General features: G+C 41.5%; 2 protein-coding genes across 6 annotated transcripts; both read left to right on the top strand.

Annotated features, from left to right (window-relative positions):
* Positions 1-15,162: 15,162 nt before the first annotated feature.
* On the top strand, positions 15,163-42,471 carry NAP1L1 (nucleosome assembly protein 1 like 1). Of its 5 annotated transcripts, none has more exons than XM_060279673.1 (16): positions 15,187-15,302; positions 16,285-16,443; positions 24,878-24,916; positions 27,613-27,701; positions 28,702-28,756; positions 34,105-34,246; positions 34,445-34,525; positions 35,732-35,860; positions 36,971-37,042; positions 38,309-38,448; positions 40,300-40,445; positions 40,555-40,574; positions 40,938-41,060; positions 41,610-41,642; positions 41,744-41,794; positions 41,917-42,471. In XM_060279673.1, exons 2-16 carry the CDS (start codon positions 16,409-16,411, stop codon positions 41,950-41,952), a joined length of 1,191 nt encoding a protein of 396 aa, XP_060135656.1. In that variant the 5' UTR covers positions 15,187-15,302; positions 16,285-16,408; the 3' UTR covers positions 41,953-42,471. The 5 variants fall into 5 exon arrangements, with proteins under 5 accessions (XP_060135657.1, XP_034983063.1, XP_060135656.1 ...); XM_035127171.2 differs by having other exon boundaries at positions 15,189-15,302; positions 28,654-28,756; positions 35,735-35,860; XM_060279672.1 differs by having other exon boundaries at positions 15,189-15,302; positions 28,654-28,756.
* A 5,397-nt stretch (positions 42,472-47,868) lies between these two features.
* PHLDA1 (pleckstrin homology like domain family A member 1) lies at positions 47,869-57,169 on the top strand. The gene is made up of 2 exons (XM_035127173.2): positions 47,869-48,863; positions 50,194-57,169. Exon 1 carries the CDS (start codon positions 48,319-48,321, stop codon positions 48,835-48,837), a length of 519 nt encoding a protein of 172 aa, XP_034983064.2. The 5' UTR covers positions 47,869-48,318; the 3' UTR covers positions 48,838-48,863; positions 50,194-57,169.
* Positions 57,170-60,948: the final 3,779 nt, after the last annotated feature.

The following is a 60,948-nucleotide window of genomic DNA, read 5'->3' as shown; positions in this document are numbered from 1 at the left end:
GCTCTGCTTCCACTCTCTCCCTTGCTGCACAGCCTGATAGAATGCTTCCCCATTAACATAGCATGTCATTACATTCAAAATTCTCCCACTCCACCTCACTGGCTGCTACTTGCGCAGGGAGCTCTGAGTACAATGATGTCACCATAACATGAATCTTCTTCAACTAAACATTCTTGGGGAAATATGGGTAGGAGATAAGGAGCTATTGCTCTCTTAACCTCTAGTTTTAGGGCGCTAGTTCAGACCTTATAAAATCTTGTTTAGGTCTCAGGTTTCAGCCACTATTTGGGACTTAATTGCTCTGTACTACTTTTCCCTGTATCTATGTATATTGCTTTTTAAATGGAGATTGTAACAGATTTGCATGCAGCATAAACAAACTAATTTTGCCTCTATTGCTCTAGTCTAATGCAAGGGAGGGAGATTCAGCAATAGCTGAATATTCTGAAGATCTTCAACTTGAATCCTTACACTTGCTGTGACTGAACCAACTCGCTCTAATTAAGCAAATGCCTCTTTGCAAATGAATAATGAAGGATTTTATACGAAAATTAAATTTTAATATCTGAGTAACTAAAGGCAGTGTTTGTGTAATGAGGGATTACATGTTCAGTTCTTAAGCATTAAGGATGTAATGTTTGCTTAAAATACAACAAAAAGTCTTTTACATGATTTGCTACAATCACTTAATTAAATGGGCTTTCGTAGGATTTACCTGCAGCACATATGGGGTGGTGGTGTTTAAAATCCCACAATTAACTGCATGCTTAACTAGCCAGTGAAGTGTTCAATACAGTCAGCTGCTCTATGTTCATTATAACTGAAAAGGGCTGGATGCCTAACAAAGAACAGGAAAGTATCTGAAAATGTGTCTCAAGACCATAGCTGCCAAGTTCTCCCTTTTTTTTAAAGGGAAATTCCCTTATGCTGAATAGGCTTCCTCGCGAGAAAAGGGAAAACTTGGAAGCTATGCTCAAGACAAATGTAGGGTTGCCAGACTCAGTAGAGAACAGGACTTCTGTGCGTTTAATTGCCCTGCTCTCTTTTGAGTCTGGAAACCTTAAAGAGAAACCAGCAGCCCCTTTGCTTGGAAATTAAACAAAGGGTCCGCTGCTTTCTCTTTAAGGTTTCCAAACTCAAAAGAGAGCAGGGCAATTAAAGGCACAGAAGTCCTGTCCTCTATTGAGTCTGGCAACCCTAGACAAATGGGATTCAGCATACTCCTGTTTCTTCGTTGGTGTCTATTGCTGTTGAACAGCATTGATCAAATAACTCATTCCCTCCCCAACCCCTTCTACTGCCTTCTTAGCAGTATTACATTTCCAAATCTGGAAAACTCCCCCCTATAAGCTTTGGTTGTCTCGGACTCTGAATATTTTTTGGTGGCAGCTGAAGGCCTCTGTCTTAGCAGGCCTTTGGGAAACAGTGTGCTCAGAATGAACGATTGTAATGTTTTGTGACTATTGGTTTTAAAATGTATTTGTTATATCTGTTTGTTGCCTTTGTGCCGACCTGCTACAAGAGCCCATGTGTGTAGAATCGGGAGGGGGCTATAAAACCTATAAACAAAAAGACACCTTACTTGGTATTGAAGCCATCATGTCTGCATTGGTCAAAAGTTCATTTTTTGTTATATATTCTTAGTAGGGGTGTAGCTGTGGGGATTGCCATGAAGAGTAACAGCACTTCAGAATCTACCACTGCTCCAAAGAGGATTTGTCCTCTGAAGTGATGGCGAGACTCCAGTGATGTGATAATCAATGTGCTGCCCTTCAAATGCTGTTGTGCTACAGCTACCCTGTTATCCCTGACCCTTCACCATCTTGGCTGGGGCTGGTGGGAGTTTTGCTCCACAACACCTGAAGGCATCACTTGCTCGCCCCATAGCCCCTCCTGATATTACCTCACCAGTGTGGGACAACCCTGCAGAGAGAACTGTGCTGTAATTATAGTAACTGTTTTATTTTATGCTTTGATCCCTCTTCTTTACCTAATACTGTATGACTGCAGGTGCAAGAGCAGTTTATATAATGCTTGCTAGAAGTGCACCCACGTATTATTTTATTTCTCAGCTGCTTCAGATGACTGGGCATTTTTCTTATCAGGTTTCTTCTGATCAGAAGTGATAAAAGTCGATTGTTCTTCCACAGTGGAGACCTTTAGCACTGCTGAAGCATTGCTTTGCTTCAATTAGCTGGAATGGGCCTATGCTATAAGGATCTTGAAAGGCAGGTAGGAAATATTATAAATACATAATACGAGCATTCAACACAGCACTTAATAAGGATTGTATTATCTAATGATTCATTTCCCCATGTTCAAGAGCTTTCTAAAATAAAGTAAGTCCCATTCAGCAAAAGTCCTTTCTAACAATCATTTCTAAGTTTTCTCTGTGCAGTTCTTGCCTATTCTGTTTTTATTTCTGTTGATCATGGTTGGGGTAGTGATATATAGCGTATAGCAGCGATAGATATAGCCTTTTAATTGCCCTAATCCACCTTTACAGCTATCTAATGTGATTGCCCTCAGCACATCATGTGGTAGTGAATCACAGTCTAACTATGTGCTGTGAGAAAAAGTACAGTACTCAATTCTGGCTGTCCTGAAACTCACAACATTCAACACCATTCAGCTTCCTTGAGATGACCTTAGGTTTTTACGCTACGACAATTGAGAGAAATTATTCAGTTGACAATAAAAAGACTATTCATCAGTAATCCACCAGCCATCGCCAAGAATTTGTTTGTTTGATCATTAGAATGGGCTGAACCTGCAAACAGGAGACTTCTAATCTAAGGTACAGGAGCTCTGAAAGTTACAGGTGCTCTGAAACTAACAGGTTGCTGCCTGCACTGGACAGGCTGATGCTGCAATTGTGTTATATTGCACATACAAATAACACGGGAGTGCAACACAGAAACCACTGGACTGTAATGGTTTGATAGCAATGTTTGCATACTCCATAAAAAGTGAATGAGCTAAACATGGCAACTTTCGAGAAGGAATCTGTGGAAGCAACTCTAGTTGTAAGATTGTTTGATGCACCCACTTTCAGAGAGAAAGGTCTGTTGCGGTGTGTGAGGCTTTTATGGCGCTTGTGGGTTGCTAAGTTTAATACTAGTTCTCAGAATGCTCAGTTACAAAGGATAGTTCTAGAGAGAAAGGCAGTTATTATTCATATGCCTGCTAAGTAGGCCAAGACAGAGGAATTCCAAAATAATGTATTCTGTATATTCTTGCCTAAAAAGAGTGTTTTATAATTGGGGTTATCTGTAAAAGAAGAAACAAAAGGGGTGTGTGGGTGTGTGTGTATATTTAATGCAATCAGCAAATAACTGCTATAAAACAATAGGAAATACATATAATAATATGGTTGTGTTGCTGTGAACTCGTGTTTTTTTATTAAAAAAATTCATCATTGTGCGAGATCCTAATAGTAAGTTCTTCTCTCTCATAATGATTAGTAATGCATTCAAAAGGAACAGTTACATTTTGCCACCACACTATGAATTCATTTCAGAAACTAATATCACAGCTGGATGAATAGCATATTACTATAGGATCATCATTCTTTCATATTTAAACTCAAAAGCTATGCTAAATGCAAATATACCTATTCTTGAGTCCTATCACTAAGAATTCAAGCTTTTTATAATGCTGTGCAGGAAAGTCAAGTCTTTCATCCATCTGTTGCTTCCTTGGTTGTTGTAAGAACATACCTGGATTTTAAAATATGGCCATTTGACAGATGCTTGATTTCCTTTATAGGCCATTTGATGATTTTAGTAAACATAATAGCATAGCTTTACTGAAGGCATTAATTGCATAGTCTTCTGTTTTATCACTTATAAATTGTCTCCCCAGGTGTGCAAACTCCTTGCAACCTGTGGCTTAGGTAGCCCAATGCACAGAATACCTCCAGAGGCACTGTCTGTAAAACAAATAAATACAAAATCTGCCTTTTACAGAGACCATGAAGATGTAATGCCCTGCCTTGTGGCTTTGTCTCAGTGGTTTGTCAGATTTTATTTACTTATTTATTTATTCTGGAATAAGGAATCCCAATGTGGTTTATAAATGGCAGTCATGAGACAGTCCCTGCCCTCAGAGTGACAATCTAACAGACATGGCACAAAAGGAAAAGGGATTGAGCAGGAGGAGAAAATAGGCAAACTCAAGACAATGTTCCTTACATTTCAGAGTTTGACCAGGTAGAACTAAGTGATTTCAAGGAGAGAAGCCAAAAATTGCTGGTCTTGAAGCAGAGGAGGCCCTACAGTGTCACCTCTCTCCCTCTCCCACCCAATTTTGACCCATACTGGAGTACCACCAGTTCTTCTAAAAACCTTAAGGCTGTGTGGTATTGTACCCGCAGGGGTGGAAGAAGAGAAACACTTCCTAGGCCAGGGACTGTGTGTGTATCATTGATTGATTGATTTAGAGCAGGCATCCCCAAACTGCAGCCCTCCAGATGTTTTGGTCTACAACTCCCATGATCCCTAGCTAACAGGACCAGTGGTCGGGGATGATGGGAATTGTAGTCCAAAACATCTGGAGGGCCGAAGTTTGGGGATGCCTGATTTAGAGACACAACCACTGTCTCTAAATACTATTTTCAGCGTAAGCTTTCTCTTCACACACACTGTGGGATCTCAGTTCTTTTTTAAGACAATTCTCAGAAAACAAAACACCTTCTTTCTTCTCATTTCCAGATATTTGTCAAAAAGAAACATAAGTCCACAATTCGCAGGCTGACTGGTGAACAGCGACAGTGCACCCATTTCGACTTGCCTGGAAACCATTCATTTATTTATTTAAATGGCTGCCTTGGAAGCTCTTTTGGGGGAGAAAATTGAGGCTTTCCCCTAAGAGAGATGCAAGGAGGGACCAAATAGGCATAGCGGTATGTAATCCTCACTGGCCCTACTATGAGGTAAGGTGAGCAGATGATTTTGGACGACATGAAAGGATATCAAAATGTCAAGCTCCTTAAACTGTAATTATTGTACTTTATTGCCAGGGAGTAGGAGAGATGCCTGTGGGGTTTTCTGTCACAGGTGCCCAAATAACTTGGTCTGGGCTGAGGTAGTATGCAACTTCATTTGTTGGGGGGACATTTTGCCAGTTGCTACTCTGCCTTGGGCAGCAAAATACCTTGGCCAGCTCTGGCTCCTCCCTTTCCCCTCAATTTGCACCTTTGACAGTACCCAACACATTCAGGTATTTATTTCAGTAATGATTTAAGCATCTTATTTCAAATATATTCTTTGTCTATTGGGCAAGCAGAAATGCTTTCACTGATGGAACAATCTCCTAACGTTGAATTGTACCCAATCTTCCCTGTGTGATCCCAGAGTTTGCTTGCTTTTGACTTTTCTTTGGTGATTTCTGAAACCTCCAAACACTTAAAATGTGAGCTGTAGTTTGTTATTTTAATCATATGGGTCAATGAAGGTAGATAGTAATATTGGTTTCTCCTTACTTCCCCCCCCCCTTCACCCTTGCAGAATACATACCCAGATCCATAATAACAAACTGAGGACCAGTAGAGGTCCAAAAAAAGTAACTGGCAAATCCAAATGGATGATAGACTGGAACCAATAGGGTTCACACATCCATCCCACAATAATACATTTGCAGAGCAAATATTGTGCGCACTAGAGGTTAAGCGACTGAACCCCTCGCTTTGATTTTGTCCTGCCAAACAGCCTCCCTGGCTCTCTAGATATGTGTGGTCACAATGGGCAGAAAGTGGCTTGCTTGCACAGTAGTTAGGGCTACAGTTGTAGTCCAGCACATCTTGAGTGCATGAGGATGAGGAAGGCTCTTCCATGGTGTGTACTAGCTTGGCCCCTTCCAGCTTATTTTGCTTCTCTTCATGGCTACAAAAATAGATTCCTGCAGGGTTATTTTCTATCAGCCTAGGTATCTGATAGCCAGAGTGAGTCAGAAAGAAATGCCATCCTTGACATAAGGATGCTGAGTAACATCAATTAGCTTTATTACAGGCAGACGATACACCTTAAAAATGCATTAGGATAAGGTGAATCTTAATGCAACAGCTATTTTATTCAAGTATACTAATGTACACAAAGGAGACCATTGCTTCAGGTGCAAGGTGTACACCTGAATATGGCACAGATCCTGTTCAGCTACGAGTTTGAGTGTCTCGCTGGATTGTTGCTGTTGGAATTGTTGTGCAGTCATTTTCCTGCACCCCTTCTGTATGGACCTTGGGGTATGCATAGGATGATAATAACTTACTAAGTGAGCACATCTGGGGAGACTCTAACTAACCTACCCTATCTCAGCTTAACCAACCACATAGATTGTTGTGCTAAAAAAGGGCTGGAGAGAACCATGTATGCTGGAGAGAATCATGTATGCAATGTGTGGGGAACCTTTTGTCCTCCAGATGTTAATGAATTACAACTCCCTTCATCTCTGGCCACTGGTCATACTTTCTGGGGATGATAAGAGTTCTGGGGCTGAGAAGAGTGTTGGTGCTGACCTTTAAAGCCCTAAATGGCCTTGGTTCAGTATACCTGAAGGAGCGTCTCCACCCTCATCGTTCTGCCCGGACACTGAGGTCCAGTACCGAGGGCCTTCTGGCGGTTCCCTCGTTGCAAGAAGCCAAGTTGCAGGGAACCAAGCGGAGGGCCTTCTCAGTAGTGGAGGGCCCGCCCTGGGGAACGCCCTCCCATCAGATGTCAAAGATAAAAACAGCTACCAGATTTTTAGAAGACATCTGAAGGCAGCCCTGTTTAGGGAGGCTTTTAATGTTTAATAGATTATTGTATTTTATTTTTCTGTTGGAAGCCACCCAGAGTGGCTGGGGAAACCCAGGCAGATGGGCGGAATAATAATAATAATAATAATAATTAATAATAATAATTCAGCAACATTTGGAAGGCCAAAACCCCCTCACTTCTGAATTTTATGGAGTAAGACATATCATGTTGTGTGTCTCCTGGCTTCACCAGTCAATTACATGAATTGGGCAATAATGCATAGAAATATAATCTTTTTATTCTTAACTATGTGAAATGAAATTTGACTTTAATACAAAGCTCCATTTGAGAATAAACTTCAATATGAAAGACTACAGTATTTCAAACTGAATACTCAGAGAATATTCAGAGAAAATTAGCATTTAAATTTTGGACGGTGAACTATTTTAGGAAACCCTCCAGACTGCCTTTTACTTATATACCGTTCTGTAAGACTACAAAACAAATTTTCTACCACCAAGAGAGGAGTTAAAAAGCTTTTTATTCCACTGTGTAGTTTCTTCAGTTGTAAGCCACCTTAAGGACCACTTAAATGAAAAGATGGGATATAAATCTTTAAAATAAACAATAAATCTTTGAACTCAGTTTGAGATGCGATGCCAGAGGGCTGAGATTCCAATGCTAAATATTAATCTGAGCATGGCGCACTGCAGTTAAAATAATAAAGCAAAAAGGCAGTGAATTAATCAAACTTCAAAAATAGAGCCTACTGAATTATAACACCAATTAATAATTTATGATAGCAGCACACGATACGACAGTTCCCAGATCAGAGAGACCAACGAAAAGAAGAGGCATTTGATAAGCTTTGGATAAAGATAGAAACTGAACCAGCAAGTTTTAAAAGGTGAACTTTCTACACAATATCAAGTAGGGGTGTGTTTTTTTGCTGAGTAAGAGCCGCAGAGCCAACTGAGCTTTCTTCCTGAGGAAATCTTAAGGATCTACATTTCAGCCAGTGGCTTCTTAGTAGTTTGCAGCCAAGAGAAGGTTGGATGTTTCAAAGACAGTGAAAGAAAGGTAGAGCTCATCCATTGCTCTTATTCAATCTCTTTTCAGGACTCCATAGGAGTACGTATATGAAAATGTAGCTACTGTACTTCTTTTGGTGTATTTGAAGTTGCAGAGTTTATTGTCTGCCATTAAGCATTCAAGTCTTGAACCTGTCCATCAAAACTTTGGTAGTGTTACTAGTGTTACTAAAGGTGGGCATGTGCCTCCTCTCAAAATGCTCCCCTTCTTCACCTTCTGCTGGAAAAAACACCCTATTGGTAGTGGATGGCCAAAGCAGGAACCACAGCTGCTGATTGAGCCCAACAAGCCATATATGCTTTCCACCTCTTTCTTCTGAGACATGCTGCAAGTGGCAAGGTTTTGAGACTGTAAAAACCTATTTGACATGGAGAGAGTTTTATGACATCATATCACATTCATCCCACCCCTAATATTACCACTGAACCCGATATAATTGAGACAAGGTCAATGCAAGCACAGGGAGGTTCTTGCACAAGGATATGTCTGTCTTTTGTAGATATATATCGAAGCATTATCAATCGGATTTTAGCACAACAAATGCAAATCTGCTTACTCATTTTGCTGTGCATAGTCTAGTGCCTTCTATCTTGAGGTCATTCTTCTGTTGCAGAGTTATTGCATTTTCTGAGTGACAGATGAGCTGTATTTCGTAGCTGATGAAATGTGATGCTTTGCTGGCTTAGACAGTGCATCCATCGCTGGAATGCTGTTGCACACTTGGCATGCCATTTAACTAATACTGTCTATGATGACATAACTCTGCACGATATCTGGAAAAGTTTACAGTCAAGGGAACTTGACAAGGTGCTGCTTATCATCATCTGAGCTTTCTTTTCTAACTAGCTGCAAGCTGTATGCCAGGTGTGTGAATCTTTGGGCTCCCAGTAGTTGCTGAACTATAGCTCCCATCATCCCATGCCATTAGCGTTTTCAATAACATCTGGAGGTCCAAATGTTTCTCACACCTGCTGTGCATCATAAAGTAAGTTTACTAAGGAGAAGAATATTGCAACCCAGTCCCAAAACTCAGCCCATTAGACTCTGAATTTGAAAACCTGACAAAATGTAACGCTAATCATACAAATATGTTCAGTTTGATAAATTCATGATTCTGCACAACTTGCAAATGGAAATATGTGAAACAATTGTTGTGGGTAAGTTACTGCAGGCCAGTTCATCTTATATGTCAGATTCTTAACAGCTTGCGACAATAATAATAATATCTTTATTACGGTCGTAGACCAGCAAAAGAAAAAAACAAAACAAAACCCCCCCCCAAAACCAATAATACATAAAATAGAGAGTTTCTTAAGTCAGCTTGTGACAAAATGTAAGGCATTACCCCTTTCCCTTGCTCTCTAGCATTTAAACTGTACACATAAACACTGAGCATGTTTCTATATTATACATGCCTCACCAGCACATTGATCTTATTTATTTTTTATGAACCACTTTCATTTTATTGTGTAATATCTGCAGTTCCAATTGCAGTAATTTGGACAGTACTAGGATGATATAGGTATTGATCCTGAAACACAGTAAATATTTTGTATCATATGGTTTAGATGAGTCTGTTTTACTCAGACTGAATAGCACTGTAGACACCGAGAAAACAAATTTATGCAGCAATTTTCTTTCAATCAATACTTTGTCATCTAGAAGTGACTCATATCTAACCCACGACCTTCAGCTCAGTCTGACATGGAAGTCTCCCAGTCCTATTTCTATGATGTCTGCTACCAATTTATACTGTAGCATCTTTTGTTGGTCTGGATGGGGATGGACTGGATGGCCCTTGTGTTCTCTTCCAACTCTATGATTCTATCTTGTAATAACTGTTCAAGGTCTATTTCTCTAACATCTACTGTATCTCTCCAGTTACCCTTTATCCTCCTCTCATATTACTATCCCCAAACCTGACTAGAACAGTTGCTTGTAGCCCTGTGGTCATCCCAAGGCAAATCTGTTTCGACTTGGTTTCCGCTAACACCCAGAGACCATGCTAGTGCCAGGCTCGCTGGCTACCCCCACGCCTTCATTCAAAAATGCATCCTTCCAATGCTTCTTTTCATTAAAGAAACAAACAAACCCTGTCAAGCTTCATCAGAGGTATTTGCATAAAACATGCAGTTTGACCCAGAGGAGGACTGTGTCACACTTTAGTATTGTTATCCAAAGCTACTAAAACGCACTGTTTTGCATCTTATGCCACTTTCTGATTTTCTCTATGCACTGTACGCCCTGTGTGAATAATTAATCCTCGTGGTGTTAAGGCAAGAATCATGGTTTGTCCCTGAAGAGTTGAAAAACTAGTGAGAGATAGATATTTTAAAGAAACTCGTATTTATGTCAAAAAATATATATGTATAATCACATTTCAACTTTTCATCCCTCCATACCACATTCTTGTTCCCTTTTCTTTTCTTCTCATGATGTTCCAAGAGGTTCCACCTATATTTCTCTACTTGACTGTTGTGTCCCCTTGTGTGGAAAACTACTCTTTTTTTGCCAACACAAAAGAAACAAGTGAAAAAAGAAAGATGGGTGGGAATCTCATTTAAACTTACATGGGGAACTGAATCCCCTGCAATGTGATAGCATCACTGGGGCTCTATTAAACTATAATGTAGCTTGTTTCCTGATGAATCACTAATCTGCCTCTGCTCTAAAAATATCAGTCGGGAAGTAAAGAACAATCGGGAAGGTGCTGTGAGTCCTTCACTGAATTACTATCTTGATTATATATGTAACATTTTCATTGCCAAGAAAAAGTGAGCATGTTTGATGCCCCACAACTGCCACAGACTATTTACTGAACCATCTTCCACAGTCCTGTGAGTTATTGTGCCGCCAATAATAGAGGCACGCCAGGCTTTTCAATGAAGCGTAAGTTCTACTCCACCATGAAAAAACATTCAGGTCCAGCTGTCACCTCCATCCGCTACCATAGGTGCTGCATGAGTTATAAGTGTGGGCAGACAGCGACAACTGTACAACAGTGAACTTCATGTGGGCATACAATTCCAAAGTTCCTGCTGTGCTTTGTGATTTGTACATACGCTCAATGAGGTGAAGCAGATAGTCAGTGGGAAGCATTAAGAAAGGGGGACGGTAGACATATGCAAAACAGGCACATTGAGTCATGCACTAGTGGGGACAGGGTACAGCAGCCGTGAATACTGTACTTAAAATTCAAAAAGCTGTGTGCCATTCCCGATCCAGATTAAAGCAGAATAAGGGGAGAAAGAAACTGGCAGAAGGCTTCTGTGTAGAAGTACCTTTAATAATTACTGCTTCACAAAGCGGAAGGGCTGAGTCCTGAAACAAAGGCAATGTGGATGCTGAGTCTTACTGCAAATTAAGGCTTGATGGAGTATGTCAGGAGTATTTTGAGCGTAACTGCTCAGTAATCAGCCCTGAGTGCTCACTGGAAGGACAGATTGTGAAGCTGAGGCTCCAATACTTTGGCCACCTTATGAGAAGAGAAGACTCCCTGGAAAAGACCCTGATGTTGGGAAAGATTGAGGGCACTAGGAGAAGGGGACGACAGAGGACGAGATGGTTGGACAGTGTTCTCGAAGCTACGAACATGAGTTTGACCAAACTGCGGGAGGCAGTGGAAGACAGGAGTGCCTGGTGTGCTATGGTCCATGGGGTCACGAAGAGTCGGACACGACTAAACAACAACAGCAGCTCAGTAGTAGAAAGCAGCAGGGCTCAAGCTTGCTTTGAAATCATCTAGGGGGTTATTACTCCTGATTCACCAGATGTGAATTAGGCTGTGGCTGTTCAAGGGCGTGAAGGGAATGCACTCTTTGGGTTCATAAGCACTCTGTGATGGTGGTATCAGCATTGTTAAGACATTTATGTTGTTGTTGTTTAGTCGTTTAGTCGTGTCCGACTCTTCGTGACCCCATGGACCATAGCACGCCAGGCACTCCTGTCTTGCACTGCCTCCCGCAGTTTCGTCAAACTCATGTTCGTAGCTTCGAGAACACTGTCCAACCATCTTGTCCTCTGACGTCCCCTTCTCCTAGTGCCCTCAATCTTTCCCAACATCAGGGTCTTTTCCAAGGATTCTTCTCTTCTCATGAGGTGGCCAAAGTATTGGAGCCTCAGCTTCACGATCTGTCCTTCCAGGGAGCACTCAGGGCTGATTTCCTTCAGAATGGATAGGTTTGATCTTCTTGCAGTCCATGGGACTCTCAAGAGTCTCCTCCAGCACCATAATTCAAAAGCATCAATTCTTTGGCAATCAGCCTTCTTTATGGTCCAGCTCTCACTTCCATACATCACTACTGGGAAAACCATAGCTTTAACTATACGGACCTTTGTCGGCAAGGTGATGTCTCTGCTTTTTAAGATGCTGTCTAGGTTTGTCATTGCTTTTCTCCCAAGAAGCAGGCGTCTTTTAATTTCGTGACTGCTGTCACCATCTGCAGTGATCAAGGAGCCCAAGAAGGTAAAATCTCTCACTGCCTCCATTTCTTCCCCTTCTATTTGCCAGGAGGTGATGGGACCAGTGGCCATGATCTTGGTTTTTTTGATGTTGAGCTTCAGACCACATTTTGCGCTCTCCTCTTTCACCCTCATTAAAAGGTTCTTTAATTCCTCCTCGCTTTCTGCCATCAAGGTTGTGTCATCTGCATATCTGAGGTTGTTGATATTTCTTCCGGCAATCTTAATTCCAGCTTGGGATTCATCTAGTCCAGCCTTTCGCATGATGAATTCTGCATATAAGTTAAATAAGCAGGGAGACAATATACAACCTTGTCGTACTCCTTTCCCAATTTTGAACCACTCAGTTGTTCCATATCCAGTTCTAACTGTAGCTTCTTGTCCCACATAGAGATTTCTCAGGAGACAGATGAGGTGATCAGGCACTCCCATTTCTTTAAGAACTTGCCATAATTTGCTGTGGTCGACACAGTCAAAGGCTTTTGCATAGTCAATGAAGCAGAAGTAGACGTTTTTCTGGAACTCTCTAGCTTTCTCAAGACATTTATACAGCAGATAAAAAGCTGGACATAGTGCATATGCAGTTCAGGAAACTGATCAGAAGAAATGTCTGAATATGAGACTCCCCACAATACCTAACACTAAAAAATCAAGATGTTAAGACGGAGCACTGCAAATTTCTCCTGTCTTCTGTTCTCACCTTGGTCCCCTCCTGTCTATTCAGCACTCTGCTTTGACATGCAACACCTCTGCTTAGAATCTTCATGGCCTCGCCCCTTTCTGATTGCTCTGCTTTTGAATCCTGTACATCCCTGCCTATTTACTTAAGTCCAGGACAAAGTATCTAGGTGAACATAACATATCCATAAAACTGGAAAAATACTTGGCCAATACCTGGACAATGATGCACAATAACTGATGAATTGAGCTACACATCTTAAAAATCCTTAAGTAGACTTAAGTAGCCATCTGAAATGAAATGATTCTTGCTAAAGAGTAATAGGCAAGAAGTTTAGTGTGTGCAGACACTAAATGTCCTCTGCTTTGTAGAAGCAAGGAAAACATCACGTGGCACCCTTAACTGTGCCTCTCTGGCTGAATGTAATGATGGAGCAGATTTATATGGGGCAATGCAGTGCCTCAATTAACTGGTCCCAACCTGTTCAGGGTGTTATATACTTCTAGCAATACCTGGAATTTGGTCCATTAACATTTAGACAACCAATGCAGATCCTTATGCAGAAGTGCTATATACTGATGATGGGAATCCCACACTAGCCGCCAGACCGTTGCATTTTACACAAATTGTGACTTCCCCACAAGGGAAGTCCCACATAAAGTAGTGTAATTTCGAGATTACCAATGCATGAAGCACAGAGACCAAGCTATCTTGATCCAGGAATGGCTGCAGTTATCTTACCAGATGAAGTTTATAGAAGGTGCTCCTAGCCAACGAGACCACTTGGGCCTCTAGTGATAAAGATGGATGCAGGACCTCCACACTTCAGACCTGTTTCCTTAGCATAACCCCATTGAGGACAGGCACTTTACCTGTCTCCTAAACACAGAAACCACTCACCCACTGTGCCTCCATCTTACCGGGACTCAAACTCTGTTTATTGGCCCCCATCCATCTCACCACTGCATCCTGGCATTGGTTCAGGACTTGCACAGTCTCACCTGATTCAGATGTAATAGAGAAGTAGAGCTGAGTGTCCTCAGCATACTGATGATTTCCCACCCGAAAACAGATTTATATAGCTATTTAAAAGCATTGGCGATAAAATGGCGCCCTATGACCTTCACTCATCCATCTCCATAATCCTCAATTGTCCCAAGTCTCCAGCTTCCTCAAATGAGTCCATCCTTTGTCCCTTGCTGACCCTTTGGCCTAGAACAGACACCCAGAAGGACATCTGCATTATTTCCTTGAAATCTCTCTCAAAACCCACTTTTTTGAGTGAAGCCTGGACAATTAATTTCACACTGACCTGAAATCAAGCTTAAGTACTAAAATAAACACAATTTCTGCTCCTGGCTCCGTGTTCCTCTGCTGCCTGCACTGTATCAAACTGGAAACTCTTTGGAGCAGAGATCTGTCTTCTCACACTTTGTAATGCACTGTGTCTGTGGATGGTACCAATGATGACTTTGATAATGGTGAACAGGCCAACATGGCAATATTGACCAGGTCAGCGCCAAAATGGGACAGAATGGAAGATCTCTCTCTATAACACACACACACACAGAGAGAGAGAGAGAGAGAGAGTGTGTGTGTATATACTGTGTACAGCGCGTGTGCATGTGACCCCTTCCCACCTCCTGTCTGTACACACGATGGATGCAAGCGCACAGAAGAAACGCAGGCAGGATGTGTTTGAAGCGCTGCTCAGTCTGTGGCCAGGATTAGCCAGGCTGGCCGTCACGCAGGGCCGGATGGAACCACCCAAGGCGCGCCCCAAGCTCTCAGCTCTCCCTTCCTTGCCAACTGCCCGTCAGCCCGGGCTCGCGGCGCTGCAATCCTCCCTCCCCTTTCAATTCCCCCCCCCTCAACTCCACGCACACGCTCCACACACCCAAGCGCGCTCGCGCTCTGTTGTTTGTCTCAGGGAACCTGGGACCACGTGGCCTGCCTGTGGCGTGCCCAAGGCCTGCTGGCTCGCGCCCGGGCTCGGTGGTTGGCTGGGACTTTGGTTGGCGGGCTGATTGGCGGGCGAGAGAGAGAAAGAAAGAAAGAGGTGAGAGTAAGAAGAGTCCGTTGCTTGTCACTAGGCAGCAAGGCTCGCCGTTCCAAGGCGCGCGCACGCACGGGGTTGCCTGGAGACAGGGGCGCGCGGGAAGAGGAAGGGGAGGGGGAAGGACAGAGAGGAGGAGGGGAAGGAGGAGGAGGGGGGGGATGTTACGTGGTGACGTTAATTCTATATGAGCGCGAGCGGCGGGAGCTCGGGTCTTTTTACCGCCAACCGCGCGGCGCTTCTCCCTCGCTCCTGAGTCACTGCGAGACCCGGCCTCGCGCAGGTAGGTAAAGCGGAGCGCGTGGGCTCGGAGGGTGGGGGCCGCCTGTTACAATAGGAGGCGGTTGGTAGGGAGGGAAGGGGAAGCCTCTGCCCTGGCTTGGAGGGGATCTCGCGCTCTGCTCCGAGGCGGAGGAAGGGAGAGAAAATAGTCAGGAAGGGAGCGGAGGCGGCCCCCTTCTCTGGCGGCCCCTCCGCTGGCGGGGAACCTTCACCCATCGTGGCCGTTCTCGGTGGGGGGGGGCAGTACGTGCGGGGAAAGGGCCGCCCGCCTCCGCTTCTCCCTCGGGGCGAGGTTGCGGTCAAGCGGGCCGCCCCGGCTTGGCCTAGTCTGGCCGGCTGAGCCACAGGCGAGCACGTGGGGACAAGACGGGGCTCTGGCTGGGCGGCCTCCGGCTCCCCGCCCGCCTGCCTGCCTCAGGCATGTTGAGGAGAAAGGAGTCGCGGCGCTGTCGTGCCGAAACGTAAATAAGCCTCGCGGCGACTGTGGCGAGTTGGAAGGGCGCAGGAGCGGGAGGGAAGCGGAGGGCCCGATGGGGAAGGGGAGGCACCGCGCCTGGGCCGGGCCTGGAGGGAGGGGGCGCTTGTGGCGGGAAGGCTGAGAGTCACTCCACGCTTCCTTCTGTTCGGAGGAGAGGCGAGACCGGCCAAAGCAGCTCCGGGAGTGCTGGGTGCTGCTCGAGGAAAGGCTTGCCCACCGGCGGAGCCCGGCCAGGCTGCGTTCACCGGGTAGTAAACAACCGCGGGCCTCGGTTTCCCGCATTTTTTGTGCTTTTCTTATCACTCTTGAAGATTGAAAGGTTGCAGGGTGAGTGCGTGGGAATAAAAATGGACGTTTTGCTCTTTTTGAGAAGTGTAACAAATACCGTCCGTTTTGGGCTCGGGGGGGGGGGTAGTTGTGCTGCCTTTAAATTATTCCAAACGTCCTTTATTAGGTGTTTTTTTAATGTGCCACAAAACCCGAGGTTTTCTTTTTATATCGTTAGTTTACAGTCGCCTGGGTGGGTTGCACTGAAGACGAGAGGGCCCGGGGAATGACGCTGGGCGGAGGCACGGCGGCTTAGGGTCTTGAAGGTACTGCCCACTGCCGCCTTGGTTTTCAACTGGCAGATGGATCATCGCACGTGGGTTGCGTCTGATCCGAGGTGGGTCTCTTCTTGAAGCGGTGGGTTATGGGCACGGAGAAACGTGCCACGTAAAATATTTTAAAAAGGGTCCGTGTTGTGGGTTAGGTTAAAAGTGGGTCTGAAAAGGCAGCAAAAGACGGATTTGTCTCTGTAATGATAGGCTGGCAAAGTGGAAAAACTTGTTGTTGGAAGGAAGACCTTCAAGACATGGTTGTTTTCTGTAGGCTTTGTTTAACATCCAGCAACAGCCTGTAGAGATGGTCAGATAAGTGCTGAGAAGGCCTGACACTCAGCTGGAGTTGGTAGCTTTTATTAAATTGTAAATACCAAGCAAATCGGGCTTTAAAATTGGCTTTGATTCCAAACAGTGGGTTTCAAGGTTCGTATTTACTTTGAAGATCTCATTGAACAATGGATATTGAGTTTTTCACAAACAAGGGATTTAAAGATCAAAAGTGGCCTTTCTGGGCTCCATGTTGTGTGCCCGACCAAATCTTAAATTTTGTGTAGTAACGCTAATATCAATTTTTGTGGCCTTAGTATAATTGCTACAGCAGTATAGGCAGTGTAAAAACATGCTGTAGATTTCTTGGTAACCTCAAGCAAGTCACCAGTCTCTGCTTCAGTTACTCTTCTGTAAGATGGGAATATTAAGGTGTTTGAGGATGGATTTGCAGAATTGTAAAGCACTTTGTTCCCCATGTTATTCAGATATTCATAGCAGGCCATGATAAAACATTCAGAATAACAAAGTCTCAGTTTAATCAGTTTAACAGATTCCCATTTTGTGTGTTTTAACACTAAAGCTGGAATTCTTTTAGCAGTTAATTAGGAGCAAGCCCTGGTGCAGTTGGCTGGGCTTCTGAGTAGACATATATAGGATTGTGCTGTTAGTGAATGCATTGTGGCTTAATTCTACATAGGTCTGCATAGGATTAACCATGCTTTGCTTGCATATCTTTTAAGGCTCGAAACTGGAAGGGGTATACAATTGATATTACTTACCACTGTGTAGTTCAAATAAGAATTGCAAAAGTGACCCTTCAGGTGTTCCTGTGCTTCAGGATTTAATAAAGTATGATTTAATAAAGTAAATAATAAACATTCACACTTAAGATAAAGAGTTGCTCTTCAGGACTAGGTAATGGGGTTATGTTTAAAGTGATGGTGGTTATTTCTTAGGCCCCTCAAGATGTGTATGTGTATGTGAAATGTGTATTTCAACAATGCTGTGTGCATTGAAATTTGTTTGAGATTGGTAGTCCTATGTAGGTGCTCTGCCCATAAGAAAGAGGTATCACAATATGGCATGGAAGATCCCTGTTCCCCTTCCTCTGTGACAGTGCATGCACAGATGCTGTGTGTGTAGGTGCAAAAGGGAATGGAGGAGCCCTGTATGATTTTTATCTTGTTCAGCTGTTTACATTCCTTAACCTATGGGTGACGGGAGCTGAACAGGAGTATTTGAGTTCTGCACAGACCTCCATTTTCTTTGTCCCCATGCATGTGTGCCATGAGGATGCAGGGCACTTGTGCATGGGGGGGGGGAATCCCTCTGCATGTGCTTGTGGTCTACTTACCCTGTCTCAGAAGATTGCAAATGGCACCATGCATGTACCTTTAAATGAATGACAATCCTAGTTTACCTTAGTACAGTGATTTAGTACAGTGACAGGGATGTAATAATTTTATCCATCCCAGTAGAGAAAAGGGGTATGTGGCTCTAGTGCAGGCATAGGCAACCTTGGCTCTCCAGATGTTTTAGAACTACAGCTCCCATGATCCCATACCACTGGCCATGTTAGCTAGGGAGCATGGGAATTGTAGTTCCAAAACACCTGGAGAGCCAAGGTTGCCCATGCCTGCTCTAGTGCATCCCTATCTACTATAAAACTGCTTAATATAGGGGAAAATACAGTAGTTGAAAGAAGGTGTCACAGCAGCAAACTATGGATAATGTTGACAGAGATTGACAGAGAGAACTGGCCAAACACTGAAACCAAAATACAGCCACACCTGCTATGATGCTGTTCTGCCTTTAGTTCATACAGTATACAGTAACTCTTTTATGTTTGAACTCTTATTTGTTCTTTAGCAGTTCTTTTTTGTTGACAAAGTAACTCCAGGTCTCTTTTTACCATCTTGAAAGCAGCACTTTTTTTTACACTTTGATGACCAGTGTAAGTATTTCCGCTAGTCTTTTTAACATACTGGTAGCACACTACAATGTCACAGCTTGTTCTATTCACCAGTAAGGTCTCCTGATATGAGTTTGTTTTCATAGTTCAATTAAGTATAAAATTATTTCCCTTACAACTTGATACTTCTCTATTGATTATATTGGCAGGAATTCTATCTTTATGTTGTAGTAAGGATTGTGTGAGCTGTGACTAAAATGTTTGGGGAAAGTCTCAGAAAACAAGGAGGGGGCACTTGGATGCCTTGAATATCAGGAAGAGAATATAATGTGTGAAAGTTTGAGGTGGAGGAATTAGTTGCATACTGCACCTCAGGTTGTCCTTTGCCTTCGTCCACTTCTAGAGGCTATCCCCCTTTACACTGAAATGTCTGTTGGAACATTTAACCTAGTGCATGTTGATTGAATGTATCTGAGGGTTTTAGTGTATTCTTGAATATACTTTGTTACTTCTCAATGATTGGCAGCAGTCCCTTTGGAAGCCCTAGGAAATAGTTCTTCTTTTTTTACCAATACATATTTATTGATTTTTTAGATTTTTACAATTTATGCCATAAAATTATTAACAAATATGCAACAAATAGCTATAAGAAATAGTTCTTATTCTTAACAGGGGTAGCAAACATAGTGGTTGTCAGATATATAGACTACAACTTGTAACATTCCCAGCTAGGATTGAACAACAGACTTGTTTGAATCCCAAACTGAATCAGACTGATTTGTGCTGAATCTGGATAGGGTCATGGCAGCTATAGAACATGTCAGGTAGACCCAAATTGATAGTGATATGTGCTGATCTGGAGCTCAAAACAGTTTCACAAAATTCCAGATAGACTCTGTCCAAAGTGGTGCAATTATTACATCATATAAGGAGAACATCCAGGTGAGGTAGGAGCGGGAGAGGAGCAGGACATTGCTCATTAAGGGTCAGAATCTCATCCAGCATTGTCTCTTAGGAGTTCAGACTCTTAGATGTCGTTTGGTGGCATTTATATTCTTTTTCCTGCACAGTACTCTACATATCCTTAGGCTTATTCATTTCCCATTCTTTCTTGATCAATCCCAGTCCCATACCTACACAATAACTTAAACATACAGTCAGTCATACTTCGGGTTAAGTACGCTTCAGGTTGAATACTTTCAATTTAAGTACTCTGTGGACCCGTCTGGAACGGATTAATCCACTTTCAGTGGGAAAGTTCGCTTCAGGTTAAGTTCGCTTCAGGTTAAGTTCGCTTCAGGTTAAGTACGGCCTTCCAGAACCAATTAAGTACTTAACCTGAGGTACCACTGTCTTTGTCTTAGCTACTTAAGCAGTGTCATACACCCCTCCCATTTGGACCATAGTTTTTTAAGGTTAGGTTTGCATTTTATTTACATCGGTGTTCTGTTTTCTGTCTCTTTATTTGTGCTTTTGTGTCGGTAAGTCTTGTAAGTACATTGTGTACAGTTGGTGCACAAGGAGCACACATATAGTATAATAGTGCATACACCAGCATTTTAATTTTTTTCAAAAAAGCAAACTTTCAAAGGTTGCTAGCACAAAACCCCTAGAGCTACTAGTCTTAAATTTGGCAGGGTTAATCTTATCCTTTTGAGCAGCTATTCTATCTCCAGATTTCAAGCACCTAGGTGAAAAAACAAAGTTATGGTCATTTTGATTTCCTGGTGCAAGTGAATTGGAATACAGTGGTACCTCTTGTTACGAACCATCCTGCTTACGAATGCTTTGGGTTACGAACTCTGCAAACCTGGAAGTAGGTTTTCCAGGTTGCGAACTTTGCCCCTGGATACGAAAGTAATCTGCTTCTGGGGCCCCGGGAGGTCTATGTAGGGAATGTGCATCTTTGGTTAAGAATTGACTTCCAGAACGAATTAAGTTTGTAACCCGAGGTACCACTGTACAAGTTTTGGATTTTGGGTAGTGTAGTATATGAGCTGTGTATTCTATGGGGCATCCACTGAAATAATTTTCTGTGTGAGATACTGTCATCTTAAAAGGGTGTAATGGCAGTAATAAAGTTTGGATCATTACTGATTTTTTCTTAATCGGACCTGCTTGTTACATCATAGAAATATTAATTTTCAGGGTGTTTTATCTTGAGATCTGCATACTATTTCTATTTCTCAATAATACATATATTAGTTGCTCACCGTAACTGATGGTTTTTAATTTTCATTTTATTGATTTACTTTCTATTTACTAACTGGGAATATTAGTCTTGTTTATGTTGGGGTACAGCAGCATACAAATCTTGACTCTGGCATGTTGTTGTAATTTTTAGTATTTTTTCCCCATAAGTATATCCAAGTACTATTTTATACATAAACTAGATATGAATCTAGTAGCATCAGCATGCTTGTAAATTGATTTCTGCTCATTCAAGTGGGACTTACCCTTCCTTTTGGTCTCCTGCAGACCCCATGTGCCCCCAAAATCTGCTCTGGGTGTTGGGTAACCCTCAAGAGCCAATGGGAGGATAGTAGGGGACTGCAGAGGGAGACCATCTTAACATGTACATAAAATATTTGGGGGAAATTGTTCTAAATATTTTAAAGTCTCTTTTAGGAAATGCATTTTATCTTCCCCCCCCATCCACCCCCCATGATTTCAGAAACTAATATTTCTACACCATTTAATGTTTGAATGGTGTTCTTTAGTACATTTTGGTTGACATATCATCTTAGCAAATTGCCTTGTCAAATATGTATATGTTTACTTTAAAAAGAGAAATTCATATGAAAAGTGTAGATAGAATTAGCATTTGAAGCAACTGGATCTGGCAATCCTTTGTGTTTAGCTGAATATGCTGTCTTCCATTCAGCTTCAATTTTCATTTCTTAAGCTGCCTTTAGACTTCAAACCATAAGGTATATATAACAATACTTTTTCTCCCTCTCTGCCCAAGAACATCACAGATAAGATTTGCTTCAAAGCTAAAGAGAAGGTACCATGCTGGTGTTAATTATCCTTTTCTAGCAAGAGCAATGACAAAGTCTGAATGTTATTATTTGACTTTTGTTTGAAATACATTGACTTCTGCAGATTGCTTTCTAAAGAATAAACTTGTACCAGGAATAGTTTTATAGAAGGCCATCAAACTACAAAGTTTTCACTAAGTAAGACAGCTACTGTCACAAACTTGAAACTTATTCCCCATCCACCCAAGAGTTGAAAGAGGAAACGTACAGTCCAGTTGAAGGCAGTGAGGAGAATTTCAAGGAAGGGGAGGGGGGAATCAGTGTTATGTCTTCCTTTACCACAAGTCTTGGTAGACTTGAGCATTGTGCAGATTGGCTGACACACATAATTTTACCCCCAAGAAATTTTTTAGGATGAAACGAGCTGCTCATTGGGCTGAGAACCTGCTTCTATTGTATTGCATCTATTTTCACTTCTTCCATTAATATAGAAGTGCTTTTGTAACTTAATTCCTCATATCAATATTTTAGTTGTCCTCCAAGTTTAACTTAAGTGTATTTAACTGTGCTTAAGAAATGAGAGTTTGAACTTCGGGTTTGGTCTTTATAAGCAGCTGTTCTGATCATCATTGGTAAAGCCTGATGACACTACCAAGCAAGGCTTCAGAGTGAACCCTGGCATTGTCAGCATGTCTTGCTACTTTGTGCCAGCAACTCTGGCAAGGCAGAAAACTGTTCTGGAATCTCAGTTGAAGGTCTCTTGAATATCACTGCTGCTTTTGTCCTAGTGCTGGGGTGAAAATACTTGATAGAGAATTCTGATAGAGAATTCCAATGAGAGATTAAATGACTTGCTCTGCAGTGCAGAAGGAATGAATGACGGAGAAACTGTAGTTCTGGAAGATTCGTGGATATTAGGGTTTTTGATGAGGGGCAGAATCATTTCTTGAATACCACTGTTGAAAATGTGGTAAGGTCACATCCTTGCAGATACATAAGTTTGTCAAGAATAAATGAGAACTTTCAATAATTTCCACATGCTTTTAACCCCCTAGCATGCATAGCTGCCAAGTTATCCCTTTTTAAAAGGGATTTTCCCTTATGCTGAATAGGCTTCCTCGCGAGAAAAGGGAAAACTTGGCAGCTATGCTAGCATGCAAGGCTCAGTTGTACATACTTTATGAATATGCTCTCTTTCCCATCTCTTATTCACTCTTCTTTTTTATCCTTACATATTTTTATTTTTAAAATAAAATGGAAGTTGCTGGGTGCAACTCATCTCTGGGGATGCAATCATTGATGAGGTAGTGAAGACTCAGGCACTCTTGATAAATCCTATGCCATGCCACTGTTGCTTCTATACTTGTACTCCAACCATAAGAACAGTTACTCCTGTGCTCCAGGGGGCTCAGTTGAAGTTCTTCCATGGCCTTTGTTACTCCCATTTAAGATGCATCTGATGGCTTGGCTTGCAGAGCATCTACTCAGAGTGAAGAGCAGTGTTCGAAATTCACCAAGCTCAATTTGCACCGGGCCATTGACCACTTGTAACCACATGAAGATGCCTGGGCTGACTGATATCTTCACCACCTGGAAGCCCATGCCTAGAGTTCTATCAATTCTATTTTATCTGCACAGTTGGAAAAAAATTCAGGAACCAAAATGCTTTTTCTGTGCAGCTTGAGCAGGAGCAGTGAACGTTAGTTAAATGTTGTAGCTTGTCTTCACTTATTCCGCCCCATTGCCCTGCTTACAGTTGTGAAGAATGTCCCTACGTTATGAATGGTCTATGTCACCATTCATTAAGGGAAAAAAGGTTATGCTGGGCATTGGAGTCCTGAAGTCAGCAATGTGCTGGGAGATTGGAACTTCCCCTTTAATCAGTGTGTTGCTTGTCTGCAAGGTGCTTTGAAGTCCAACTTCAGGACCTCAAAGCACCAAACATCAAATCACCTGACATAATTTTTGACCCCACTGAGCCTAGGGCTTGCTGATCAGAAGGTCGGCGGTTCGAATCTCTGTGACGGGGTGAGCTCCCGTTGCTTGGTCCCAGCTCCTGCCAACCTAGCAGTTCGAAAGCACGTCAAAAATGCACGTAGATAAATAGGAACCGCTACAGCGGGAAGGTAAACGGCGTTTCCATGTGCTGCTCTGGTTTGCCAGAAGCGGCTTTGTCATGCTGGCCACATGACCTGGAAGCTATACGCCAGCTCCCTCGGCCAATAATGCGAGATGAGCGCGCAACCCCAGAGTCGGTCACGACTGGACCTAATGGTCAGGGGTCCCTTTATTTTGGTCCACGGACCTGGAAAATTTCCACACTTCTGCTGTAAGAAAGCATTTTATCAATTTGTAGATGGAAATTGCTGACAGCAACTTCCTTAACAATACATTTTTCTTTTGCCAGCATAGCCACAGGGATCCTGTAGTTATATCCATGCAGTTCACACCTGAATTTCTTAGAGTCACCATAATTTTTCTCATGCTGATAATGCACAATGCTGCAATTTATCCTCCAAAATGTATATATCATGAGATGTGAGAAGAAACACCCTAAGATTATGAAATGAAAATAGTATTTAAAATAGTATTTAAACATAGTGTTTAAAGTTGTGCTTCCAGATAACATGAAATACTGCCATATAAAAGGTTTTGTATCATGCAGAAGCCTTCAAATCTTGTATCTTCATCTGCTGAATCTTAGGCCTGTGACACTAGGTACAGGATTATTTCATATGAGTATGAAAGGATGTGACCAAATAGGTGATCTGGGTGAGAGGGGTTTGTGAAAAGAAGGAAAACAACAGCAGAGAAGGAATTGAAATGGGACATGCCTCACATAGCCCAAAACGGCTGGAAGTTGGAGACCTTACAATAAATGGTGGCTGGTTGAGTGATCAGCCCTGGTGAGACTACAATGTTAAGTCTTCCATGCAGAAGCCTTTTAAGTGGTCTCCCATCTGATGGCTGCAGTGGAAGAATTTGCCTTAAATAGTACTGTCTCTTGACTGACAAATAGTCCTGTAATTCAGAATGTGCACAAACCTGGCAATGCTAAAACCTTTTGTATATGATTTTGGGGTGGGAATACAAAGTTTAGACACATTGGACTTAAGTAGTAGTAATGTTGTACAATCATTAGCTTTTTCAAGCAGTCTCTGGCGTTAGTTGTAATGTTAGAATATGAAATGATTGACAGTATGACAAAACTTCAGACTGAATATCTGTTTCCCACAGGCGTTATAAAAGGGTCCAATCCTGTTTTATTATTTTATTCTGTTTATTTTTTAAGCTGCAACTAAATGTAAAATAATGTTTTCTGTTTTTTTCTAGAGGTTTTCTGAGGTCTGGGAAAATGGCAGATATTGACAAGTAAGCATGCTTAATTTTGGCTAATGTGTCGTTCTAGCTTTAAAAGGTTCTATTGTGTGAAATCTGCAATTGTGTTCTTTCTTACAAGGGCATATATAGTTAGTAGAAAACAATGTTCTAGGTCAGGCATGTCAAACTTGCGGCCCTCCAGATGTTTTGGCCTACAACTCCCATGATCCCTAGCTAGCAGGACCAGTGGTTGGGGAAGATGGGAATTGTAGTCCAAAACATCTGGAGGGCCGCAAGTTTGACATGCCTGTTCTAGGTCTTACAGTTGTTAATACAAATTTGTAAATTTATAGGCAATACTTTTTAATCCTAGACTTAGTTCAGATACTTATCCAAGGACCAACAGTGTTTATGTTGGAGGAGCAAATACATACCACTTATTTTGACCATGCACATGATGCAACATTAGGCAGTCCACGTAGAGCAGGCATCCCCAAACTTCGACCCTCCAGATGTTTTGCACTACAATTCCCATCATCCCTGACCACTGGTCCTGTTAGCTAGGGATCATGGGAGTTGTAGGCCAAAACATCTGGAGGGCCGCAATTTGGGGATGCCTGACGTAGAGGGACATACCTGAACTGCACAGTTTTTACTCACTTTTTCCTGTGTATCAGACCTGCATGTAAGGGCTCTCTTGGTGCTTTTCCTATGGCAAAACAGATTAAATGTTATTGCACATTTATGCAAAGTGTATACTATATTCATAGTAAACTTTACTTGGGACTTAGGGTCATATCCAGCAGGTTTGACTGAGTCATAGCAATTTAATTGTACATATGGTTCCTGGTCCCTTAAAAGGTTGGCAGTAATTATAAACCACATACTCAGAAAGGACTCAGAAAGTGCTGGTCATTTCTTATGTAGCTGTTTGCAAGCAGGCTTGTGGTTTACCCAATAGACGCGCATATCAGGTGCAAACTAGAGAACATTGCATGCCTTCAGTTCTGTCACAGTGAGGACAGGGTGTCAGAACTCCCATTCTAGTGTGCATTTGGGATGTTTAACATGTCTAAAGCCAGCAGTGTTGCTTTTGGACCTGTCTGTTTTCTCTTCAGTTAGGACAATAATGTTAAATCAGAAAGACAGTGTTGTCTTACCTCCTTCTGAAAATGTCAGTTACAGTTGCTTTTGATGCTAAAGGCAAGGTAGTGCACAGTTGGGGAAAGATGCAAGTAGAAACATTTATGCAAGGAAGGTAGAACATCAATTAATTTTCAGTATGTCTATGTAGAACATTGATTGTAAGTTGTGAATAACGGTACAAATTTTACTTTATCCCCTCCCTCAATAAAGTTAAAAAAAATCAAACAGTCAACTTGTAGAAGTCAGATTCTAATAATTATTTATCACTCTTGGAGGGTCTTGACAAATCTTTGTTCTGTTGCCCACCAGTTAAGCCAGGCATCCCCTTTATGAACTCTGAATGCAAGTCACTCCCTTTGTGTGTTTATAAAACCTCTGCAGCATGTAATTGAATTTATTTCTCTTGGTGGGCCTGCCTTATGTAGAAGAATTTGACAAGCTTCGAACTTTGTGCAGATACTCCCTTTAATTAAAATGTTTAGATTCATGCTCTTTTACACTGACATTTGCTTTTGTCCAGGCTAGAGGAGAAGGAGCCCTCCCTCTGCCTGCTGGGCAGATTGTGTTTGCTAGGAGTCCTAAGTTGACCCACGAAGCCATTTTCTCCTAGCCACGCCATGTGCCCCACACCTGATGTTGTATATCAGGTGTGGAGTAAGTACCACGGTTTTCGCTCCTTAGGACGCACCTGACCATAGGACACACCTAGTTTTTAGAGGAGGAAAACAAGAAAAAATATTTTGCTTTCTTGAATTGTCCTAGGCAGGCACCCCCAAACTGCGGCCCTCCAGATGTTTTGGCCTACAACTCCCATGATCCCTAGCTAACAGGATCAGTGGTCAGGGATGATGGGAACTGTAGTCCAAAACATCTGGAGGGCCGAAGTTTGGGGATGCCTGAGTTAAGCTGTGCTGTGGCTCTCAGTCCAGAAGTATTAGTGTGGCTTATTGTCAGGATGTGACCATTATACAGTTATGCTCAATCTCCTGATGCCAAAGGGTTTGAAAAGTTATATCCTTCCTTCTGCTTGTGATAGATCTCTGGTGTAAATAATAGCTTAAAATACTTTTCACTAGATTTTTCTTTTTTGCAAAAGGTCACATAATTTATCTGCTTTACACTGCACCTAACACCTTCCAGTAACATACATGCAATTGCAAACTATCCAAAGGTTCTCTGGAGTAAGTGTGCATCTCTCCTCTTCCTCCAGTGATAATTGCTTTTTAAATCAAACTGGAGGGAAAGTTAGGATATTGGGGATGAGAAGAAATCATTGGCCATATCTGTCATGCAGAGTGCCTCTTATGGGTCATTAATATACACCTTAATAGAACAGTGTTTGTCTCTGATTATACTGGCTTTTTGCAGGTTGCATGTGCTTTTGCAATGAGAGCCTTAAAAAACTCAAGTCCATGCCAACTTAGGGATAACATATAGGGTGTGCATTAGGGAAATGGTTTGAAAGACACTAGCTTCTGGGCATTTTCTGAACTTTAATATGCTAGATCAAATCTGAATTGGTAACTTGCTAGATGTACTTTCATACTACATTTTTTGGGTTAAAGAGATTAAAATTCCTGTTTCAACTTGGAATTTAATAGCAAAGAACAGGCTGAGCTGGACCAGCAAGATATGGAAGATGTTGAAGAGGTAGAAGAGGAAGAAACTGGAGAAGATGCTAACAGTAAAGGTAAGGGGGAAATGAGCCCAGGCAAAGGTTTTCTCCTGTAGGCATAAGGGAAAAAGTGCTTTTCTTGGTTCAGTCTGATACCTGCTAGTTAAATATTCACCTTCAGCAGATCTTGTCATTCAGAGGGAAAACAAATTGATTGTTTAGTGCAATGCTTACCTTAAATGCTTTAGGCAAAATTGTCATTGTATTAAATGCTAGTGTGATTTTTGTTTCCCATCTTATAATCTAGCTTTTCCTGTGCATGCTTACTTGGAGGCAAGTATTGGTGCCCAAGTAGAGTGTATAGGATTGCTGTCTTTATAAACATAGATATTTAGCTTTTAATTTTGCAGCTCTTGAGGTGTGTGTTTAACCTTATGTATCCTAATTATATGTGCTGCCTCTTTTGGTTACTTAACATGGGAGGTAGACATTTAAAAATAGGTGGCGCTGTGGTCTAACCGCTGAGCATCTTGGGCTTGCCGATCAGAAGGTCGGCAGGCTGAGCTCCTATTGCTCGGTCCCAGCTCCTGCCAACCTAGCAGTTCGAAAGCACACCAAAAAGTGCAAGTAGATAAATAGGTACCGCTCCAACAGGAAGGTAAACGGCATTTCCGTGCGCTGCTCTGGCTTCCAGAAGCGGCTTAGTCATGCTGGCCACGTGACCCGGAAAACTGTCTGCGGACAAACGCCGGCTCCCTCGGCCTGTAAAGCAAGATAAGTGCTGCCAACCCCAGAGTCGTCTGCGACTGGACTTAACTGTCAGGGGTCCTTTACCTTTACCTTTTATCCTTCTGCTATTACATTAGATTTGTTCAGGCAGGTTTCTTTTGATGCCTGACTTCTAGATGCAAAATCTTGATATTTTATGCTATATCTCTTGGTAAAATCTGAATTGCAAACGCTGGGCTAAAATTTCATAATGGGGTAGTATAATAGTGGTTTTTAAAACTTGTTTTGTTTTGTTAAGCACGCCAGCTGACTGTACAAATGATGCAGAATCCTCAAATTCTTGCAGCCCTTCAGGAAAGACTTGACGGTCTGGTTGGAACACCTACAGGATATATAGAGAGGTAGAGTGTTCTGCAGTTACCTATATTAATTTCTCTTTGTTTGTTCTTACCTCTTTACTAGATAAAATTGTTTGCATTATGTTAGATGGTCATTGTTCTGCAATATTAAGTACAGAAGTATGACCTACAGGTTAGAAATAGTGATGTTGGATGGTAGTCTAAAATCAGGACATAACAATCTGCTTGAGAGAGTAATAGTGTCTGATGCTTTAGAAAACTTAAGTACAGTAATTAAGGCTGCAGTTATATATATAGCTTGAGAATAAGTCTAACTGAACTCTGTTGGACATGGAAACAATTGCACTTTTAGTAGTGAAGATCAGAATGTGGTTGCTGAATCACATCTGTTTTGTGGGTGTTGTATATTTGAGCAGCATTTACTGTACAGGTATTTCATTTTTGAGACATATACAGAGGTTGTTTCCTTTGAAATTAGCAGAGCATACGTGTGAGCTCCATATTGCACATTCTGCCCCTCTTGAGTATCTTCTGATTTATCTCAGGTTACACTGACTCCTGAAAAAAAATCATTGTAATAAAGTGATAAAATTTTATTGGTGTGCATTTTGTAAGAGTGTGGATGGAAGACTGAAACCAGTTGACCATACTGCTGAAAATTCACCACCCATGTACTATTTCATGCTTCAGGTATAAAAGTGAACGTTGTGCCAGTGTAATAGGCCCTAAGTCTACTGCTTTCCACACAATGGAGAGCCACAAGTTTTTGGTAGGTAGGTAGTGCACGTAGTAACAATCCTCACGGCTGAGTGGGCAGTGATCTCCATCACTTGCATTTTGTGGGCTGCTTCAGGAAAGTATTAATGTAGTTAACACTACCTTGAGCTCATCTGCAAGATTGGACTGGTGGATGCTGGGTAGAATATACTGCTTTTAGGTTGGAGGAAGGAAACGAGTTTCAAATTATATGTCCTTTAGATAAATCCAAAATGTGAGAATTGCTTTAAAAAAAGGAAAAAGCAGGTATGCATTTGAATAGAGCTTCAATAAAGAAAATTTCTCACTTTTTGGGAAGACATCTGTACAAGTGTTGTCCCCAAGAAGCACCAGCAATTTTCTTTTCTTCCCCCCTTTCTTTTCCTTTTTACATGCAAGTGTCTATAATTCTCTGATAACTGTTTTTCTGAATTAAAAATGTAATGGGAAGCTGCAATTTTGACCACAGAATGAGGCATGTTTGGTTTGTTACTTCCAGGCTTTTTCTGTTCCAAAAAGCCTCTTAGGTGTCCCATCCCGAGGTGCCACATAAGCATTTTACTTCTATGCAAGCGTAGAAGTGGAGGAGGGAAGCAACTGGGCAGACAGTTTGGAGCAGAAATGGCAGGCAAAGAAAAGGTCAAGCACCCTAGAGCTGCTGCTGTGAATAAAAAAGTCCCCACACCATCTAATATCTGGCCACAATCTCACATCTGCTATGAACTTGCTTTCTTTTCTCTCGTAGCATATTTAAGTAACCTGCAAGGTCCTTGATCCAAGATCAGCAAGTCCTTACTGAGTTTCATGCTGTGCTTTCACTGAGATACTATACCTTTTTGAGAGAGTTTTCAAAAAGCCAGCTCTTCATCACTTCAAGTACAGTAGCTCATCCCTAAAGCTTATATAGCATGTCAACTAAAGCATTTGAGGCAAAAGAAATTAACAGGGGTACTGTGTTTGAGCTTTGTCTAATACTTGCATGTACGCTTGATCTTAAAATGTTTTGTAGATGTCTTTTGCATTTCATATTTGAGATCTCCTCTGAATATGAACTAGAAGGGCAGGTTTGGACTACTAAATCTATAGAATATGCAATGTATTCCTTGCCTAAATTGATTCAAGAGAAGCTACTCTCTGTTACACAAACTGAAAGATGGAGAATTGGGAGCCCTTTTTCTGTTCTCCTTTTTTTCCCTATACATGCTCATTTATCTTGTATAACAAAAAAGAGAAACCACACACAATAATTATAACCATCTAATAATAACTCCTTGATAAGTCCCAGGTAGCAAGTTAAAGGAAATTCATCTTCATCAGATTTTTAATTTATTACTGTAACTTTTACTCCTTTGTCAATCTTTAACTTGATCTAGTACACTGAAATATAGTCTCCCATATCAAGCTCAGCTATGTCATTTCCCGTTTGTAAGTAGTCATCCACTGTCCCCTGGCCAGCTGATATAACTGGCTGGTGCCCCATAATCCCTGACCATTTACCATACTGGCTAGGACTGGTGGTAGCTGTAGTCCAAGTATCTGAGGGCACAGTGTTAACTACCCTTAGGCTGGCCCAACTGCTACTCAGTTAATGGGGCGCCCACCTGTCAATCACCTGTTGTCATTAAGCCATCAGGTGACAGCATAAAATGGGCTCACTATCAGCATTGATTTGCTTATTGGCACTGATAGTGAACCCCATTTGGTCCATTTACAGGCAGTGTTTGGATTCAAACTATGTCTGGAAATAGGACATTTCCCCCCACTGCAAACCTGTCTGCAAAGAGAGTCTTCAGAGGACAAATGTCACTTACCTTTGATTTGTAACAGCTTACTCATGCAAACAGGGGCTCTTAGTTGGTGTGCAGTATGAAAAATGCAAAGGAACAAGAAGTTCTCTATGTCATTATTTGTTGGTCTCTGTTTTTTCAACATAACCTAAAGAAATTTAACTGAAGCCAAACAAAAACAGGTATCTCATTAAAAATTGTAGGGAAACACAGCTTCTGCTTTTAATATTCTTTACAAATATTTAAATGTTTTTCTCTTGACCATAAACTAAAGGTAACAAACATCGTAACTTTCAGGTGTTGTTTGGCTGCAAATCATATCCGATGAAAGTTAAAGTCACGCAAAATCTGGATGCTCCCACTCCCTAAACCCATCCTATGACCAGCTGTGAGTTGCTGCTTTGGAATCCCTGTTGTAAAAAAGGCTCTTCAGTAGTTTAATTACTCCACAGTGCCTCAGAAGCAAAAATGATTGGTATTGGATTTCTGGAAAAAGAGTATCACATACACATATAGATAAAAAATACCCATCAATACAGCCCTACTTTTGTATGATTTAATATGGAGCAGTTATTAAGAACCTGATTTCTTGTTATGTAAAGAGGAATTTTTGTATTTCCCCCCTTTTTGTGTGTGTTTACTAATTCCCCCTGCTTTTGTGATTGACCAGTATAGGCCACATTAGCCCAAACAGAGTAGGCAGCAAAGTTACCCAATTTTGAAAAAAGATAGACACAGTAGAGTGTCCCATTGATTGGAGCAGGAGATATCGCCATGTGGTACTCCCCCCCCCCCAGGTTTCTGTAAGAGTATTGCTTACCCCTTTTTAAAATAGCCTTCACAGCAAACCTGGTTCTCACTTCTGCAGCTTGTAAAATTGCTTTAGTAATGTGTTGCAATCTTTTTTTCTTTTCTGGTTTTGGTAGTGCTTCAAAACATTTTCACATTACCAAAAATAGGATATGAATAACTGAAAGCAAGGATAATATGCAAATGCTAAGCTATATATAGTGATCAAATTTAGAAATAATTACTAGATTTTCAATTTCGTAGACTTCTGAGCCAAATCATTTCCTATCTAAAATTCCCCACCCGTTGACCACCTTGTCTCATTAAGAACTGGAGCCCTCTCCTGGATGTCTGGTGTTGGACATCCAGGAAGGTGAGTAGTGGCCTGAATATGAAAGAAGGCACATGTCCACTCACATTTATTACTCAAATGAAGTTATATGAATGGGTTTCTGTAAGAAGCTGTAGTTTTGGCAGCAATATTGAAATATGCAACTTTCATACTATGTATCAACTTGGTGTGAACAGATACAACAATATAAAATTAACCTTGAATTTTACTGGCTTGCAGCTTTATAAGGTTTTGCTTCCAAATTCTACCTAATACTGACATAGCTTGTAATGTAAAGCAGTTGTGTGCTGGTATATCAATCCTGGGGATCATGTAACAGATTGTTTTTATCTAACTTTGACTACAGTGAACTCTCTCTATATAAATAAATCCTAGATAGCGTTTGAATTTGGAGCTTTTGCATACTACCTGTCCTTAAGTCCACCCAAGACTAACTTAAAATCTGAAAATGGGGGGTGGGGGTGGAGAAAAAAGTAGGTGTATAATGTTAATATTTTGAATGAAATAACATTGCAGGAACTTCTATCACTATCATTGCATATGTGTGTGTGTGTCCATGCATGTATGTATGTATGTATGTATGTATAGATGTTCTTTTTAAACACGTCTCATCTATTCAAGAAAATTTTGTCCTAAGCATTGGTGCTGCAGGGTTTAAGCAATTGGCTATTGGACATGCTTGGTGAGACAGCAGTATTGGAGAAGTTAAGGAAATGATCATGCTGTACTTCTGTGTCTTCTGCTTGTATATGACGAGGCGCCAGAGGCATGCTTAAGTCTTGACTAGTGATCTTTGGAAAGTTGACATGTGCAAAGCACACCTGAAGCCTGAAGTTACTTAATCAGTGTAAGGCTAGGGGGCATGATGAGTCGGTTAAAGGTGGCCCAGGCTGGACTCCATCCAGGATACTTCAATATCTGGGATTGACCCTGTTAAATTGTTATCCTTGTCACAAATTAAAATTACCAGCTCAGAATACTGTAATAGATCTTTGTCTGTGCCTGGTCGTTGCCAGAATTCACTTTTACTTCAGTATGTGCTGAATTATTAAAGAAAACAGTGGGTTCTTAGAATCCAGAGAATTCCAAAATTCTCTCAATGTTCAACACTCAGCTGAATTCTTTATCCTAAAATGAGCTGACCTGAGCGGCACTTTTACTGTGTTTACTCAACTTTTCAGTTGAGTTAGTGTCATGTCACTTTAACTTTTGAACTGCATGGAGTGCACCTAATATACTACTTGCAAAGAAGTCACAGATAGTTGTTAAACCTGTCTTTTCTGGTGCTAAATTAAGTTATTTTAAAAGTTAGTTTCTAAAACATAAATATGCCTTGAATTCTGAAATTTCAGTTGATAGTTGATATTAACAATTGTGTTCAAATTGAATAATATTTTTACAAAGAAATATGGTTGACCTTCAAGTATGTCTGAAACACTTAAGGAATTTCCTGGGAGGGGCGATTATGGGGTCTATCTCGTTCTATATGGAAGTGATTCAGAATTGATATTGTATATGTTAATATCCATAAAACTTTCAAAATTAAAAATCAGTCTTGTGTTAATTTCACAATTTTGCTCTGCTATTGCTCTTGGAAATAAAAGTTAACAGCATAATCCAACCTGTTTAAAGGAAACTTTCTATTAGGAGAATGAAGCCACATGAGTGTCATTGATGTAACAATGCAGTATTATTTCCCCCCTCAGCTTGCCTAAAGTAGTTAAGAGACGTGTAAATGCACTCAAGAATCTTCAAGTTAAATGTGCACAGATAGAAGCAAAGTTCTATGAAGAAGTTCATGAATTGGAAAGGAAATATGCTGCTCTTTATCAGCCCTTGTTTGACAAGGTAATCTTTATACTTTTACCTCTAGGGATGAGAGTTTAATTGTGCAGAGTCAAATGGGACCAAATTCCCACTGGTTCAGTAATTCTGCAACCTTTTATTTGCAAAACAAACAAACAAACCACCACTTGTTTGTTGCTTTTGTTGGGTATTGGGTCAAACTAAATCCTGGCTACCTGAATAAACAATTTACTCTTCCAGAGGAGTGAAATCATCAATGCAGTTTATGAACCTACTGAAGAAGAATGTGAATGGAAAACAGATGTTGAAGAAGAAATTTCAGTGAGTACATAAATATGATTGGGGGCAGGATTGTGTATTTGTGCTTTACAAGTTTGAAGTACTGTAGACGTATTCTAGTAGTAAATGCAGACACATCATTCAATTTATAACTCTGTAAAGTAGTCTTTGTTTGCCCCCTTGATGGCTAGTAAACATTTTTATCTGGTTGATGTTGTTTTGTATTGGATTTATATAGCAGCCCACCAATAAATATTTCCTGGGTGTTTTATAACAATTAAACACAGTGACCCAGTTCACATGTGGCTCTAAGATAAGACATGGCTTAGTGCAAACATGTGGATTCCCAAAGAGCAGATTGCAGCTGCTGCACTCTTCCTTAGTTCTGCTGCTGCCAGGAGCTAAGCCATGCTTCACCATCAAACCTTTTATTGGTATCACATATAAACATCCATAACAAACCAATACAGAATTACCACCTCCCCAGTGGCACAAAACATTTGCCAAAAGAAAAGAGGCAAAGCAGTCTATCGTCACATCTCTAGGTCTCCAGGGAGAACCATGCTTCATCTTAGTGTGCTGTGTGAACCAGGATTCATGGTTTGCCTCCTCCAGAGAAACCATGTGCTTGTAACCAAATTTTGTTTGGGGGTTTATAACTCATGGGAACAAACAAAGAGCCTCGGTTCGGTCAGCACATCGTACCATGGTTTAGCGCACACCAGTACAGTAGCAAAAGGACCAGTGGAGAGCGCATTCACACTAAGCCCTGATTTGTTGTTTTGTTGTCGTTTAGTCGTGTCCGACTCTTCGTGACCCCATGGACCATAGCACGCCAAGCTATGGTCCATAGTAAGCCATGATTAGGCTTACTATTATATGCATACTGAACCATATTATATATATATATATATATATATATATATATATATATATATATATATATATATATGTATGTAATTTAAACAAGACAGCCAGAAATCTTCCTGTACAGATGCAACATAAAACATTTTACAACTCATATTTAAAACAGTTAAAGTGTTCTTATATCCTATCTGTGCCTTGAGAGGTTCTGTGTAGCTTTAAATAGTAATAGTCTTGCATAAATATTGGAGTATACAGCCACTAATCTGATAGTATTTATTTGAAGGTTTTCCTGTTTGTTGTGGTTACTAGTATAACACTAAATCTCTTGGTTAGTGTGCAGCACTCAAATTTTAGAAAGAGTAACTTCTTAATTTTAACAAGGAGGAAATGAAAGAGAAAGCCAAGCTTGAAGAGGAGAAAAAAGACGAAGAAAAAGATGACCCTAAAGGAATTCCTGAATTTTGGCTGACTGTGTTCAAGAACGTTGACTTACTCAGTGATATGGTTCAGGTAAAAGAATGACTTTTAACTTCTTGCAATTTTGCTGGTAAGCTAAGGGTTGCATCCAATGTTGTCCTGCTTAGAGCAGACCCACTGAAAATTATGGGCATGACAACCCAGGTTCACTGATTTAAGTGGGTCCACTTACAGTAGAATTTAGTTCCAGACTCTAAGGAGCCTGGTTTCTTTTCTGGAATTCAGCTTTAGTTTCTAGTAATCCAGTAATCCATTTTTTCTGAAAAACATTAAGAAAGAATAGATCAGGGGTAGCCAACTCAGAGTTAAAAACTGGCAGTGGTCTACCCCTTTTTTTGTGGTTCAGGTCAAAGTTGTTGAGCTTTTTTTAGGAACGAAAGCCCTGTTTTCATGATCTATCTGTTGGACGGGCCTGGAATAGCTCTTTTGTCTTGCCTTTATGTACTCAAAATTCTACACCATAAGAACATGACATAGGTGTCTTAGATCAGTTTACAGTGGAATCTCGTACAATATTTTTTTCCTAACAGTGTTTCAGCAATGCCTTTTGGGAAACCCACAAGTAGGGGGTGAAGGGTGCAGCTATTTAAAGTTTGTCTCTGGTATCTCATATTTGGTGGCATATTGCCTCTGAACATGGATGACCCAGTTAATTTCATGGACATCAAGTTCCAATCTAAAAGCTTTTTAAACTAGTGGTCCTAGCTACATGCTGTGGCAGTGAATTCCTCTTAAGTTTCTGAACTTTCTACCATCTATGTTGAATGTTATTCAGCTGCCATTGCTGAACATGAGTCTACATTAGAAGCTGTCATAAGAGCTAAAATTAACATGTCATACAACAAACACTATGCTTCTTGAAAAGCTGGATACCTCACTCAATATCACATTCCACATTTGCATCACATTGCAAAGTACATACAGCCCTGGGCATGTGGTATGCCTTTTCATTTTTCAGAAGCTTGTGTTTTATGAGAATACTTGTTCAATGGTTGCCACTACCTGGAGAACTAGCTTTAGGATTGAAATACAGATTTATGAATCAAATGTTCACCCCAGATTATTGGTATTTGCTTCCTTTTGCTATTTTACACTGCTTTTTCCTCTTTTGTAGCTACATGATAATTGTCATGTTTTTTGTAGGAACATGATGAACCAATTCTGAAACACTTGAAAGATATTAAAGTGAAGTTTTCAGAGGCTGGGCAGCCTATGGTAAGTTCTTGATGAGAGTGCATTGAATATTGAGATACATAAATTATGCTTCTGTTCAGTACTGTTCAGTAATCAACTGCAACACTTGAATATTTTGCAATCTATTCTACGCTTGTAGTAGCCATAAACTTTATGGTCCACATGACTTGTTAACTGAAACTAAGGGTTGAGTTACATATGTAGGATTTCGATACTTAATCATGCAAAGATTTATCTGATTTGCAGCTGAATGTGTGGACTGGCTCGATTGAAAAAGATATACTGTATTATGAATAGGGAAATGTGAAGATTACATAAGAACTTTATAAAGATCTGTGTTTTCAGTTGGGCATTGCTAAATGAGAACTTTACTGAAAATGAGATCCCATCAGTGTAAGTTCCCTGAAAAAATGGGGAACACAAATGAATGCCATACAGAAAATGAAATGTACATTTACGTGTTTGTTTTGCAAAATTTAAGTATAACGGTTTTGCTATACTTTTGAAGTATAACAAAACATTGTGTAGACATGCTCTCCCCAACTTGATACCCTCCTGATGTTTTAGACTCCAACTCCTAACCTATGGGCCTGCTGGCTGAGACTGATGGAAGTTACAGTCATAGAATCATAGAGTTGGAAGGAACCCTGAAAATTCTCTAGTCCAGCCCTCTGCATTACAGGAATATGCAGCCATCCCTTATGGGGACTGAACCTGCAACCTTGGCGTTATCAGCACCACACTCTGACCAACTGAGCCAGTCAGCTGATGTGTCCAAAGCATCTGGAGGACATTGAAGTTGTAGAAGGCTGCTCTATTCAATGTATCCATTTGAGCAAGAAATAGAACTTAAGCAGCACTGTTTGCTGATTCATTGTACTAAAGAATTCCATTGTTTAGACATACACTGGTGCCTCGACTTACGAATTTAATCCGTTCCGAAGGCACCTTCATAGGTCGAAAAATTCGTAAGTCGAAAAGCGCCATTGGAAACGCGATTTCCCATAGGAATGCATTGGAGATGGAAAAAACCGTAATTCGAAGCAGCCCCATCTAAAAATTCGTAAGTCAAAAAAACCCTATCTAAAACTGCTGCGGTTTCCGTTCGGATGTCGAGGAATTTGTAAGCGTGCGGCCATTTGCCCCATTTGTAAGTCGAAAAATTCAGTTGTTGAGTCGTTCGTAAGTCGAGGTACCACTGTACTGGATAGCTGGCCTGTGGTGCTTAATGATGCATCATTCACTTCTTTCTAACACTGTCTTAATATTTATTTATTTATTTAAAAGACTTTCACATTAGAGTTCCACTTTGAACCCAATGAATATTTCACAAATGACGTGGTGACAAAAACATACAGAATGAGGTCAGAACCTGATGATTCTGATCCTTTCTCCTTCGATGGACCAGAAATTATGGGTTGCACAGGGTAAGTGTGATGTTCTCTTGAAAGAAGTGGTTGACAGTCTTCCATAACATGAGACTGGCCCAGTTTGCATGTAATTCTAAGCCAAACTCTTTGCAGGCTCCTCAAAAGGAGAAAGCAGCCCAGTCATTTTGCTACTTTGCTGAGCCAAGCTGTAGTTTTGCTTAGCATCTTGTTCAAGTTCACATTCATAGTTTAGCTCTCTCCAGGCAAACCAAGAGCTATAACCAAAGTTTAGCTGCTTGGCTTACCGGCACGTTTGCAAATGAGGTCAAAATCTGATATTGTAAGAATATATACAAGTTAACTATGACAATCCAGTAAATTAAAAAGTGAGGCAAAGTAAAACAAAGAGTAACATAAATTCCACTAATAGCAGCTGCTATTAAGTTCTCAAGTAAAAGAAGATTTTAGCTGTCAACCTAAAGGCTAGCAAGTAGGTGCTTGACAAATAAACATAGAGTTTTACATAGGCAATGTGCTATCACATGAAAAGAACTTTCACTTGTTGTCACCCATCTTGCCTCTGAAGGTGGAGGCACATAAATCAGGGCCTCTGTAGAAGTCAGTATGGGTATTTATAAATGTGTGCCTGCTTACTTCACAATGTAAATTTGCTTTAGTACAATCGATGATATTTTAATGGACACAAGAGAGATAGATATGAATTATATGTGCATGTTCTACACCCAGCAATCACAGTGAAGAAAATGACAAACATTTAAACCTGGTACAAACCATTTCACTTAAGTGTAATTAAATTCACAGATATTTCCTGACTCTTACTCATGACCAAAGTCCAGCCCAAATTAAAGGCCTTGCAGTATTCACCATTACATTTTAATTAGCAATTTTATCTCTCCTAACCTCTAGGAGCATTAATGCCTTGCCTATATGCTGAATTCCTTGTGTAATATGCATGTTGGGAAGGATGCTGGGGTTCAGCTTGAGATTGCTCACTTTTTGATTTAGGGTCTTGTGCATTGCTTTGAAGTCGGGTTCTTCTGATCCTGGTATTTGAACCAGCGTTATGAACCTAATTTCTGGTAGTTGAATGGCGCTTGTTATCCTGCCTGTGCACGATCATCACTTCAGTGAAGATTGCCTAGATACTAATCCACCCAGCTTTGTCTTGCCAACCTAAAGACAAACTAACTTGTATTGCAACATGTTCAAAGGAAGTTACTTAAAAACATCTGTATGTTCAAAGATGGTTACTTAAAAACATCCAGACCTTCTCTGCATAGGCAGAGGAATCCCCCCCGCCCCAGCATGTTCAGCATTACTTGAAGTAATTAGAGGCAGAGTTTCGAACTTTGATACTACAGTGCTGCCTACAATACACTTGAGAGGTTTTTTGGAGAAGATTCAAATAGGGGGTTTAAGGGTAAGGGATCAGGACACCCTGTTGGAGGACTGAATGTCCTGGAACAAGAGAGACCCTGCAGCCTTTCAGCTCAGATGTATTGCAGGTGGGATATGTGTTGAAATACTGTATGATGAGAGAACTCATTTTCAAACCACATATTTTGCGGTTTTATGATTCCCCCCCCCCCCAGTGAACCACCCTGAGACCTGCAGGTATAGGGCGGTATATAAATTCAATAAATATTAATAATGTTCAGAGGGAAAGAAAAATGTAATTGATTCATTTAATTCAGGTGTTACTTTCTTCCTCGTACTAGACAGCTCTGGAAAAAATAGCATAAGAACAGGCCTAACACTGGCTTGTTATTCATAGGATTGAATTGGACTCCAGCCCCACAAGTACTTAACTACCAGTGTTCTAAACTAGCTGAAATACCAGTACTTGTATAAGGATATCCTTGATTTATTCATTTACTTTTCTCATAGGTGCCAAATAGATTGGAAAAAGGGAAAAAATGTTACTTTGAAAACTATCAAAAAGAAACAGAAGCACAAGGGGCGTGGAACAGTTAGAACAGTGACAAAAACAGTTTCCAACGATTCTTTCTTCAATTTTTTCAGTCCTCCTGAAGGTAAATGGTTTCTGATGTTTTTTTAATTATTATTACTACAGTAAAATCTGAATATTGTGGATTTTTAAAAATAAGTATAATCCTATATCTTACTACTTTTCCTTTGCAGTTCCTGAAAGTGGAGACTTGGTAAGTCCCTCTAGTTTAATTTCCTAATAAATATAACTTGGATAATATTTAAGATAAAAGCAGTAGCAAGAGAACATTTTTAAGGCTTCTTTAACATAATTTGAAATGATTTAAGCAATATTTCAAGTTTTCAGACCCAAATTAAATGTGTTATTTCTAGTGACCAAAATTGAGAATTCATCACTCAGTCGGGGTACAAATAAAGATTTGTTTAATTTTTTTGCAGATAATGAATTAATTTTGCAATCTGTTATAAATAATTGGGGAGAATATGGCTTTAGACAAATTTTGTGTCATAGAATGGTATCATTTTCTTTCCTAAATGCAAATTCATAGAGCTTTGATTTCATATTACCTGTGCAGGATGATGATGCTGAAGCAATTCTGGCAGCTGATTTTGAAATTGGTCACTTTCTACGGGAGCGCATAGTTCCACGATCAGTATTGTATTTCACAGGAGAAGCCATTGAGGATGATGATGATGATGTAAGTGGTGCTTGTTTTCAGCTGTGCCAAAATTATCTTGGAACAGTAGATGTACCTAAGGGCTTAAACAGAGCTATAACTTACCACGCAGATTTCATTAATTTTAATAGAATTAGACATAGAACAAAGTGCATGTTGTGTTACGGTGCTAGATTGTACGGTTACACGTAGGGCTGAATTTCAGGCTGGGTGCTTTATGTTCTTCATGCAAGAGCTTGTTTTTAGAACACATAAAGTACGAATTGGGACACAATCAGAATGAGTTTCCCCCCTAAGCACGCACAATAACTAGCTGTCAAGGAAATTTGGGTTTAGAGTGCAGATTTCGTTTTCATGCTAAGGTTTAAGTGTATGTAGAATTGTGGCATTAATTTGGTTTTTGCTAAAAGTTCCCATGCTTTGCAAAGTGCTCCTGTGCAATGTAAATTAACATTGTATGTCTGGAAATACCTGCAACTCAAAAGCTCTAATTTGCAGAGTAATGTCCATAAAGCTATTGTACTAATGTCCTCTTATCTTCATTTTTGTCTCCCTCCTTCTCCCCCCCAGTATGACGAAGAGGGTGAGGAGGCCGATGATGAGGTGAGTTTCATGGTGGCTTAACTGGTTTCAGTAGCTAAAACGTAGCACTTTGCTCTTTATGACACCAAGTGTGCATTCAATGTATATCTTGTATATTTCAGGAAGGGGAAGAAGAAGCGGATGAGGAAAATGATCCAGATTATGACCCCAAGGTAAGTAATTGATACGTATGATCTTTGTAAATCATTTCCCTCCAATAATGTTATCAAAGTCCTGTAGCACAGCTGTGGTCTTCACACTGATATATTTGTTGGTGTGTTTTTTTCTTCAACAGAAGGATCAAAACCCAGCAGAATGCAAGCAGCAGTGAAACAGTGTGTATGTGGCCTTGAGGATTATCTGCACTGTAATAGCCTAAACACAACTATTAGTTACTTACAGCCTTATGTTTTGTATCTTGGTAGAATTAAGTAAACAATTTGTTAAAACAAACTGACAGAACCAGTTTAAAATGTAGGTTCCTTGTACCTAGCATTTTAATAGTACTTTTCTGCCAAAATGTAGAATGCAGTAAATCCCTAAAGCATGAATAGTTAATTCATTGCTATATATAGTTTGGTTCTTGTGAAGTCTGTTGTCATGTAGCTATTAGACTGCAGCTGTGAAGATACCAGAACTGTTGATGGAGACCAATCTTTGCCTCCTTTCCTGAAGAACCAACCAAATCTGTCAATTTCCATCAAGACCACATTGGACGTTCATAACTGTCTGCTTGTTTATGCTCTAGGTTTTTGTATTTTGTGATGGTGACCTACAGGAAAAAAAACTAGAGACATCATATTAAGGTTGTTTACCACTGGGGTGTGAATAAACCTAGTATTTTCAGAAATTAGTTGTGTGCCTGTGTACTTTAAAAAAAAAAATCTTACAAGTGTATCACTAGGATGTTTTTGCTGAACAGGACCAGCCCCAAGGGTTATGTGCACAAGAACCATTGAAATGCCTCCAGGGTTGTACTCCTGCACAAGTTTGTTTCATTATGCTTGCATAAACTTATCTCAAAGGACTTTTGCACCACACCTGTAGCACTTTCCTGCCTAGAAACTTTGAAGCTCCAGTAATAATATATAACTTTTTAACTGCCTTGTTCCCTTAAAAGTAGAACAGGAGAACCTCTGACCATCCATATGTTTTTGGACTTCTATCCCAACTAGCATGATCAGTGATCAAGAATGATGGGAATTGTAGTTTAACATCTGGAAGGCTATAGGTTCCCCATTCCCGGTTTGTTGAAATAAGGTTATAGGATTAGGTACTTCTCTCTGGCATGTTTCACAGAGGGTAGACCTCTTCAATTACTCCTTTCTTTAAAGTTTAACATGGTCTTTACTTGTAGCTGAATTGAGATTCATCCTATCTAAATCTCCAGTGTGCCCCAGACAGTAAATACATTTTGTACGTCCAGTTTTGAATTAATTTGGTGATTGTCTGACAAACTTCTCGGCTGTACTATCCAATGTTTATCAGAAGATCCACCTGGAAGGTTGGCCAATTTAGGTATACCATTTGATTTTTCCTTCACTACTTACTTACATTCCATCTGGATATGCGTTGGGGAGAAGTAAACTCACACCCAAAGTAATAAACATCCAGTCAGCTTGAAACTTTCCAAACTTTACAATTTGTCCAGGACTACTTTTTTTTAGAAGTAGTGTGTCAAAACTAGTCAGACTCAGGATAATTGGGCAAACTCAGAGATGCAGAGTTTTGGTGAATGCTCTGAGGCTATTGATGCCCTACTTTCTATTGTAATTCTAGTGCCACCTAAAAAGATGTTTCTGAAAGATGGAAAAACCCTTTTGCCTGGCACCTGATACAGCAAGAGGAACCACAGTCAGGAGAAACTGAATAGGAGTCCTAAGCCTTACAACATAATCCTTTCTGCAAAACCAGGGCCAGCCCACCTATGTGGCAAGATGAAGCAACTGCTTCAGGTGGCAGGGTCCACATGGGCAGCAGATCCTGATATTGAACTTTCTCTTCCCCCCTCAATGTCGATCTTTGCTCACCCCTTCTTCCCTGGCAGGAAGGGAGCCACCATTTTGTGGATTGCCTCAGGTGCCAAAATGTCTTGGGCCAGCCCTGTCTTTAGTACATGGCAGGTTTTTCACACCAATATCACAATTGCCAGAACAGCAAGTTATATTTCACCACTTACGGAACAAATGTATTTTCATACTACATACATATTTTACTCCCACACTGCTGAATATATATCTTTTCCTGTTTACTGGGAGGCCTACTCTTAATACAAGAATCCCAGAAATAGACCTTGGGCTCCCAAGAAGAAATGCAGCATAAAGAAAAGTGGGTGCAGGAGCCAAACTCTTAAAAGCATGAAAATCCCTACAAAAAGCTCCCAACTATATCTTACCCTTCATTGGTTTTTTTTTTGGGGGGGGGAAGAGTATGTGAGAAGCAAACAAGCATGGGAGGGGGAATTCCCCAAAGGCTGTGCACAGTTTATGTGTGGAAAAGATTGAAACATTGTTTATTCAAAGGCAGTACCATCACTGTTTAGACGAGTTTTAGATTCTTATTAGAGAGCGTATTGATCCTGTGTCAAAGCAGATTCAGTGGAAAAAATGAGTCTCAGAACCTGCAGCTTCCTTAGAAATGTTCCCTCTTTCAGAGGAGGATGGGAGGTGCCTTCTGTTAGTACTCCCTCAAGTACCAGCTGTGAACCCATTAGCTCAATAACTTTCAGCTGGTTACAGGGTGGCTGCTGGGGTGGTCTGATGCAGTGCAACAGATTGTAGGCACAAGTTCAACTGCAGTCACTAAAAAGGCTCTTAACTGAACAAATTCAGTTTTAACTCCATGTAGCGGCATTCGTCAAGGCTCCATTCCCTGTACATCTGGCCCAAGGTAAATATGTTCCAAGTAACATGTTCTGTTTGTGTATTTCTGGTAGCTATGCTTTTCCACAAGGAACAAAATAGGCAAGTTTGCAGGAAAGGATAAAGACAAGCAGCCACGCCTTTGAAATTACAGTTCGTTTTAAGTTCAACATTTCCCAATACAGGTTTGGCAACTTCCATGCACTTTGAGTTGCTTTTAAAGGAATTCATTTTGCACAGATTAATATGAGCAATTACATTTTGCAACATTCCTAACAGATGAAATATTTCAAGTGTGACATTTAAGAATGTTTTGTACATACCGCTCGTATTTGATCACTGACAAATGAGCCCTTTGGGTTACCTGACAAGTGAATGGAAAGTGCAGTAAGTATCACAATTTGCATACTGCTGAAGCAGGGGCTTTTACAGGATCCTAGAGATTGTTGGGGTTTGTTGGTGCTATGTTTAGTTTTCAGACAAGTGGCTGTATCTGCTGCAGGAAAAACAGCCAAATTACGTTCCTCTGTGAAAAATAAATTATTCTAGCATAAGCCTTCATTGGCCAAAACGATTTGATGTCTGGGTTATATGTACATTGAGTACGGAAGACTTTTTGGGAAGTGGAGGGGAAACACTTTTACTATGGCACACAACAGTTAAAGTGAGAGCTATAGGTGTACCACATTTTTATGTTGAGCATAAACACACACAAAATTTAGTTTGACACTAGAGGGCGTCTGTGTGCTACAGTATCCAAGGCCAAATTACTTAGGCTTGCTGCTTGTTTTGGTAATGCATCTGATATGAAGATGCAGACAAAGCTGGTTGAACTATGGTTTTTGAAAGTGCTAATCTAGCAGAATTTAGCCAGCCACAAATTCAAATAATGAGGTATCCGTGTGTCTAAACATCATTTACTTCCATTAACATGGAACCCGAACATATTTTTTAGGAATATATGCTATGCTCATGGATGTGTTGAATTTTAAAATGGTATTGAATAAGTATCCCTACCAAATGTATTCTGCTTTATGAATGTTAAGACATTTTATATAGGATTGCCATGGGTAGCTAGAGTGGTGCTGTTTCCTTGTACAGGAAGAATTCGTTATATTAGACCTGCATATCATAAAGCCTTCCCCCACAGAGGAAATTAAATAAATGTTGATAGCTTGGAGTGGCAGAATGCTAATACATGCATTCAGAAGTGTATGAGGGAGTTGACACCCATTTTTGCAGCCAGATGTTGCTGCTGAACTCTGCTATAAGTAATAGAAACAAGGCTATGTAAGATGAGCAGAACAGCAAAACGAGGCTGACATAAGATGCACGAGGAAAAGGGGATTTAACCATGCTTTAAAATCAGAAAGATCTGTGGACTAAAAAGAGAAATGGGAGTGGAAATAAGGGGTGAGCTATGAGATGGGCAGAGGGAGAGGGTAAATTTGAGCGGGTTTTACAATTTTAACTAAAAAGCTTTGCTGCTTATAAACAATGTAGGCTCTCAAGTTATAAAAAGGGTCTGCAAAAGGATTTGATGCATTTGGAAATCCTGGTACTCTATATTTTTAAGAAGGCATTATGAAATAGCTTCCTTCACTAGCAAGGATTATGCTGTAGCTTCCTTCAACATATATTTTAGAGCTATTTTAGCAAAGGTATTTAGAGGCTTCAGAAAGCATGAGTTGCGCAAAGGGTGTTTTGATCCAAGTCTCAGCTGCTGTGTTCACATGATTACGTAGATTTGTACACTTCCTTGACCATTGACAGATATAACTTGGGTGCAAGCAACAATTCTGTTTTTTTTTCTTCTGTATTTTTTCAGTCACAAAGTGGTGGCTTGTATCCAATTCTTTCTTTGATTTTCCTGTTGTTGGTCTATCACTTGGTGCAAAGTAGAAGAATGCAGCCTTCCTCTGAAATAGATTCAGAGGAATCTTGACTACTTCCACTTTGAGTCTCTGAAAAAGATACCTCTAAAAGGCTTTTTCCAGCACTCCTGCTAAAATAACTCATTCTCTTACTATTTGGAGCAGTGCCTATAATCCAGGGGTCAGCAAACTTTTTCAGTAGGGGGCCGGTCCACTGTCCCTCAGACCTTGTGAGGGGCCGAACAATATTTTGAAAAAAAAAACAAAAAAAAAGGAATTCCTATGCCCCACAAATAACACAGAGATGAATTTTTTAATAAAAGGACACATTCTACTCATGTAAAAACATGCTGATTCCTGGACCGTCTGCGGGCCAGATTTAGAAGGTGATTGGGCCGCATCTGCCCCCTGGGCCTTAGTTTGGGGACCTCTGCTATAATCCCTGGCCATTAGCCATGGTGGCTGTAGGCTGATGGGAGTTGGAGTCCTCCAGCATCTAGAGCAGGCATCCCCAAACTGCGGCCCTCCAGATGTTTTGGTCTACAACTCCCATGATCCCTAGCTAACAGGACCAGTGGTCGGGGAAGATGGGAATTGTAGTCCAAAACATCTGGAGGTCCGAAGTTTGGGGATGCTTGATCTAGAGGGCCAAAGGTTTCCCATACCCAGTTTAGACCACAATAAGTTGGTGTGTATCTTGGGACTCCACTCTGACCTCTGGACACACCACTGTGCCCTCAGCGTCAAACCACCTACCTTCTAAGCCCTCCCTGCCATTTTTTATTTTATTTTTAAAGTGAGGAGTTTGGGTGCTTTCTTTGTTTCGTTAGGAGGTTGCCTGCTTCATTGTATGTATTGTTTGGGAAAGGTGTATGTTACCTGTTTTATTGGGGACGAGTGTGTGAGCATCACTCATTTGTCTGTGCAAAGAGCATTTCATTGATTTTCAAATGTCTCCCAAAAGATTGGGGATCTGCAGTGTGGGCTCTCACTTGCTAGCCAATGTAGGCTGTACAGTTGCCTTACAAGAAATAATTGTGTTATTTGGTGATCCTATGGGAAGGTGCATTGGATAGTGACTATGACACCCCTCTATATGTTCAGTCTTGAGACTGCGTATTTCTTCTGCGTTCGGGCCCCTAGGAAGTTTTAGTCTTCACATCAGCACATGTATCATATAAATGCCTCGGGGCGTGTTTTTTTTTCACACCGTGCGTGCCGCCCTCAATCCAATATAACGATCGCACTGCGGAGGAGTTCCGCCGTTGCAGAAATAAACAAAACTCTTATGGATGATTCGTGAGGCACCTTAAAAAAAAAAGGAAGCCCCGCATCGTGACACAAGCAGCTCCTCAGCAGAACTGTTGCCTTCCGTCGGGAGGAGAAGTTGGGCGGGCAGGGAGGCGTCGGGAGGGCGGCCCTCCCTCCCTCCCCCCCTGTGAATCAGCTCCTGTGGGTGGCGCATTCTCCAGGGGGCGCCAAGACTCCAGCCTGCCTGCCGATGCCATTTAAAAAGTGCTCCAGCCCCTAGCGCGCCGGGATCCTCGCCTCCTCGAGTTTGAGGAGCGGAAATGGCCAGCGCGGGAGAAGCGCTTTGTTCTTTGGCGGCGCCGCGGCGGTGGTTCGCGTGAGGCGCTGCAGGCCTCTCTGGCTAGAGGGCGGGAGACGGAGAAGCGAGCGAGCCCCGAGGCGAAGGGTGTGCGAGCGAGAGCGTGGCGGGGCTTCCCTCCTCCTCGGCCAGCCTCCTCTTCCGCGAGCGCCTTCTTCGGCCCCCTTGACGCGCCCAGCTGGGGTGGAGGAACCGCGTTCAAAAGCAGCGCGAGCCCAGCAGCTTCCCTCAGTGGCTGCGGGGGACGCCCGGGCGTCGTCGTCGTCGTCGGAGAAAAGGCTCCCGGGACCCCGAAGCCTCCTCTCCTTCCCCGGGTCTTGGGGGAACTTTGTTCCGCCGGCGGCGACGGGAGGATGTTGGAGGGCGGCTGCAAAGCCGTGAAGGAGGGCGTGCTGGAGAAGCGCAGCGACGGCTTGCTGCAGCTGTGGAAGAAGAAGCGCTGCATCCTCACCGAGGAAGGGCTCCTGCTTATCCCGCCCAAGCAGCAGCAGGAGCTGGCGGTGGCGGTGGCGGCGGCTCCTCCTGCTCCGCCGCCTGCTGCTCCTCTCCCCGGCCTGGAGACGACGACGACGACGAGCGCGGCGCCCTCCGTCGTCGCCAAGATCAAGGAGCTGCCCTTCTCCACCATGAAGACGGTGGACTGCGTGGAGCGCAAAGGCAAGTACGTGTACTTCACGGTAGTGATGGCCGAGGGCAAGGAGATCGACTTTCGGTGCCCGCAGGAGCAGGGCTGGAACGCCGAGATCACGCTGCAGCTGGTGCAGTACAAGAACCGCCAGGCCATCCTGGCCGTCAAGTCCACGCGGCAGAAGCAGCAGCACCTCGTCCAGCAGCACGGGCCGCGCCTGCGGAGCGCCTCCAACTCCGCCTAGCCGGGCCCCAGCGGCAGCCAGGGCAGGTAGGAGCCGGTGCCCCATTGGAGCCAGGCGGGGAGAGGGCAGCTTCCCAGCCGGGACCGGCTGCTCTCCTGCCGCCGATCGCCCCACTCCCCTTGCAGCCCTTCCCCAGCGCCTCTCTGGAAAAAGCCTCTCCAGACGGATTCCCTAACGATCACCTCTCTCTGCAGTCTTAGTTTTGCCCGGCGAAAAGTGCCGTGTGGGGTTGCCAACTCGTGTTGCTTTCCTGAAGAGCGCGTCTGGATGGGCAGCCGCCCGCTTAACCCGCTTCACGCGCGCGATGTTTTGCTTAGAGTCATAGAGTTGGAAGGGACCCTGAGGATCATCTAGTCCAATATAATAATAATAATAATAATAATAATAATAATAATAATAAATAAATAAATAAATAGTAATATATTTTTAATACCCTGCCCATCTGGCTGGGTTTCCCCAGCCACTCTGTACTGCAGGAATATGCAGCTGCCCCATGCATGGGGTCGAACCTGCAACCTTGGCGGTTATCAGCACCAGGCTGTAACCTCCTGAGCTGTCCCGCTGAGAGAAGTTGTGCATGAGGAGCTCAAGCATGAAAAACATGCGCAAATGCTCTCCTGTGGTCCGTGCACGTGTGTGTTTCATTAGCTGTGTGTGTAAAAGAGAGAGAGAGTCACTGGATGACTTTCATTCCTTTCCCTGCACAGAAATCCTCTTCTGTAATTAAGAGTAAGGCTAGAAGCGCTTGATGGGATCCCTCTAGCAACCCTAGAGCAGGTTGTTTGTCTTGCTCGCTGGACTAATAGCCTCGGTGGACAGCTCTTCCGGCCCTTCTCAAACAGCATGTGCTTGCAGTGCACTGTGGCATGATGGATTCTTGTGCAGCTGCTAGATCAAGGCTGGCCCAAGTGCTTTGCCACCGGAGAAGGAGCAAGAAATGCCCTCTTCCGCAAGTCAAGGTGAAGAGCACCCAAAGCCAATCAGGTGAATTTGCAACCATGATTGCTGTGCTTTAGCGAACACACACACAAAAATCTTTTTAAAATCCCTGCCCGTATCTGCAAATCATCCAGTTCACATGCCATGCTTCTTCCAAGCAGTGGGGCTGAGAACAGTTAGTGACCCTTTGCATGTAACTGAAAAAAGAAATTTGGGTGGTGGTGGTGGTGGTTTAGAGCTAGCGTCTGCCTGGTGCTGAAGCCTAGTTGTGGAAATAGCTGCCAGAGCCTCAGGTTGTTGCCTTTTGCAAGATACCCTGTTCTTTGTATGGTCACTGTTTTAGGTAGGAAGTGTGTCCGTAGCTGTAAAAGAAGAATGCTGCTCAGTTATTCAGATCACTGTCCTGTGTTGTTATAGATGGAATTCAAGCAATGCTTCTGGAAGCAAGGTGGACCCTCTCCATCAATCACAACCTTGGCAAACAAAGGGACTGCAGACACAAGGGAGAGCATCAGTTCTGCTGCTGGAGTCTTTCCACTTTTGGTACTGTCCGTGATTACTCCGGGGAAGCATTTCAACTCTTGTAACTTTGACTACTGCTTACGAAGATTTGAAAGGATTATTGGTCCTGCCGGGCCTCAAAAAATATGAGATTGTTGCTGCCATATTCTCCCCCCCCCCATCTCTTTTATTTTTTATGTTAATTTATTAGTGGATACTTTTGCAAGGTTTTTCTGAATGTAGGCCATTTAGAAAGGAATCACACACAGAGCATAGTTGCATTGGCTATATTGCTACACTTGAAGGGAGGAGGAAGGCAGAGGAGAGAAGGCGATGTTGACGAAATGAAGAGATGTACCAGAATATGGACTTTACAACTAGTCCGTCCCCCCATGTCACTTTTTACATCCATTTTCTGTTTCCACAAGTGAGAGACTATTATGAAACTAATGTGTGAAATATGTCCCGGAATAAGGAAAGCAATGACTTGGAACCTGATTTCTAGGTTGCTTTAATTTTTATTATATGTTCATTTGGAGAGTATTATATTTTGTATTCAGTAGTAAATGCATTTGGGTATGCCACTTGTATGTATTCCTGCTTCGTGAAGAAGCTAAGGAAATCTGACTTCATGATCAAGGATAATCGATTTAAAAATACAATCATGTTATGTTCTTTTATTCAGATAATAGAACCATGCAGAGAACTGTTCAGTGCACTTCTTTGTTTAAGTTTGGGGCCCTGTCTGTAATGTTTCTCAGAGCTGTTACTTGATTCTGTTCATATAATTCTAAAACCTCTTCAGATGCTACACTAATCATCCTATCCAGTAAATGTCTTACTGTTTAATTGAGGAACTTTCCCATAATTCCTGTAATTGAGTTCCCTAGATGAGCCTCAGCGCAACATTTTCCATTGCCCCCCTGCCATAGCCTCTAAGAACACAGGACATTTCAGTCAGGGAGCAGCACTTAAAAAAAAAAAACTAAGCAAAGATTCTGCTTTTTTTGTTTGTTTCTATTTACAGTCTTAATATAGAACAACAAGTAAGGCTTCTAATAACTTTGTTTCTTTTCAAAAGTTATTTTTAAACTGATTCATTCAGTTACAAGGAGCCTAACGTAGTTAATTGGATAAGGGAAGGCCTTGGGTTTTGCAAGCATTTTGTTGAACTTAAATCCAACTTAACCAGACATTGTTGGGCACCTGCTGATACTCAAAGCATAGGTTCCTCTGAGTACCCAAGACTGTTCTCCTCTTTGCTGTTAAAACCTGTTTACCTGAGCATGCAGGCACTCTAGGTAGATATATAGATTAGGCAAGTAAATAGATTGCAGCAACAACCAGTAAAGTCATTCAGGGAGGGACCTTATGAAACCTGCCTTGCCCAAAAGGTTCCCCAAAAGCCAACCCTGTTATAAAGGGTACCTTGTGGTTCCTTTTATCATTTCCAAGTTAGTCTAAGTCTGCCAACAACAAATAATGAGATTTTGCATCCATTAACAACGGGTTAGTAGTACTGCAGAGCGCGCACTGTTAAGAATGCAGGCCTATACAAGTTATGAATGGCCTGTCTTAGGCTTTGGTGATACCCAGTGTTCGTCATACTCTGAGTAGAACTATTGAAATCAACAGGCTTACGTCTATTGATTTCAGTGGATCTAATCTTCATGTCTGTTGACAGTATTCCTGGCTTCTTTCCTCAACATTATCTAAATAGTGTTTAAATGTTTGTAAAATAAATCACCCCGAAACACCAGTGGTTTCAGAAACAGGATTTACATTATTAGTTTTGCCAGTCTCGTTTTTCCCACCCAAATCATTGAGAGCCCCTCTCTTCCTGTCTACCTCCACTTCCACGGTTTAATGTTATGGAATGGGGAATTGGACCAAAATATTAAATTCCATGCTCAATTTCTTGAGGTTAACTGATGTTGTCATAACTTCTCAATACAGTGGTACCTCTGGTTATGAACCTAATTCATTCTGGGGGTTCGTTTTTAACCTGAAACCATTCTTAACCTGAGGTACCACTAGCTAATGGGGCCTCCCGCTGCCGCCGCACGATTTCTGTTCTCATCCTGAGGTAAAGTTCTTAACCTGAGGTACTACTTCCGGGTTAGCAGAGTCTGTAACCTGAAGTGTTTGTAACCTGAGGTACCACTGTATACTCTGTTTTTTTAAAAAAAACAACAACAAACGGTGGCAGAAGTCTTCAGTCATGCCAACTTTTGTTATTTTTCACAATGTATTGGAAAACTTTGATGCTAGCTAAGCCTTGTAATGGTGGATTCAGCTGATGCTACTGCCTTTAATGCATGACTGACTAGGCTAAAGGCCCACAGACATTATCTCCAGTCACCTCAGAACAAATTGTAGGAAAAATATGAGAAGTGTGAAGGAATCATGCTTATTCTCTGATATGAGGAATAAACATCTTCACTTTTTGTGGCCTCCTGTTGGGCGTATCTTAAGGACAAACTTCCTTCCCATCCCAAGTTCATTTTTTGTACTGAGAATATGTGACTTGTATGATCAAGTTGGCTGTGGCTTTGTGCTTCTTCACCTGGTCTTTAGGACTGCTTTATTTTGTATTACCTTTAAGACTTAGAAGAAATATCCACAGGAATTGCTCCGCTGCGTCTCTGTTGCTAAGAAATGTCTTTGCAGTGTATAAAACAGAGGTCATTCCTAGACTGTTTGAGACTATGACAGAGGGCAACAACTTTAGGGTTGTCTCCAACTATGCTTTACTCAGAACAGACCCATTATAAAAGTTTCATGAGGAAAGGACAAATTTTACCAAGTTCAGGGTATAGTTACCGTGTTTCTCCAAAAATAAGACACCGTCTTATATTTATTTTTCCTCAAAAAAACACATGGTGGCTTATTTTCAGGGGATGTCTTTATTATTATTATTAAGTATGGTACAGTTTAACCTACAAGGTTAAACTGCCTATCGCTATGGCTTATTTTCGGGGTATGGCTTATTTTCGGAGAAACACGGTACTTAGTAATAATGGATGGTTTTGCACATGTGCTTTTTTGAGCTTCCCCTCTGTGTGATGTTCTGCATGGTGCAGAGACCCCACAAATGGAGCCTGTTACAGTGGCTTCATTACCAGCCTATCTCCAAATAAGGTCCCAATGAAAAGAAGTTTTACATTAGTGTTGCAAATTAATGGGGGGGGGAAGCAACAGGTAGGCCACCTGTGATCCTCCTCGGATGAAGATAGAACTTTAATAAAACAAACAAATTTCTGCGTCATGGTAAACCTATGAACTGCAGAGGTTTTTCGTACTTTGCTCCTTTCTGAACAAAAAATTACATTGGAACTAGGGATCAGGGTTTCTTCAACGCCAAACAAACTACAGTATGAAGCCACAATTTCTTCTTGGCTTACTAATTGTGGTTTGTTTGAGCAAAACAAACCAAAATCACCGGCTTGGATTTATCAAGAAGTCAGGGGTCATGGTTTGTTTACTCATCCTAGGGGAGGAGTGAAGTTGGAGCAATCTCCACATTCGTTATAAACTTTATAATGACGTGCAAACTGGACATTTGTTTCTCAGTAGGAGATGCCTGTTTTCAGTTTTCAGAAGAAAGGAAATCACCCCTGTGGTTTTTCTGTTACATTTTGGAAGTAAAAAAAAACTCCCTACCCTTTTCTTTTTTGGTTCATTGTTTTCAATTCCTGGCTTTTGCAAAGTAGCTGCAGTGATGTACCAAATGTTTTCTGGCACATTGTGAGCTGAAACAAGTGTTATCACACAAAATATGTGTAAATATGATGCAAATGATTTCTGAGAGATGTGATTTATTTTTCAATATGCATTCCATTTCAAATAAAGAAATATTAATTGAAATGTTCTCTTGATATGGTATGAAAAGACTACATCGTCAAAGGAAGATGGAAACAAGTTTTCTGGACATAATCTTCAATAGACTGCTGTAAATCTTACATCTGTGGAATATCATTTTCATTGATTCAGCCATTTTGAGGTCACAACATAGAAGGTAGCTTTGTTTTTAAAGAAAATCCATAATTGGTTTTCATTAGAGAGAGGCCTCATAAGAGAGGCCAGGTAACAAAATACTAATAATTACAGTGGATCTTTTCAAGAAGGGTTTCCCCCCTTGTGACTCACTTGAATGCAAGGTGCATCTATAACATTCTGCTCAACATGACAACCTTCATCTGTAGGGTCTGTTCCTTTCCTCCTCCACAGCATGGTCCTTTTGGAGAAAATTGTGTTTGCCACAGGCTATAAGCTTTGCTTTCAGGTTGAAGAGTAATAGAGGCTGGGAGGTAGCGATTGCACAAGGCCACCCAACAGGTTCACGACTGAGCCAGAATTCGATGTCGTATTTCCAAAGGTCCAGGCTGAATATGATGTTCATATGAAAAAAGAGGGAATTTAGTAGTTCACTAAAGTATGTGTTATTATGTGACTAGGAGCCATCACATGACAAGTTAACTCATTTCCAGTAAGGAGGGAGGGGAAGACACTGAAAATACTGTATGTTTTGAAACAAGGCCTTGTCTGTCCATGCATGGCAATTTTCAGCACTCTAGCGCCTGGCATGCATTCAGCCAGCATCAAAACATTGTGACCTCCCTATTACCCAAGGGAATTGCAAAAGGAATTGCTTAGTCATCATCACACAGCAGTTCTGTAAATCAGTGGGAGGAATACATCATAGTCGTCTTGGATGACTGAATGGTGACTCTGGAATGGTTTCTTTTTCCTTTGCTGAAAGCAAGTCCCTAATCCATTCTATAAGTGTTGGTTTCTTTTCTGATAACAACAAGGCAGATGACATTATTTCGAAACATGCCACCACTTTTCTATTTAAAAAGAGAGAGAGAGAGAGAGAGTCTCGCCCAAACTCTCTTTGGCACATTCTCCCTGTTGCTCTCCTTTGCCTTCAGCTTGACTGAAGACAATGTGTAACCTGGCCCATCTTCACACCCAGGCAAAACAATATCCAAGAGATATTGTTTGCAGATGATGCAGCCTGGACAGTGCACCCTACAGAGACTCATCGGTCGTTTTGGAGTTCTGCCTCACCATCAGCCTGAGAAAGACCAACATGCTGGGTCTTTCACTCCACCCATCAGTATTGGTGACCACATGCTTGAGGTAGTAGACAATTTTGTCTACCTGGGCTCCGCTATAAGGCTTTGGGGAATCTGATTCCTCCCCCTGTGGCAGTAGATAAGATGATCAAAGAAAGGAATGTCTTACCAGTTAGAAACTTTAATAATCACAGCGAGCGAACAAAGAACACCACCTAGAAATGGTGGTGCTCCCAATTAAGGATCACACCTCCTTCCATCACTATTATTCTACGTCACTCCTACATCTTGTAATCTGAGCTTGTACCCTCTGTGGTTTCTGTTCTGAGACTTTCTGAGCTCTTCTTGACCTTGGGCTGAGTGGAGGAATGCTGTCCAGAGACTGTTTACCCTCTCTCTTCTAGTGTTTCTTCTCCCAGCTGTTCCCCATCCTGCATTTCCCAGCTTCTGCCTTCTGAACTATGTCCCTCTGTAAACCAGTGTTCCAAATCTATACTTTCCTCCTGATCCTGGAAGATGCAGGAGCAGGAGGAGAGGGTGGCTCCCACCATTCCTCCTCAGTGCAGCCCTCCTCAGCATGGTCCTGAAATCCAGCAACTTTTCCATTGATGCTGAGCTGGACAAGCATATTAGTAAAGCAGCTACAACAATTTCTTGCCTCTTCAAAAAGGTATGGAATCTTGTGATGCTAATAGCCAGTACCAAGATGAAGGTCTACCAGGCTTGCACGTTGAGTATGCTGCTTTATGGAAGTGAGTCATGGGCAACTAACACCCCCAAGAATGATGCCTTAATGCCTTTCGTATGTGGTGCGTCAGGAACACTTTGGGCATCGTACAGCAGGACAAAGTCTCAAACTAATATGTGCTTTCCCAAGCCCATGTTCCCAGCATGTTTGCACTTCTGTCTCAGTGATGTATGCGTTGACTTGGTCATGACCACAGAATGGAAGATGGCAGTTTCCCAAGGACGTGCTTTATGGGGAGCTGGCTTCAGGCACTAGACCTGCTGGCAGACCAACTCTTGTGTTACAAAGATGTCTGCAAACATGTAATGAAGGCTGGCAACATTAACCCCTGCCATGTGGGAATCCCTTGCAGATGATCACAGTACCTGGAGACAGATGGACAGATTGTGTATCTGCAACAGTGACCAGAGAAGGAATGACTGCTGGGAGGAGCACAGAGAGAAGAAATACCATGGTGCACCCCTAGCAGCAAAACCAGACCCCTTCATCTGCCCCACTTGCAATAAACCATGTCTCTCCCATATTGGTCTCTACAGCCACTGCAGGCACTGCAACTCTCCAGTGGTTTGACTTTACCCCTGCAGGTGCATTCTTCTGTTGTCTCCCAAGACAGACGGATGCCAACAACTTGACTCTCAGTTCATATGTTGCATCAGTTATTGGATAGTTGTTAGTGGGTGGGCCACCTCAGGAAGTGAGGCATTGAAGGGATAGGTGTACAGTGCAGTCCTATGTATACGGAGAGGTAAGCACCATGGAGTCTGATGATGCTTTATTCCAGAAAACTATTGTTATGGGATTGGAAGGTTGGTTTGAATGATGTATTTTGGTCCCCTCCAGGTCTGTGGTTTTGTATTTGTCAGGTGGGGATATGTAGTAGAAGGAACTGTGGTCAAAACATTTCTCACCTGGCTGGAGGTCACCTCATCCTAGAGCCTCAGGGTCTAGTCTGAACTAGTCTTGCCTGGAGCTGGGAAAACACAGAGGCTGGGTGTGCTCTCTCTGCTAGCTCCAAAGCTATGGCTTGGGGGCCTCCCTAGAAGCCATGGGCTACTTGCATTGGTTGCATAGAGCTGCATTGGTTACCAATCTGTTTCTGGGCCAACTCTGAGGTTTTCAAGTTAGTTCCCTAAACAACTTGGACTCCAAGTACCTTAAGGACCGCCTGAATCCTTATGCTCCCCCCCTTAGTTGCTAAGGTCTTTGGATGGAGCAATTTCGGTGGTCCCAAATGTCCCTGAAGGTTCAGCTGGACTTTACGAAGGATCAAGCCTTTACTGTAGCAAATGCTGCTCAGTTTTAGGCATCTTCTAAAAGCCACATTATTCACAAACCTTTCACACGTGAGGTTTTTGCCGTCCAGCTTTTACTGATGTGTTTGATGTTTTTATTGTTTTTATTGTTAATACTTTGTTTTTAGCCTGTATACTTACAGTTTGTAAATATTTAAATAAAGACACTTATGAGAAGAAGTATGTAATAATTTCCAAACAATCTTCTGAATTATGATGCGCTTTTGGGAACAGATCGGGGCTTGCTTTCCTGAACTAAGGTTTATCATAATGCAGTGCACTGTACATCATTAATCGTATTCTGAAAGACAAGCTAACATGCATTTCCCACAGTCTAAATTACTTGCAGAGAGTCAAGAAATGTTTCTGATTCTATTCTGGGCCCAACAGTAAAAAGTTAAAGATAAGTTTGCTAGGAAATGTTTAGATCAAGGTCTCATTGCTGTGATTGTGCTAAAAATTGGAGGCTTTGATATCTTTGGGAAATGTAAATTCGGTAGAAGTTTTTGAGCTTCCCAGTACTGCCCTTTAGTCAACATTTATTCCCCCCCCCTTCAGTTTTCTTTCAATTTTTGCTGAGTTTTCTGTGTTCCTGCATTTCAACATACAGCATTTATCTTCATGCCAGAAGCTACTACACTTACTTAATTTCTGGCTGTCACACAACTAATAAAAGCACTTTGATTAAAGGGGAGGGGATTGCAATGCTGTTTTTAAGGTCTCTGATTAGTTTATTCAACAAATGCACTTTAGCAACCCATTTGGTCCCTTTGCACGTATTATATGTCAATTACATGCCTATGCACATGCCAAACAGAGGGAAGAATGGTATGGATGTTGGTATTGCAGCAGTCCATGTGCAAACTCCGCATTGCACCAAACTTCATTTCAGCCAAGGCCATTTCAAGTCATCTGAGAAGCTGTTGTGCAGATGACCCCTTAAGGTCGTGTGGCAGCAACTACTTTCTCATTAGCACAATGTTGCATTTGTCATATTTACAAATGGTTCCATTAAAAGATTGTGTGAAATGTGCTTCACAGGACTGTTATGGGAAGCAAAAGGCAAACTTAAGAAGTTGTTCACTCGCAGTTAAGGAATGTAAAAGGTCCCTAGGGTGTAGGATGACCTTTAAGTTCTGCCAGAAGACTGGTAAGACATATGCTTCCATTTAAAATAAATGTGCATCTTGCTCTTTTCCCTATGAAAATAAGAGCAAAACGGTGAAAAACTGCTTGAGAGGCTTTGCCACACAGCAATATCCAATCTGAACAAGATTTTCATGTGAACATTTTTCTGCTGGTTTCTCCGTAATGAAGATGGCATTAAAGTTGTGGATGGGATTTTAAATGTATTTTGAGGTTTCATTGTATCTTCAGCATGTACATTTTACCTTTGATCTCCTTGTCTTATGGAGGTAAATGTGTAGTTGCCAATATAATGTGACATTTTGGGCCTCAAAAAAGACAATGCCCTACCGCATGCTATGATACTGCAAACAATACCTTCATGTCACAAAGGGACTTGTCTCACCTCTGAACAGAGTAACATTTTCATATGCAGTCAGGGAGTCCTACTTGTCATTTTCATCTTGCCTTTATACAAGATTGGATTGTGTGTTTTATTTCTCATGGGGCAGGCTACTTACTGGAAAGGGTAAGAAATAATCACCATGATGGATAGAAATACCACATGGAGTTTCAGAAGGCAGTGTGGTTAGATGCAAGGTTCTTGTAACTGATTGTTGTGGTTGCATTGGCAGGCGATAGTAACTTTAGGAGAGCCCTGAATTTAAAAAAGTATGAGGAACAGTGACTTAGTTGTAAGGTTAGACCAGGCATCCCCAAACTTCAGCCCTCCAGATGTTTTGGACTATAATTCCCATCTTCCCTGACCACTGGTCCTGTTAGCTAGGGATCATGGGAGTTGTAGGCCAAAACATTTGGAGGGCCGCAGTTTGGGGATGCCTGGGTTAGACCTTTGAAAACTGAATTGTCAACACAACTGTGCTTAGGCTCTGCCCATAGATAGACTATATTATTGTCCAGCATTACCATCACTTTGCTTGTGGTTGGGAAGTATGGAGGTGGGTTTTGAATTGCTTATTTTGCAACCCTTCCAAGAGCAATTATTTCACGTACAGCTAAAAGCTTCGAAAATAATTAAAACTCTGCTGCAAGTGACATGAGGGGGGGGGGAATCATTCAATGACAATTATGCTTCATGGCCTTCAAGACTCCTTTCCACAGTTCTTAAAAGCAATTAGAAGTAAGTAGCGAGTCTGGATTGTTCATCCCCTTTCACAGCTGCAAACTGAATGGTACTCATTAAGGTGTAATCTGGTTTGAATTTGCAGCTGTCTGCTTCCTCAGTTCCCTTTATTTTTTAAATATCTATAGCCTCAAGCAACTATAATAAAGGGAAGAAAGAAGCGAAATAGCAACGATTTACCCTGTGGTATTTCCAAGACCTCTTCCTTTCATATGTATGATCATAGCTTCAGTCTTATATCACATTTTTTATGCAATACTATTCTCAACAGAATCTTTAACTATATCGTTTCTGAGTACCATTTTAAGACACTATAGAAATGATGAATTAATTTAAGTGCATCAGTGGTAAAGAGAGCTCTGTTTACCAGCTTAGGTTGATACGCTATCTGTGACAGTGGTTGGACTGCTTCAGTTATTCATATACTAGTTACTTTCAAAGATGACTACTGTAAGCTACTCTACGGAGGACTGGTTTTGAGGAGGGTTCAAAAGCTCCAGTTTGTGCAAAATGTAATGTGTCCAGATGTTGATGGGAGCGAACGGGGCGGGGAGGGGGTTCCCTGAACTCAAAGCACCAATTTTGCACCAGCTGCATGCGTTAGTGGCGTGTTCCCAGGCAGAATTAAAAGTACATTGTTAATAACCCTTAAATTCCTAAATTGGTTTGGGCCAGGATAACTAAAAACTATCAATCCCTGTACAATCCTGCCCATATATTAAGAACAGCTACGAAGGTCCAGCTTGTATGCCTGCCAGTAAAATCTATTAGGCTGGTGGCATGAAAGACAGATCCTTCTTGATGGTGGCTCTGTTGTTATAGAATTCCCTTTCTGGACAGTGCTTGCTCATCTCCCCCCACCTGGTTCCACTGGGTCTTAAAAACGTGTCTGTTCCATGTTGCTTTTCCTTATCTGTGTTTCTTGAGACTTTGAGCTGCCTTAAATAGTGTATTCTTAAGATTTGACACTTCAAATATTATTAACTAATTTATTATTTATTAAATTTATATATCACCCTTCATCCAAAGAGCTCAGGGCAGTTCACAAGATAAAAATACAGGATAAAAATATAGCTTAATGTTTTGCATCTCATTGTGTACATGTCCTTGTGGGTGTTATGCCTTAAAAGGCTGGCTATACCGGTATATACTTTAATTGTCCTAACCAAATGGTTGACTATTTTATGATAAAACACCAAACAGGTGGTGGTAATGGTACTGTATTTGGCTGGCAATAAAGATATTTATACAAAAAAAAATCATAGTAACAATTTGCAATCA

This window comes from Zootoca vivipara, chromosome 10 (assembly GCF_963506605.1).
Source record: "Zootoca vivipara chromosome 10, rZooViv1.1, whole genome shotgun sequence".
Classification (NCBI taxonomy): Eukaryota; Metazoa; Chordata; class Lepidosauria; order Squamata; family Lacertidae; genus Zootoca; species Zootoca vivipara.
This window is presented reverse-complemented; position numbering and strand designations above follow the sequence as displayed.

Excerpts from the sequence above, each read along its gene's own strand:
- PHLDA1 (XM_035127173.2), top strand. The coding sequence starts at position 48,319 with ATGTTGGAGGGCGGCTGCAAAGCCGTGAAGGAGGGCGTGCTGGAGAAG.
- NAP1L1 (XM_060279672.1), top strand. The coding sequence starts at position 16,409 with ATGGATCATCGCACGTGGGTTGCGTCTGATCCGAG. Across the intron at positions 24,917-27,612 it reads AAAATGGCAGATATTGACAA|CAAAGAACAGGCTGAGCTGG; the intron begins GTAAGCATGCTT and ends GGAATTTAATAG. Across the intron at positions 40,446-40,554 it reads TTTTTTCAGTCCTCCTGAAG|TTCCTGAAAGTGGAGACTTG; the intron begins GTAAATGGTTTC and ends TTTCCTTTGCAG.